The 68,451-nt window shown below is 57.1% G+C and overlaps 2 protein-coding genes across 3 annotated transcripts; both read left to right on the top strand.

Moving 5' to 3' along the window:
* The first annotated feature begins 2,689 nt into the window (after window positions 1-2,689).
* Window positions 2,690-8,754, top strand: LOC104579960 (zinc-binding protein A33-like). The gene is made up of 7 exons (XM_088536908.1): window positions 2,690-2,743; window positions 3,593-3,864; window positions 4,362-4,457; window positions 6,404-6,637; window positions 7,295-7,314; window positions 7,950-8,065; window positions 8,169-8,754. Exons 2-7 carry the CDS (start codon window positions 3,595-3,597, stop codon window positions 8,711-8,713), a joined length of 1,281 nt encoding a protein of 426 aa, XP_088393034.1. The 5' UTR covers window positions 2,690-2,743; window positions 3,593-3,594; the 3' UTR covers window positions 8,714-8,754.
* A 5,003-nt stretch (window positions 8,755-13,757) lies between these two features.
* Window positions 13,758-64,780, top strand: FLT4 (fms related receptor tyrosine kinase 4). Of its 2 annotated transcripts, none has more exons than XM_088536820.1 (30): window positions 13,758-13,888; window positions 32,108-32,204; window positions 38,066-38,340; window positions 42,564-42,676; window positions 43,540-43,702; window positions 44,008-44,147; window positions 44,642-44,810; window positions 45,268-45,385; window positions 46,025-46,176; window positions 46,926-47,088; window positions 48,481-48,625; window positions 50,838-50,946; window positions 51,985-52,344; window positions 52,566-52,712; window positions 53,358-53,489; window positions 53,808-53,914; window positions 54,148-54,283; window positions 55,083-55,187; window positions 56,762-56,875; window positions 56,995-57,083; window positions 57,359-57,506; window positions 58,276-58,370; window positions 58,875-58,997; window positions 59,439-59,550; window positions 59,860-59,959; window positions 60,248-60,353; window positions 61,283-61,422; window positions 62,140-62,260; window positions 63,029-63,114; window positions 64,398-64,780. In XM_088536820.1, the coding sequence occupies exons 1-30, from the start codon at window positions 13,831-13,833 to the stop codon at window positions 64,612-64,614; spliced, it is 4,140 nt and encodes a 1,379-aa protein (XP_088392946.1). In that variant the 5' UTR covers window positions 13,758-13,830; the 3' UTR covers window positions 64,615-64,780. The 2 variants fall into 2 exon arrangements, with proteins under 2 accessions (XP_088392946.1, XP_088392945.1); XM_088536819.1 differs by having other exon boundaries at window positions 64,395-64,780.
* Window positions 64,781-68,451: the final 3,671 nt, after the last annotated feature.

Here is a 68,451-nt window from a genome sequence, read left to right as displayed (position 1 = left end):
GGGCCCAGAGCAACCAGCACCTGCAGTGTTTATTTTTACTCAAAACAAAGCAAAACAGGGAAATTAAAACACCAAGCTTCTCACCCCCCGTAGAAAGGTTCCGCCTGTGTTTGGAAGCCAATGCAAGGGAATCGTACTGCGCTCAGGAGTTTACTTTCCTTCCTGCACGTAGCATGTACCCCCTCCATGTACCCCCTTCATCTTCCCTGCTCTATAAGGCGAAGCAGCACCTCTTCCACACTGCTCGCTGCAGTTTTGCAGCAGCTCCAAGAATACAAGTTTAGTGCGTGCAGCAGAAAACCGCGAATGGTTTTGGCCCCAGTCCATGCACTTTCAGCCAGACCCTTCCCGCTCCATGTTATCCTTCATCTCCCCAGTGCGTAATCAGGCTCTCCAAACACGCTGTTCTCAGGTCCCAGCTTAGAACTTGGAGCCTCCCGAGAGGAATATTCTAAAAAAAGAAAGAAAAACACTGCGTTGCCAACTGAAGCGAGTGCTGAAAGGACGGAGATGCCAGGAGTACTTAAATAAGAATTCGAGACCGCGGGACGCTCTCGAGTGTGTTTTCAATTCTCAGACAGGAGATGTGTTCACTGGGAAGTGACTGCCACTCACTGTTTGCTTTAGACCCTGTAGTTGGTGTCCTAGATCATTAATTGTCTGGAATGAGGACATTCCCCCCTCATCCTCCCTGTTCCTCCTGGAGCTTTCCTTGGGGCTTGGTGCGCACGTGCAATGGATGGTAAAATGGTCCCACTCCTCCTTTGGCTCCAAAGCCCATGTTTGCAGCTCAGACCTGCGAAGAGACAAGCAATTTTACAGATGCCATCAGGCCTGCCGGTGGCAAGGAGAGTTATTCTGGAGAGCACCGGATGCTGCCAAAGCCTTCAGAGCCAGGTATGGGGCAGACCATCCACCTGGTTGTTCCCATAATCTTCTGCATCTCTCTCTCTCCTAAAAAGCATTCTGGGGAAAAAACAAGTTCAGGCATCAGGGTTTCCCTGCCTGGCCCCAGCCCGGCGCCGCAGCTGGACGTGGCTTCTGCTTGTCCCATGCGTGGTGTCCTCAAGACCATGGTCACTGCACATGGAGAGGTGAGGGTGGGCACGGCGGGAAGCAAAACCCGGCCCAAATCATGAGTTGAGCAGGTCGGGTGGTGACACCTCCTGCGCTGCCCGCGCTGCTCGAGGTCACGGTCTGATCCCTTGCCCCTTCAGGAGACCCTCCCATGGCAATGCTGGTCCTTGTGGAACCCTCTCCTCGGGTGTGTTGGCCTTAGCGCCTGCATCGCCAGCCTTGGGGATTATTTTTCTCACATCTCCCGGTGTTTGGTGTTTCCCATGAAGTCCCCGGCCTGGCATCGGGGGGTGCACGGGGATGCAAACGATTCCTCCTTCCCAGAGGCAGCAGTGGGACGGCAGAAGGGATGGCAGCGCAGGACAGGAGGCAGCCAGGGTGAAAGCAGGGTAGTGACTGGGGCAGTGCCAGGGCAGTGCAGGGTACAGCAGGACACGGTGCAGCTGGATAGGGTGCAGTTGTGCAATGCAGGGTACAATAGGATAGGGTGCAGTACAGGGTGCAGTTGTGCAGTGCATGGAGCCACAGCGCAGTGCAGGGTGCAATTGTGCAGTGCAGGGTGCAGTAGCACGGTGCATGGAGCAGCAGTGCATGGTGGGTGTAGCAGTGCAGGAAGCAGTTGTGCAGTGTGCAGCAGTGCATGGAGCAGCAGTGCAGTGCAGGGTGCAGTAGCGCAGGGTGCAGTAGCGCGGTGCATGGAGCAGAAGTGCATGGTGGGTGTAGCAGTGCAGGGTGCAGTTGCACGGTGTGCAGCAGTGCATGGAGCAGCAGTGCAGTGCAGGATGCAATTGTGCAGTGTGCAGCAGTGCATGGAGCAGCAGTGCAGGGTGCAGTAGCGCAGGGTGCAGTAGCGCAGGGTGCAGTAGCGCGGTGCATGGAGCAGCAGTGCATGGTGGGTGTAGCAGTGCAGGGTGCAGTTGCGCGGTGTGCAGCAGTGCATGGAGCAGCAGTGCAGGGTGCATGCAGCAGCAGTGCAGTGCCGGGTGCAGCAGTGCAGTGCCGGGTGCAGCAGTGCATGGAGCAGCAGTGCGGGGTGTGTGCAGCAGCAGTGCAGGGTGCATGCAGCAGCAGTGCAGTGCCGGGTGCAGCAGTGCATGCAGCAGCAGTGCATGCAGCAGCAGTGCATGGAGCAGCAGTGCATGGAGCAGCAGGGCAGGGTGCATGCAGCAGCAGTGCAGTGCCGGGTGCAGCAGTGCAGTGCCGGGTGCAGCAGTGCATGGAGCAGCAGTGCAAGGTGCATGCAGCAGCAGTGCAGTGCAGGGTGCAGCAGTGCCGGGTGCAGCAGTGCAGTGCCGGGTGCAGCAGTGCAGGGTGCATGCAGCAGCAGTGCAGGGTGGGCGCAGCAGTGCCGGGTGCAGCAGTGCAGTGCCGGGCGCAGAGGTGCAGTGCCGGGCGCATCCCGCCCCCGCAGCGCTCGCTCCGCGGGACACGCGGGACTTTCGGGGACGGGAGGGGGAACGGGGCCACCTTTGTCCCACCCCCCGCGCCACGTGACCGCGTCACGTGCGCGCCGCTCCGCGAGGCCGCGCGGCTGCAGCCAATGAGCGGCGGGGCGGCGGGGAGCGCCGCACGGTGATTGGCTCACACGGGTGTCAGTCCGCGGGAGGGGCGGGCCAGGCCGGGTCGAGAGTGGAAGTTCGGCGGCCCCGGGACGGGGCGCGAGGCGGTAGGGGCGGGGGGGCTGCCCTGGGGAGGGGGCGGCTCGGCAGGGCACGAAGGGGGGCAGGGAACGGGGGGGACACGACGACGACAACGACGACGACACGTGGCATGGGGGGTGCAGGTGGCACAGGGGGGGTGCAGGGAGCGTGGGGGTGCAGGACACGGGGGTGCAGGTTGCGAGAGGGAGTGCAGGGAGCAGGGGGAGGTTGCAGGACACGGGGGGCTGCGGGACGCGGGAGGTGCAGGGAGCACAGGGGAGGTTGCAGGACACGGAGGGTTGCAGGACACGGAGGGTTGCAGGACACGGAGGGTTGCAGGACACGGGGGGCTGTGGGACACGGGGGGCTACGGGACACGGGAGGTGCAGGGAGCACAGGGGAGGTTGCAGGACACGGAGGGTTGCAGGACACGGGGGGCTACGGGACACGGGAGGTGCAGGGAGCACAGGGGAGGTTGCAGGACACGGGGGGTTGCAGGACACGGGGGGCTGCGGGACACGGGAGGTGCAGGGAGCACAGGGGAGGTTGCAGGACCCAGGAGAGGTTGCAGGACACAGGGAATTGCAAGACCCAGGGGATGCAGGGAGCACACGGGGTGCAGGACATGGCAGAGGGGGTGCAGGGCACAGCCCAGGCGCCGGGGCCACCCCCCGCAGCCCCCCGGCTTGCAGAGCGCCCCGGAGGAGCGCATTGGCCCTGTGCCGTGTCCCTGCCACGCACATGGACGGTTCCTGATTCACCCCCAAACTAAGGGAGCCGCGGGTGGTTGCTGTGCGGGGATCCCCAGGGCTGGAGGGCCCCCTACGTTTGGGCTCCCCGTCGGCGGGCGGCTGACGCCGGGTCTTTGCGCGCAGGGATGGCGGGCAGGAGCCGGGAGCAGAGCCTGCGGGAGGAGCTGACGTGTGCCATCTGCTGCGAGCTGTTCGCCGAGCCCGTCATGCTCGAGTGCATGCACCACTTCTGCCAGGGCTGCATCCAGCGCTACTGGGCGCGGAGCGCCCGCGCCACCTGCCCCCAGTGCCGCCGCGAGTTCCCCGCGCGCCGCTTCCGACGCCACTACCTGCTGGCGGGGCTGGTGGCGGCCGTGCAGCGGGGCAGCGCCGAGGAGCGCCGCCGCGACGCCCAGGTGAGAGGCGCCCGCACGGGGCACCTCCCCGGCCTCCTCTTCCTCCTGCAGCCGGTGCTTCCCGATGGGGAATCCTGGAGTCCCTCGCCTGCGCCCGTACCTGTGCTTTTGCAGCCCCTTTGCTCCCTCTTCCTCTTGCTTCCCATCTGCCTGCGTCTCGGACGCTTGCTGTGCTTGCCGGGGACTCTGCAGCGGTTCTATGGCCTTGCCCTGTGACCGGCCCTGCACAAGCCAGCCCGGCACGTTCAGCTTCCCACCCTGCTGCAAACACCTATTGCAGCCCCCTCCGGAGCTCCCTGGCTTAAAAATGGATGGTTATAGGAAACATTAGATATTCCTCAAGCCTGTGCACTGAGCGCTTGTGCTCGCCTCGCTGTCTTTATGGGAAGTGCTGTAGCTTTCCCCCTCCAACATCAGCTTTGGGCCTCGGGGTTGTTCCGTGGGTCGCAGCGGCGAAGTGCAACGCTCTCCTCGCCATCTCCCCTTCGTTCCTGCAGAAGGAGCTGGAGGTCGCCCTGCAAGCTCGCCGCAGGGAGCTGGAGGACTTGTCGCAGAGGAAGCGCGCGGTGCAGGAGAACATCTGCGGCCTGACGGTAACTGCGGTGCCAGGGCGTCCTCGTGCCGCCCTCTGGGGACTGCTGGGCGTTCGCCTGAGAGGAGCATGCAGGGCGGCTCTAGAGGTTGCACAGAAGCTTTTAATCAGTTGCTGAGATGCCTTTTCAGAGGGAAAGATGAATATCCCTAATCACCATAGTCATAAAGACAGTGCGAGGGTAGCCAAGAGTGGTTTTTATTGCTGGTTGTTTATTAGTGCTCATTTAGAGTCCCTAAACCTTGTTACCTTCCTGATCTCTTTGCATCTATTGCCCTGGACTTGAGCCGGCCTGACTCACAGTCACGGAGTCAAGTTTGCAGCCAGGTGCAGCCTTGCTCGGTCACAGCTCTCTGGGTTAATGTTTGCAGAAGGGTGTGCCCACGTGTTCCAACTTGCTGTAAAAGCTGAGGGAATAATTGCGTAGGGATCTGAATGGATCCCTCTTGACACATCTGCCGAAAAAGATCCCTGCTGAGTATTCAGGAAGGGTGTTGAGAGGAGGCCCGAAGCCCTGGTTGATGCAGGGCTGGTGCAGCAGAGCCAAGACAGGATGAGAGATGAGAGCTGCCCGTGGGGCTGGGCATCCCGTCCTCGCCCTGCAGAGCCACCACATCAGGCAGGGGGTAGCTCGTATATGCTGGAAAATTTCTTGTGTGCCCAAAGAACAGGGCTGGTGGCAAAGCCGATGCGGCGGTAGTGGCAGCAGGGACGCTGCGGGGCGGTGGCTGTGTCACCAGGACCGTGTTTGGGTTCACGGTGACGCTCCGGAGGATGCGGCGAGTCCGAGTGTCCCTCTGGGCTCCGGCGGTACCAGGCTGCATCTTGTAATCGATCTCTGAAGCAGGAACAGCCACAGTCTGACTTCTTGAGTGACTTAAGAAAAAGTAAAATATTAAAAAACAAGAAATGGAGCGTTAAGGAAAACCCAAGTTGTTTGGAGGTGAGATAAAGCTGATGGAGAGCATCTTCTGACACGTCTCAGCTCCTTGACCTGAGGTGTGTGTTTAGCCCCTCTATCCCGCTACCAGATTGCAGCTAAACCTTTGAAGTTAATGAAAAATTATTAGCAAATGTGCACACACGGCCCAACTCCCATTAACTACCCCTTCTTCCAGTGGAAGAGGTAACTAAGAGGTGTCTCCAGAATAAAGAAATTACTGATTTGAGTGTGGAGGCCACATACGTCCTCTGTGGTTCTGCTGGGGCTGCAAGAGCACTGGCTAAAACGGAGCAGGCGAGGGAGGCTGGGTGCCCTGGGCGGCTGGTGACGCTTGAGACATGATCTGGGTGAGATGGGTTTCCTGCTGGTAGGCAGAGACGTGCGTTTCAGCAAGAAAACAGTGAGGGCTGAGATCGCACTTGGAGATTAAAAGCTTAAAAGATGGGAAAAAAAAAAAAAAAGGCAAGTCTGTCTCTTGTAAACAGGCAGGAGGGCAGCGAGAGCACCACACTCTGGCTGGCCAGTTAAACAACTGAAGCAGTGAGCTCTGCAGATTGCTGAGTGCTTTTTTAATGAGCTGTAATGGCAGAGATTAGTTGACACAGCTCCCCCGTCCCTGCAGAGTGACTGGGGCCTGCAGGACTGAGGTGTCAGGAGAAAAAAAGCAGCAAGTTACCAATATTGGGCAGCTGGGGTCTGACAAAAAGGGAAATAAATCCCAACTGAGCTCCAATGCCAAGTTTGCAGCTCTGCAAACTGCGGGGCACAGACGAGGGCACTCCTGGTGGCCTGGGAGCTTGGGTTGGGATGGCTGCTCCTCCAGCAGAGCTTGGTTTTCTCCTTGGTTACACATCTTTGAATGTTGTTCTGGTGTCCCATTCTCCATCGAAAAAGCCAAGGGTGCATCTGAATAATGTGCTCTTGAAGCACCTGGATCAGCCATCTCGCACATCCGAGTGCATTTTAGCTGCCACTCTCATGGTCTGCTTTTTGCTTCCACTCAGAAGGCGTCTGGGGAGCTGCACTGCAAGATCCGAGCAGAGTTCATGCGGCTTCATCAGATCCTGGAGGAAGAGGAGAGGGCTGTGTTGACAGCGCTGGGCAAAGAGGAAGAGCAGTTGCAGACAAGGCTGCACGGGGATGTCCGGCGGCTGGAGGAAGGAATCTTGGAGCTCCAGAGGGACGTAGAGCACATGGAGCAAACGCTGAGCAAAATGGAGGAGGTGTCGTTGCAGGAGGTGAGTCTGCTCGGCTGCCGGGAGCAGGGGACGTTTCGGGACCCGAGTTTGGACTGGGGAGAGCAGTGAGATGAAGGGCAGCCCATCGGCCAGGCCACCACACCGGCCACCCCGGGTAGACCTGTGACACAGGAGTGACAGAGGATGAGGAGCTGGATGCCACCTCCCCTGCCTTTGCTGCATGGATGAAGTCATGACGTGGGTGCATCTCTGGCAGCTTCTCCTCTTCGCCTTCTAGCAAAAGCCCTGGGACACAGGGGGGATCTCCAGCTGGTGAGGAAAACCCCGTGGGGAGAAGGACTCGGCTGTGAGTCCCAGCAGACCGGCAAGTTTGGCCATGAGGTGCAGGCTGCACCTCGAAGTCACCTGCCTCCACCCTCCTGTTTGTATTCCTGATGTGTTAAAGCCTGCAGGCTTGGCCTCAAGGGAGGCAGTGATCTCATGGATGTGCTGGGTGTCAGGAGCCTTCCTCCTCCTCTGTCACCTCTTTGAAGGCACCCTGACATCAGCACTCAGCCAGGTCCCCTCAGGCCAGGGGCTCCTGGCAGGCTGCTTTCCTTTCTCTGCTAAGGACAGCAGGAAACAGGACGGGGAGTTTATATCTGCAGCTGCATGAATTACAGAGAGTGACTGCTAATTCTGTGCTCCTCATTGCAGGTGGAGAGCCTGGATATCAGGTACGTGTCTGGCATGTAAGAAGCCGATTCCCTTTTCAGGAGCTTATCTCTGTCCCTGACTGGGACCGCGTCGGGGAGGGATCTTATCTCAAGCTTTAAAAGCATCACAAATCGCTTGACAAACTGCGAGTGCGGTGCCGGGTGGGAGCTGGTCCCCAGCACGTGCTGGTTGTGCCTGCGGGAGGGCGGAGGAGCTGCGTGTGTTGGTGCAAGTGGAACTGCCTGGCCTGCTGCAAATGGAGCCAGGCTAAAGCAACAGGTTTTGCTTGGGCTCTTTGACATCTCCCTGCCCTCCCTCAGCTTCTCGTGGCTCAAGGGGCTGCAAAATCAACCCCAAGGTACAGGTTTGTCCTGTTCGGGTGGATCGTGTCCTGGGTGCTAATGGGCCGTGAGCGGCTGCTCCCCAAGTAGTGCTTCTGCATCCAGGTGGGACACCCGGACACCCATGTCCTCGGAGCAGCTCTGCCCTGGGGCCGTGTGTCCCGCTGGGTGTAACACAGTGTCAGGGAGCGCAGCCGGCTGCCGCGCCGGCTCGTGTCCCGCTTTTCCCAAATCCCTTCTGCTCTGCCGTGCTGTGGTCCCATCGCGCTTTGCTGAGAGTGGCAGAAGGACCCACTCTGCTCCCTCTGCCCCAGGCCCTCGGTGAGCGTCGAGACGCAGCCTGCCCTGAACCTGGAGCACTACCGGGACAGGCACAGTGGGCCCTTGCAGTACATCTTCTGGAGACGCATGCTGCGCTCCATCCGCCCCGGTAAGGAGATCGGTGCGGGCGAATGCGCTGGGGAGGTTCGGGGGAAACCCCTCGGCGGAGGGAATACACAGCCCGGGAAACACCCTGCTTCACTCCTCTGCAGTTCCCGACGCTCTCACGTTCGACCCCGAATCTGCCCACCCCAACCTGGTCTTCTCCAGAGACTTCACGGCGGTGACGGAGAGGGAAGGAGCGCGGCTGGTGCCCTACAGCCCCCGGCGCTTCCAGCGCTGCGTGAACGTGCTGGGCTCGCGGGCGTTCGACAGCGGCCAGCACTACTGGGAGGTGTGGGTGGGCAGCAAGACCAAGTGGGACGTGGGGGTGGCTGCGGAGGCCGTGGACCGGGCGGCCCGGGTCAAGCTGTGCCCGGAGAACGGCTACTGGACGCTCCGCCTGAGGAACCAGACGGAGTATTGGGCCACGGCCACCCCCTGGGTGCGCCTGGCCCCGCGGCGGCCCCTCCGCAAGGTGGGCGTCTTCCTGGACTGCCACGAGGGCACCGTGGCCTTCTTCGACGCCGGGGACATGTCCCACCTCTTCACCTTCCGGCAGGTGTCCGCAGAGCGGTACTGCCCCTTCTTCAGCACCTGCTTCAGCGACGGGGAGGCCAACAGGGAGCCCATGCGCATCTGCCACCTGGCCCTGTGAGGCGGGGGGACACGGGGGACGGGGTCCCGTGCAGGCTGTGGGGACACAACCGGCTGGCCTGGCTTCTGTGGGCCGGGGCCTGGTTCTGAGGACAGCAGAGAGGAGCTTCCTTGGCTCGTGGCACTGAGGACGCTGATGGGTTTCGTGCCCTCTCCAGCCACCGCTCCACTTGGTGTCTTGGAGAAGCCCCAGAGAGCTGCGGGGTCCGGACGGGCGCCGCGGGCCTGCGCGCGGCTTCGTGCCGCAGCTCCGCGCTCGGAGAGCGTTCGCGGAGCAGCGCGACCCGCACGGAGCGAGGACAGGAGCGGTGCCGCGAGGGCCGCGGCCCTTGGTCTCCCGGGTTTGTCCCGGGTTTTCCTTGGCTCCGAGCGCGTCTCCCGGGCAGGGCTCTTCCCGGCAGAGGGAGCTCTGTGTTCGGCCAGCGCCCAGCCAGGCCCTGCTGCGCCTGGGGCCGCGGGACCGTCCCTCTCTGTCACTAGCTGTTGTCCCCCCATTAAAGCTTATCCTGCCCCCCGGGCTCGTGTTTCGCAGGGAGCCCCTGTGCAGGGGTGTAGCGGGATTCGGGGGGCTGTGGAGATGCTCTGGTCCCTGATGTTTCCTTGCATCCACTCTATGCCAGGAGATGGGAAAAGAGTCAGACGGGGAGGGCTAGGACATCAGGGGGACAGCGCATGCAGCAGGGTTGGGGTTAGGGCAGCCCATGTCACAGCTGAGGAGCCGGGCAGCGAGGACATGGCCACTTCTGCCTTTGGGCAACTTGGGTTGCGGATGCTCCTCTGACCCCAGAGGATTCCCCTTTTCCCTTTTGGCTGGTTGCAGCTGCCACACTGGACAGTGGGACACTCACCAGGCCTCTTGCCTTGTGCTGACCCCCAGGATCTGTCTTGGGATGCGCCGGAAAAGCCTGGATGGGGGGAGAGCTGGCGCGGACATGGCCCCCCAGCCCAGAGGCGCAGGGAGGGTTGGTCTGGGCCAAGCGGGGCCCTCTGGTGCTGCTGTATCCCCATCCGGCTCCGGGGTCTCCCTGCGCCAGCAGCCCTTGCCATCCTGGCTGGCTCTGAAGCATCCTGGATGTCACGGCTTGTTGTACACGGGTGCTCGCTGCCTCCCGGCTCTGTATCCCATTGCATGTTCAGGCACAAGAAGGGCATCGTCCCCTTCGGAGCACCCTTGTCCCCACACGTTCTGCAGCAATGAGGCTCCGCGTGGCTGCTCCAGGGGCACCGCTCCGGTTCCCGCGGGAGCTGCCCTTGGCGGAAGGCCGGGCCGGGCTCCTGGAGCGAGGAGGTGACGGGGCTCGGCAGGTGTCACCCGCGGGGCTGCCGGCCGCGTCGCTGTCCCGCTCGGCGCGGGGCTCAGCCCAGCTGCAGCAGTGGGAGGTGTCGGGGCCGCGCGCTCCGTCTGGACCCGCTCCGTGCTGGCCCCGGGGCTGGGCAGGGAGCTTCGGGGTGGGACTGTCGTGTTTATCCCACTAAAGTCCACTCCGGGGTCGGTGCGGAGGCCGCGGCTAATCCGATCCCCCGAGGTGCTGGCTGCAGCGAGGGAATTCTTGCAGAGACTCAAATTCCTGCGCTGCGGTGAGGCCCGGACCTCCCCAGCCACGAGGGCTTTCCAGCTCCTTGCAGCTGGGCCAGGGGACGGTTGTCCCCTCCCGGCCTCCTGGCCTCTCCCTGCCCTTCTCCCCGCTCATCCCCGTGCTGCCTGCCAGCTGTGGATAAAGGAAAACGAGCGGGAAGGGAGCCGCTTGCTGGGAAATGCTGCCGTGAGCCTGGGAGAAGAGATCAGGCTTTGGCGAGGAGGCTCCATGGGGACGGCGTGACCGCGGGGACATCATCTCCCCAGCATGTCCCAGGGTGATGGGTCCCAAAGCACAAGGTGCTGGGAGCGGGATGGCAGCCGGCTCCGCCACGGAGCGAAGCTGCTGCCCGTGGGCCGGTGGCACCGGTGGCACCGCGCACAGCGCGGGCTGCCAAGAGGGACCGCGATGCGGGCGGCGTGCGATGTGTGCCGTGACGTGAGCCAGCGCCAGCTCCGCGCGGCGCCGCTGCCTCCCACGTGCCAGAGCTGGCACCGAGCAGCAAAACCAGCTTGTTCTCCATCCCCGGGTGAGGAAGAGCGTCCCTCATCCTCCTCCCGTGGCTCCGGGGAGTCCCGTCCTGCCAGCCCCATCCCCTGGGGTTTGGCGGCGGATGGAGACGAGGGCACCCAAGGGCAGCCAAGCGCCCGCAAATCCTTGCTGGGAAGTGGTGAAAGCAGCTGCTGCAGCCTCGGTTTCCTGCGCGGGCGCTGGCAGGAGGACGGGCTCTCCCCGGCCCGGCACGCCGCTCGGGAGCCGCCAGCACGTGGCTCTCGCGCGGGTTTTCTTGGCTTTTTTTGGTGTCTGCGAGCAGGTGTAATTCATAAACCTCCGAGGTGCAGCCCGGGGCCGAGTTTGTTTATTTACAGCCTGGGGTGCACAGGCTGCTGCCAGGGCTGTAATTAGACTCCTGAAATCAGGACACCGCTTGCACGGAGGCTACAATTCACAAGTCACTAATCGAGCGTCGCTCCTATGCGGCACGTGGCTTTCATCTCCTTGGTGGGGATTTTCCCCCAGTCCTTGATTGATCGGAGATGCCTGGCCCTAGGAGGGGACTCTCCTCCTCCTCCTCCTACCAACTGTGGAGCGTTTGGGGACAATTTTACATTCCCGACCCCTTTGGCACCCCAGGATCCCCTTCCCAGCCACAGGGTCGGGCGCCCACCGTCACTTTGCAGGCACTGGGTGGCCTTGTGCCTCCCGCGGCAGCGGCGCTGGCTCGCGGCGCGCGCGGAGCCGCCTCGGCAGCTGTCGGCACCGCGGCGCCCACGGAGCCGAGCGCCCGCCCGGGCTGCGGGTGGCAGATGGCACCGCAGCTCCCGCGTCTCGCAAGGAGACGGCAGCGGCCCTGGCACAGCCCGGAGCGGCCCTGCTGCCTCCCGGCACCCCGTCCCCAAGGGCTGCGGCTGGCTCGGTGCCCGCGGGATGACGGATGAGTCGTGAGGGGAAAAGTGAGTGGAAGGAGAGCAGCAAACAGCTGGCGGAGGAGAGTGCGGGCGGGAAGCCGGGCTTGCTGCAGAGGGTGTCCCCGTGGGCCCCGCGCTCAACCGCGTCCGTGTGCAGGTGTGGGTGCTGCTGTGCCCGCCGCGGTGCGGGTGTTGCAGGTGCGGGGTGGGTGCTGCGCATTGGGTGTAGCGGTGCCCAGAGCACGGCTGGCGTGCGCGGAGCGAGCGGCCACCAGAGCAGGGTGCCCCGCACGCGTCCCTGAGGACACGGGGACATGCGTGGGCACCGCTGCGCGTCCTCGTGGGGCTGCGAGGGCTTCGGGAGGGCGCTGTGGGTGCAGGTGCGAGGAGGCTCTTTGCAGTGCGTGCCGGCGGGGAGCACTCCCCATGCTCGAGCGCAAGGGGTGTGCGTGCACTGCTGTGAGGGGAAACTCGTGTGCATTCCCCTCCTGGGGAAACTCGTGTGCATTCCCCTCCTGGGCACACGACCGTGCACAGCGCGCCCGCGAGCGACCGGGGGCATCAGCACTTGCACATAGACACCAGGGGCTGTGGGTGCACACAGGTGAGGAGCAGTGCAAGCGAGCGCACAGGCGCAGGGCGATGCACACGCTTGCAATGCAGATGTGGGGCACCCGCGCACACAGATGCGAGGGGATGCGCACACACGCACAGTGGCACAGGGAGGTGCATAGCCATGCACTCAGGTGCTGCGGGGTGGACACGCACACATGCAGGAGGAGGATGCACATGCAGGCACATAGGGACTTGCACATGCATGCACACACGTATGGGGACACACACATGTATGCACACACGTATGGGGACACACATGTGTGCACATCGGTACCGGGACATGCACATGCACGCGTGTAGGTACGGGGACATGCACACACAGGCACACAAGTGCAGGGACATGCAGACATGTGTACACAAGTATGGGGACATGCACATGTGTGCACGTAGGTAGGGGGATATGCACATGCATGCACACAGGTATGGAGACATGTGCATGTGTGCATGCAGGGACATGCCTATGGGTGCACACAGGTACGGGGACATGCACATGCAGGCACACAGTACAGGGACATCGTTACGAGTGCACACAGGTACGAGGACATGCACTTGCAGGCACAAAGGCACATGGACATCGTTATGGGTGCACATATGTACGGGGACATGCCTGTGGGTGCACACAGGTACGGGGACATGCACATATGTGTGCACACAGGCACATGGACATCGTTATGGGTGCACACAGGCACAGGGACACGCCTGTGGGTGCACACAGGTACGGGGACATGCACACGTGTGCACACAGGTGTCACAGGGACATCATTATGGGTGCGCATATGTACAGGGACATGCCTATGGGTGCACACAGGTTCGGGGACACGCACATGCAGGCACACAGGTACGAGGACGTGCACACAGGTGTCACAGGGACATCGTTATGGGTGCACATATGTATGGGGACATGCCTATGGGTGCACACAGGTTCGGAGACACGCACACACGTGCACACAGGTACAGGGACATCGTTATGGGTGCACATATGTACAGGGACATGCCCGTGGGTGCACACAGGTTCGGGGACACGCACACACGTGCACACAGGCACAGGGACATCGTTATGGGTGCACATATGTACAGGGACACGCCCGTGGGTGCACATATGTACAGGGACACGCACACACGTGCACACAGGTGTCTCGGGGTGCAGGAGGAGGCAGCGGCACACGCAGGTGCCGGGCGACGCGGGCGCGCACGCAGGTGCGGCGGGTGCAGCCCGCGGTGCGGGGGCCGCGCTCCCGCGTGCCGCTGCGGCGGGGACACGGCCCCGGGGCCCGGCGCGGGGGGCTCGGGGCTTCGCGGCCCCCCCCGGCGCCGGCACCGCCCGCAGGTGCCGCCCCGGCCCGGCCCCCCCGGCCCCGCGGCCCGGCGGAGGGCGGCGGGCGGAGGAAAAGGAAGCGGCCCCGGTGCTCCCCGCCCGCCGCGCGCGTCGCCGCAGCTGGGGCGCGGCGGGAGCAGAGCTCGCGCGCGGGGCGCTCCGCACCGCTCCGCACCGCTCCGCTCCGCAGCGCGCGCCGGAGATGAAGAGAGTTTGCACGTTGTCCCTCTGGCTCTGGCTCGGCTTTGTCTCGGAGGCAGGTGAGCGCTGCGGCGCCCGCTGCGGCTGCTGCCCCGCCGCCCGCACCTGCGGGCGCTGCCCGCACCCGCCGCCCGCTCGCGGGCACCGGCGCTGCCGGACGGGGCGGTGCGCGCGGCGGCCGCGCGCTCCGACGGGCACCGCTTCCCCCGCCGCGGTCCCCGCGTCGCGGCGCATCGGGGCGAGCGAGGACGGAGCCGCCGCCCCGGGATGGGGACGGGGCCGCTCGGGCTGCGGACGCTCCGCCGCGCTCCCCGCGGCTGCTTCTCGTCCCCGCGGTGCTGAAGCCGCGAGCGCGGCGGGGATGGCTCGGCACAGACGTGCCCGGGCCGGGTGCCTGCGAAAAACTCTCCTCCTTCCCTAGCACTTCTGGGGCAAAAGGCCTCTGGGCAGAGGGTCGGCTCCCCTGGCTGCATCGCGGTCTGGAGGGATGTGGGAGCACAGCGGAGACAGGGCTGCAAAGCTCCCCCGGGGCTCGCAGCCAGCCTTGGGGTGCTGGGGCTGGCACAGGAGCCTGGGTCCCGTGGGGCGCCTGTGTTTGACTGTATTTGGTTTCCTGACTGAGCCTCTGAGGTCCCAGATATCGTAAGGTCCCCCGTGGGGGTTCTGGCCATCGCAGCAGGGTGCACAGGGCACCACCGAGCCCGGAGCAGGGAGCTCATCCTGGTGCCAGGAACAGCAGGGTGGTGGGTGTATCGCGAGAGGCGCCAGGCCACGGCTGCCAGCGGAGAGCAGGCACCGAGCAGGGCGGGAGTGACGTGGGACACTCGCCACCGGGCGGGAGCTGGGGAGCGGGCACGGGCGCCAGCCCCACGGCTCGCGCTGGGCAAGCTCCCGCTTACTGCAGCAAAGCATTGACAGCCCAGATCGGAGCGAGGCTGCCAGAAAAGTTAGTAACGCAAGAAGCTTCCAATGCGAGGAGATGAATTTTGGGAGCATAAATAGAATTCGCTGTAACCTCAGCTCAGTGACTCACTGTCACAAAGTGCGTTTCTGCCGTCGTCAAAGCGAGCTGGCAGGAGGGCCGTGGGTCTGACCCGTCCCTGCCACGAGGGGCACTGAGGTGGGCTATGGGGAGCGCTGTGGGCAGAGGGCACGGCCAGCACAGGAGCACAGAGAGCCCGTGCCGCCCCAAACGCTGCTGATTTGTCTCGTGCTGTGGGGATGAAGGACGCGCCGGCTGCCGGACCTCACGAGGAGCTCTGGGAGGCAGGGTAGAAATGGACTTGCTGCTGGTGGCTTTGTGAAGAGCTGCAGCTGTTCAAAGCCCTTTTGTTAGCAATTTGTAAAGCATCTTGTAGCTGTTTCTCAGGTTCTTTCATCTCCCAGAGGTGCTGGGAGCTTTGCCTTGGGGAGGCTCTGGCCAGCGTGCGGCTGCGTGATGTGTGGGCCTAATCAGCTAAGGGTTGCGCAGAGCTTTGAAGCTCTCCAGGGCTGCCTGATTAGCGCAGCAAGGAAGGGCGACACGGAGCTCGAGTGTGGGACACGATCTCTCAATGCACAAAGTACCTACAAACTCTTCAGGGCACCCATTTCCCGTTCAACATCTTCGCAAATGAGTGCAAACACTTGTTCTCTCTGGAAGCAGAGACATGAGTGTGAGATTGGTGCACCCAGAAGGAACTTGCCGTCATGAGAGGTCTCTTCTGCTCTCCCAGCGGTTCCTGTGTGGGTTTTGCTGTTCCCCATCGCGAGGCTGAAGGGCCATTGCAAAGAGAGAGCCCGTGGGCTCCGGCTGCTCCAGCTCGGAGGCTGCCCGTGCGGTGGATGCGGTACCGGGAGGCAGCTCGGGGCGCCCCGGCTCCTGCGGTGCTCAGCCCCGGGACAGGAGCTCAGCATCCTCCTCGTGCTCCGAACGCCGTCGCCCAGGAGCGCCCTGCGTAGCTGGGGCAGGGACGGGTGGCGCGGGCCGAGGCCGCGTCCCTGCCTCGTGGAGCGCGCAGACCTGCCCCCGCAAACCCTGCGAGCATTTGGGTTTGCAGCCGGGGTTTGAAGCCGTTGATTTATTGCAAGTAATAAACAGGGGACGTTTCAACACCAGCCTTTCACGCACAAACCCAGGAGCACGTCAGGCCCCACTCTGGTTTAATCCAGCCACCCGCTAGCGCTGAACTGGTTGTGGGGCTCCTGGCGAGGGGCTGCCCTCGCCACCCTGGGATTTGCCTGGGGTGCGCGAGCCAGCGGCTCCCTGCCCGCACAAACAGCCACGAGGATGTTTGTTGCCGAGTGGGATTTGACGTCTGCCAGGGGACACCCCCCTCCATGGCACCACGTCCTGCGCGGAGACCAGGACGGCTCCATCCCGCTCCAACGCGTCCCCCGGTCCTGCTGGCCCTCGGAGCGCTCCGGTGCGTCCCCCGGCCCCGCGGTCCTGGCCGTGGGAAGGGCAGGTGTTCCCAGCTGGCCTGGGAGGGAACTCGCTGTTCCCTGCGTCCTCGGGCCAGTTCCTGGGGAGGGAAAGGCAGAGCGGGATCCCACGGGAATGGCGGTGAGAAGGGGGCCGCGCCGCGACAGCAGCAGGACCGGTGGTGAAGGTGGCTCTGGTGCTCCGGGGAGTCCGCAGCACTCGGGACACTTCTCTGCATGGAGCAAACATTGACTCCTCTGTTCTGTGCAGCTTTGGGAAGCAGGGCTGGCCCTGGAGATAGCACCCATCTTCCCTGCCTTTCCCACCCCTCGGGCTCATGTGGAGCAGCAGAGGTGTCTCTGGTTGCACATCTCAGCCTTGGATGGATTTCCAGGCATTTGTCTTTGAATGTCTTTCTTCCTTGAAAACCCACTGGTGGTACCTAAGCTGAAGGCCGCCTTCACACTCCGGACCAAGGGAGCCCCTCGGCTGCCCCGTGCAGGGGGCTGGCGGGACGATGCTGGCCCTGCTTTGAGCCTCCTCCTCCATCTGAGCCACAGAGGAGCCCAGAGACCCATCACGTCCTCTCCGAGTCAACACGTCCTCCCAGCTCCCCGTGTCCCCGAGCGCGGACACAGCTCCCGCAAACCTCCACCTGCACAAGGAGCTACCGGACATCCCACGTGCTAGTGGGACTTGTTCATGCCCACCAATGCCATTGCCACCGCTGTGAAGACCGGGAGAGTGCAGGTGACATCTCCTGTTGGGACAGGACAGAAGCTGAACCTTTGCTTCGGGCCAGAACTGGAGTTATCTTTTGCTGCTCATTAGCAAAAGAAATACTGCTGCAGCTGCACTGGCATCTAGTGCCTGGTTAAATTAATTCCAGGGTTTTATTGCCCCTGGCGATCCCAGACCTTTGTTTCTTGTTTCACGTTGTTAAAAGGGAGGGTTAGTTGGGTCCCAGGGGGGCTTTTTCTCTCTGGTCAAAACAGTCCCGATGCTTTCGGCACAATATTATTGCCCATCTGCGAGGCCTCGTTGCCAGCGCAAAGGAGGGGAAGCGGCGACAGCCTGTGGTCAAGTCAGCTACAAGGAGAGGACCCCGCGGCCAAAGCCCGACTCAGCCACTCACTTGGGCAAATCACTTGGGCTCTGGGCCCAAGTTCAGCCCGAGGAGATGAAAAACCTGCCCCCCTGCAGCCCGCGGTGAAACTCCCGCTAGGTTTTATACACTCGCACTATTGAGCAGGGAGTCTCTCCTGCTGTTTCAGCGCTGAGGGAGCAGAAAGGGGTTTCAGCCGGTGCCTTGGATTCCTCCTGGCGACCTCCCCCGCGCGCTGTTTTCCTCGCCGCGTTCCTGCGTCCTCCTTCCAGGCCGGGGAGTCCAGCGCCGGCTCCGCGGGCCAAGCCTGGAGGTGCCGCAAGATGCGTGTCAGACCCTAATGAGCCAGGATTAGTTTTAGGGGGTCATGCAAAGACTCCCAAACGGAGAGCTGGACAGCCCGGGGTGGCCGGGAAAGGCAGGAGATTTTCACATGGGTGTCACGGTCTCCATCTCCCCAGCTGAGCATGCAATAACCACGTCCCTGCTGCTCCCCTCTCTTGGGAAGGGGCCACCCGTGTGGTTGGAGGCAGGGGACACCCATGGGAAGGTCCATGGAGGAGAGTCGAGCAGCTGCAGCCCCTCCTGGTCCTTCGCCCCGTCACCAATGAGCAGAGCCCTGGCACAAGCGAAGGGACAAGGAGTGCTGAGCTCGACCTGCCTGCAACAGCAAGCCCGGAGCTGGCGCAAGCAACGCAGAGCCCAGAAAGCCACCTTGGAAAGAGACGCTTGAGCAGGCGCACGGAGGAGTCACAGCAGCCGGGGGATGCCCTGGGGACCCGCTGAGGTGACTTCCAGGTGCAAGTGCCCACTCATGCAGGCACGGAGGGGTTAAACCTTGTCCTGGCCGCGGGCAGGGCTGGCTGGGCGAAGGCCAAGCGGCTGTGCCGGAGCCCGCGGCGTGGCCGCGCGGGGAGGCGGTGACGTGCCACCCGCCGGCACCGCGCACAACGGGACCGGCCGCCCTGCACGGGCTCTCGCGGGCGCCGGGAAGGGTTAAGCGAAGATGAGCGGTGCCGGTGCCAGGCGCGGTGTCCAGGCTCTCCCTGGCGGAGGTCAGCGGTGGTTCATGGGAAAGGAAAAATTGGCAGCTGGGCCGGATGTCCCTGCGTTTCCCCTTTTCCTGCAGCCGCCTGAGCGACGTTCCTTATTTAGCTTTCCTGACGGACAGGAGGAATCCGATGGCGGAAACTGTCACTGCCTGATAACAGCTCAGGGACCCCTTTATGGTGGGCGGCACGGCAGGGCCTGGGGCAGCTCCGGCTCTCCGGGAGGGGAGATGTCGGGCTGCTGGGGTTGCCCTTTGCACTGTGTTTCCATTGGGATAGGGAGGGAAGGGCCCTTCCCTCTGTGCCCCATAGGGTACAGCCCCCTCTGGGCACTAGTACTGGCAAAACGGCCCGTCCAGGGCCCAGCTCCCACCCAAGGATGCTCCAGCCCAGCAGAGGGGACGTTACAGCCTGTTTTATTGCCCCCAACTTTCTCCCCAGAGAAGGTCGGCACGGAGGCCACTAAGATGCATCCTCACATATGTGCCTGTGAAACCCCTCACGTATGTGCCCCGAAACCACAGAAGGCCCCAAAACACAGCCATGTATTTTCATGCATCCATTGATTTTTATCTTGCATCTGTGGAGGCCACAGGGCAGCTCTCGTACCATCAAGAACATTGTTTCCATGGTAATTAATGTGTTTTAAAAAGGCGGAAGCCCCGAGTAGCCGGTGCCGTTGCGCTGGCCGGCCGCTAGCGCCCTTAGCTGTGCTGTGCTGCAGCCAGCGCGACGCACGGGCGGCTGTGGCTGTGCCAGCCCTCTGCATTCAGAGGGTTTCTCGTGCACCAGCCTGGTTTGAGCCATGTGCTCCAAGGCACGTGACTGAGCACATCGGTTTTGGCTGAGCAGTATTGATAAATCTCCTTGCGAGGTGAGCATCTTGCAAGGGTAGTTCTGTGCTCCGAGCAATCCCCTATTGCCACCAGGTCATCTGCCCAAGCATGCGCATGTTGCAGGATCAAGGTTTAGGTCACCAAGCTGTTCATTCCCCTCATACCACTGCACCAAAGGCTTCTCACTTCAGCTAAGTTCAAACTCCACTTGTATTTGCTTTCCCTGATAGGTGGCAGGGAATTTGCTTTGCTGCAGGGAATTCCTGCAGAGGGAATTGCTATTGCCGAGGCTGCCCAAGGAAGGCTGGGCTGCAAGTCTGCAGGTATGCACTGATTTGGTGACCTGGGGAGAAGGCAGGGGACCTCAGGTGGCCGTGCTGGAGATGGGGGCTATGGTCAGCTCTTGGTGCATGGGGCCTCGCATCCCCCCAGGGCGCTCTGAGGCAGGAGAGGAAGCAAAATTCCTAGCACAAGTTATTTGTTTAGGACTGTTGATGCATCGCTTACGCGGTGACTTCCTGAAGCGAGGCACAGTCACCACCGCGGCGAGATGAGGGGCTTCCTGCGGCACCTTCCTGGCGTAGGAGTCATCTCACCTGACCTTGGCCACCTGAACGCGCAGCCCTTGGCCCGGCTTCCTCCGCAGTCGGTGGAGAGAGGGGCTTTTCCAGAGCGAGTCCAGCCCGTCCTTGAAGAGACCCGTGTGGGTCAGCACCAGCCCTGTGCGGGCAGCAGGTCCACAGTGATCCGTCCTGCTCCTCCGCAGCAGCCGGGCACGGGGTGAGCCGAAATCGGAGCTGCAAGAACCAAAAGAAGCGATGGCCCCGGTCCTGGGAGACGTGGACAGGAGGTACCGGTATCATGTGGAGCGAGGAGCAGACAAAGGAAGGAAGTTTTTATTGCTGGACCAAATCCTGGAGTCCTTCAGTTTTATTTAGGCAGATGCCTCATTGATTTCAGTGGAGCCTGGTCTGAGGAAAGCGAGAAAAAGGGCTGCAGGTTTCGGTCCCTGGGCAATTGCATCAGGCAGGAGTTTCTGGGGCTCTGCGAGCTCCCAAGGGCGCTCCTCTGGCCTGGGTTGTTGTTGCCTTCCTTTTGGGAAGGCAACACTCATTCTCTCCACTCCTGCAACCTGGGCTCCTGCCGAGGTGGACGAGTGTGATAGCTTAAAAATATAACTACTGACAAAAGTGAGGGCAGAGTCAATAGTTTCCACGGACAACATAAATCTTGATATTTACCAAGGCAGGAAGGTTGGACACTGAGTGTGTTTTATACTTGACAATGGGAAATAACAGCTCAGAGCGGTGGCCATGAGCAAAATCACGTCCGATGGATGTGAGGGCACGGGGCACCCACCAAAATCCCTCCTGCATGTGTGTGTTGGCCTCGCCTGATCGCAGTCCCCAGCAAGGGCAAGTTTGATGCAAGCTTCGTTGTCCCTTCTCGGGACATTCACACCACAAAGGCCACAGAGCCACTGGGCCAGCAGCGCAGGGCCCTGGTGCTGGGACAAGGCCTGGAGGAGACGAATGGCCCATCTACACATGGGTTTGTCCAGCAAGGTGTTTATAAAGCAATTTAGGTGATGTAGTGTGAACCTGTGACTGATCACTGCTAATCTGCCAGGGTGGCTCTGGCTGGAACATAGGATTTAGCAGCGTGCTGGGCTGCGGTGCTGGGACAAGGTCCTTCCTCCCCATGTCTCAGCAGTGTGGCAGTGTCCCGAGTCCCCTCCAAGTCAGAGGCTGTGGATAGGTGTTTGTTTTTCCCACTGCCATTCAGCAAAAGCCGTTATTGCAGACAGCTCTCATGCGTGCGCTGCTCGCCGGGGTGGTGCACGCCTGGCACACACCGTCCCTCCAGACAGACCAACCCACCTCCAGCTCCCGCGTTCACCCCGGGGCAGTTCAGACACGTGAGGACGGGGTTTGATGGCACCTGGACCTCCCAGGCTGAGGAAGGCAGAGGAATCTGCTCAGTGACACCGAACACCGCAGCGCGATGCCCAGCACCGCGGTGCGCGGTGGCAGGATGAGGCCCTGCGTTTCATGGTATTTATCGCCCCTCCTCACTCGTAGCTGCTTAAACTAATAAAGCCTAATGCTTCCGGAGGCAGTTAATCCCTGCCTCTCCAGCCTCTTAGCAATAACAGGACCTGGGTGGCATTTCGAAGACCGTGTTGTGGGAGAGGGGGAGCACCGGCATCTATCTTTCATCCAGGGGTGGAAACGCAAGCCTGACCTCGCTGCAGATAAGCGGCGTTGGCCGGAGTCGGCTCCCGCTCGGGGGTTTCAGCTGCGATGGAGGGCAGGGGGCTCCACGCGGCACTGGCCCTGCTGTAACCTTTGCTGAAAGAAAAACACCTCCTAGGACAATGGTAGATTTAAAATAAATAAGAAAATAAACAGGGCCCCATCTGAACTTGGGAAGCCTGTGTGGTCACCGCCGGTGGCAGCGGCCTGCAGCTTTGAGTACGAAGGGTCTTGCTGTAGCCAAAAGGGATGGCTGAGGAAGCGGGACAGCACTCAGACCGCTGCCTTTTTGTCCCTCGAGCCTGATGCAGCAGGGGGACTTCTCTGCAGGGAGCATTTCCCCTGCTGCCACCCGCATTTCTCCCTGCGGACACCGTGGTGCCGCTCGGATCCGTGGTGTGGAGACACAAATCATGCAAAACGCAGCGTGTCCTGAGGATTGTCCCCCAGCCGCAGCCTCCCCGTCCTGCCCCATGGATCTTGCAGATCCTCTCCCCTCTCACCCCCCATGGCACCCCAGGGCTCCTTGGCCACCGTTTTGGGCTGGCACCCCGCCTGCAAACCGCATTTATATCCCGCGCTTCACTCTGGCCAGGCAGGGCTGGCTGCATCGGCGCGTGCCGAGCTCGCCACGCCGCAGTCGCTCTCCCTGCGGTGCCGAATCCCGCAGCGCGTCGTCTCCGTAGCGCGGCTTCCCCCCTGCTGCTCCGTGCTCCCGCGGCGCGAGGCGGGAGCGTACGTGAGCGCTTCCTTCCCTTGCGCCTGCTTGCGTGCTCCCGGCCGAGCTGCGCCGCAAGGGAAGCACCTTGGAACGGGAAAACAACAGTCGGCTGCTGAGGATTTATAGGAAAGTTGCTGGGTGTTTATCAGACTCTGCAACCCCCTTACAAACTCTTAAAAAAAAAAGGTATAAGGGGTTTTATCTTGCTGGCCTCCTAGTAGCCCTGAAGTCCAATGTTAGAGCTTAGGCTGGATGTTTCGCGGTGGGAATCCTGTTGTGATATACAAAGTGTGACATTTCCAGCTCAGTGTTGCGTGGAAGAGAAATAAATGAGTTTCCTATCTGCACAAGGGGTGTTATGAGGAGGTGGGGAGAGAGATCCATGCAGATGTTGCACCGCCAGCTAATCTCAAATGCTGCAATGCCCCAACCATGCTCTTTGGCTCTTGGAGCTGATGATCATCTCTGAATGCAGCGGGTCTGGCCCGCACTCCCCGCTCGGTGCCAAGAGAAACGGCGCCCGCAGCTTGGCCTCGGCGCCCGGGGCCGCGCGGCTCCGTCTCGGAGCCTCTTTGCCCGGTGGGGAGCAGGCAGGACGGGACGAGGAGCAGCTCGTGCTGCCCAGCGTGGGAGGAGAGCCTGGCCGCGCTCCTATCTGGAGCGCGTTCCTCGCGGGGATCCCGCAGAGAGCCACTAAAATGTTTATTAACCACATGAGTGAAAGCTCCAGGCTTGGCCGGCTCCAACTGCTTTTAAGGATGGCAAAGAGCCAAGCGGCGCTGTGTTTTCCAAGAGGGCTGAAATCTCCTACCGGCGCCTACGCTGCCGTAGCCGTGCTGGCCCCGGGGAGCCGTGCCGCCCGTCCCGCTTGCGCAGGTGCCAGGAGGGCTCTCAGATCCGCCGCGAGCTCTTAGAGCCCTTCCAGCCGCCCGCTCCGCTCGTGCTGGCCTGACCTCTTACCTGAGGTTTCCTTCCTCCGCCGCTACATCTGATGACTAACCGGGCTTTGAAGAGCGAGTGCCTGTGATCTTCCTGCCTCCCCTTGCCGCTGCCGCCGTCAGCAGAGGAGGTCGTGCAGATGGGAGACGCGCACGTGCGCGCGGGCATGCGAGGAGCGGGGCCGGGAGGAGGGCCCGGCTGCTCCAGCTCCCCAGGCAGCAGTTCCCTCTCATGCTTCTGACCACGCTTCCCTTTAGGTTTTTATTTTCAGGTCATACGTGATGCCTGAAAACCCTGCTTTGCTGACTGGGGAGTTAAAATTCCCCCCATTCTTTGCTTGCACATCCTATTCTTTGGCCCCTTCCTCGCCTAATGTAGCTCTTCTTTGTTCCTGGTTATCTTTTGTTGTAATCAGTAAGGATCCCTCCTTTCTTGCTTGAGTTGTTTTGGGTTTTTTCCCCAAGTCTTCACCCCAAGGTGCCCAGCTGCTGCTGTCTACCCTGCATGGCTCAGCAGGGGATGGAGGCTCAAGGAGGCTCTCAGGGAGCCTGGAGCAGATGCAGAGCTGGGTCCAGCTTTCCCGTGGCCATGATAACCATCTCATTGCAAGGCTGTTTTCTCCACTTACCCTGTTGATCAGCTCCCCTCACACCCAGCAGTTGGAGATCAGCCTGAGGATGGGCCGTGCTGCGCAGGGGAGCAGGCATTGCCAACTGCCGCTGTTGCTTTGAGGGCTTGGCGTTGATTTTAACTTACAGCTAAGCAGCAGATATCTGGATGCCTCCAGCACATAGGAACGGGTCTTTCCGCTTGGCACAGAGCCTTGCGGTTGGGCTGCAGGGCTCCCAGGCCCCGGGAAAGGGGGACAACATGGGCAGCCAAGCGGGAGGCTGGTGGGCTCTGCCTCTTCGTCTCCCACCAGGTTGGATGCCAAGGCCTTGCTTAGCTTGACCTCAGTGCCCTCTGGCAAACCTGCCATTCGCCTCAAAAGGAGTCTGAGAAGAACTCTGTGAACCAGGTTGTCAGTGGGCTGAAGCTGTTGATGCCAAACATGCGATGTGCAGATGCTTTGATCTCCTCTCCGCTGCATCTCAGGCTTTCTCTGCCTTTGCATCCATGCAGAGGGGCCCCGGAGCTACCAGCTGGAAATTCCTGCCCTGGATTTTGTTTCCAGCGCAGGGTTAGACAGTGTCCTGCCTCCGGGTGGGCACTTGGGGACTCTGGGAGGAGGACGGGGTACAGACAGGCACAGAGGGCCCCTGCCCGGGTGCACCGTCTCTCTTTTGGCAGTGGGTGTTTTGGGGGCTTTAGGTCTGTATGCGTCACCTGCATCGCTGTGTGCAGTAGCTGCTGGTGGACTTGCCCTCCAGGAGCTCATCCCATCCCTTTAGGAAACTCTCACTACTTTTGTCTTTTTCTGCACCCCACAGTGTTGACACCACAGTTTAGTGGAGATGCCAAGGAAATGTATGTTGTCAGCTACCTCATAACTTCATCGGGAACATTGTGAGGGTAAGAAGCAGTGAATAATAATTCCCTTTTGCGGTTCGCCCTTTGCGATTTTATAGGCTATCATCTCTCATCAGCATTTGAAGAATTCCAGTTTATTGGTCTTTCCTCCACTTTGTGATAGTCTTTATTTCATTCGCTATGTCTGGAGGCCCAGGGGAGGAGAAACCAGCATGGCAAGTGCTATTGGAAATGATGGCACATCCCGGACCTACACGATAGCGCAGTGATAGCAACGGAGGGGAGGACAGAGCGGAGATATCAGCCCCACTCCCAGCACTGGTGAGCTGGTGTTCACAGAGGACTCCAGCTCTTCCTGGACAGATGCAGCCTGTGCAGAGCTTGGTCCAATATCTAAAGTTAGGGCTATTTTCCCCCCACTTTCACTAAGCAGCAGTGTTTCCTTGCTTCACTTCTACTGCTCAGTCTCGCTTCCTCACCAAGTCCATTCTCTTATATCTGCTTTGTCGTGTTCTTCACTCTCAAGCTCTTTGCACACCCAGCTCACTCTTGCCTCGTCACCTCCAACAGGCCCATGGAAGAAAACCCTGTTCCTGAGTCCTGTCCATCCCTCTCCCAGTCTTCTCCGGCCTGGGGCAACGATGCTTCCTTAGTATCCTGCAGGGTTGTATCCATGCTGGCATATGTATGTCAGCCTAGTGGAGTCCCTAGGATTATCCCTGGATGGGTAATGGCCAAGGCTGAGCTCTGTATCCTGCAATGTTCACACAACTCCTGTGCAGTCAGAGGTTGGTGATACCTGTCTGCAGGTATCAGATTTGGACAAACACTTGTCTCACATGAACTGTGGACTGTCCCTTGCATCCCTTCAGGTTAGAGGTATGATGATCGCTGCTAATTTCTATTACCATTCCCTTAAAGCCATCTGATCCCTTGGCTCTTTATACACCACGTTAATCACATCCTGCGGGGGCAGAAAGTATAAGCAGGGTAAGATTATGAAAGGAGTAAATTAAAGGAGGCAGAGGAGCACCCTGACAGTTCTAAGATGTGGGAGGATAACTTTAATTGAGTTTTGCAAGGGTTTAGCCGTGCAGTTAATAGGGGCTGCTGGTGGCCGTGTGTGCTGCACCGGGGAGCTCTGTGCTGGGCTCCCACGGAGCGGCAGCACCGGCAGGTTGGGAACTGCTGCAGGTACTTGGCAGACTTGAGGATTTCTGGCCCTTGAGGAGTGAAGAAAATAGATCTTGTTCCTGTCCGAAGGCGCTGGGCTCCCCCTGCGCTGCCTGAGCGTCCCGCTGAGCCGGAGCTGCCCTCCGAAATGTCCATGGAGGAAGCAATCCTCGGCTTGTTAGTTTCTACAAGGAAAAAAGCGCACAGATGGCTGGAGCACCCTCCATCTCAAAGGCAGGAAAAGGATTCTCCGGGCGGGAGCGGGCGGCCAGCAAACCCCCGGTGATCCAGGGAATCGGGGCGCGAACAAAGCGGCGCCTGGCCAGGCCCTTGCCTAGAGCAGAAAGGCCGGGCCCGGCGGCGCGCGGCCGGCGGGAAGCGCTCCCAGATGCGGGGAGCATCCCGCGGAGAGCGGCTCCCCCGGGGCCCGCGGAGGCTGCTGACAGCACAGATCCTGGAGGAGGTCTGCAGGGTGGCCCCGGCTGACCCGCTGCTCCCGGCCGGACATGCGGCTACCTGACCGAGGCTAACTTTGGCTCAGGACGTAGCCTCTCGGGGAGGATGGAGCAGGGAGCGAGCGGCCCGGGGGGGAGGGAGAGGAAAGACAGCAGGAGACAGAAATGCAAACATGGCCCGACGGCCCTGGGACAGGGGGAGGGGAGGAGGAAAAAGCAGGGTAAACCTGGCAGGATGGAGCAGGAAACCAGGCTGGAGCAAGGCAGGGCCACGATGAGATAGTGCTTCCTGCCGCAGGGAGGGAGGGCAGGCGCAGGGACCCCCCGGGCTGGCGCTCGCCGCCGGAGCCCGCGCGCGGCTCCGCGATGCTGCAGGGCCTCGTGCGAGCTCCGGGGCCTGGGCAGCGCTGCCGCTGGAGAAACGCAGGGACATCCGTGTGTCCGGCGCGGGCCGGAGGGAGGGCATGGCACCGCGGGCCATCTCTGCGCAGGCCAAGGGCAGCAAGGGGCTCTCCGTGCTCTGCTGCTGCCTCCTCCGTGTGCGGGAGCAGGGATCGCAGCTCGGCAGGGCATCCAGCCCGGCAGCGGCTCCGCTCCACGTCGGTGGACAGCCGGGACGTCGCATCCCGGGCTTGGCTCCGGCAGCGCCGTGCGGGCACCAGGGCTGGCCGCGCTCCCCTGCTCCCAGGCAGCTGCTTGTGCAGTGCTCTGATTGAAATCCCTGTCCGGAGGCACCGAGGAGGTACCTGAAGGGCACGAACACGACTTTGCTCCACAGCACAGCGGGGATAGGTGGCTGGGAAGGCACCGTGTGGGCAGACACTCGCTGTTCCAGCATTCCCCTCGTGCTGGGATGTGGTTCCACCGTGGGGATGTGGTTCAAACCCGTGAACGCAGCGGTCAAAAGCAGCTGCTGCTTTCACGCTCGTCTGCTTCTGTCTGCTTGATGAGGCCACAGGATCGAAAGGCCAAACGCTAAAGTAGCCCAAAGGGCCCTTGATTTTCTCTGCCCCGTTCCCCGTCAGTGCAGAGCGTTATGAGATTATTGCACTTTGCTGGGGAGGAGCAGTTAATTAAAGTCTATGGGAGGCAAGACAGCACTGCAGGGTGCACGCACCGAGGTTGGAGCAGCCTTTTGGGCTGGAATCGTGTGGCTCTGGGTCCAGAGCGGCTGCTGTGCCGTAGTCTGCCCTGGGGCTCAGGGAGCTCAGGGCTCCGCCAGGGCAGAGCCTGCGGGGCTGCCCAGGCGGCTTGGGGAATTCCTGAGGCAGGTCCTAAGGAAAAAGCCTTTCTAACAGTCCTTGCTGCCCTTTTCTCCACCCTCATATGGGTTTTCTCAGTGGCACACGACCACGGCTTCCGTCCTCCCTGTGTTGACTTTCCCATGGGTGTCTCAGTTGGAGCTGACGTACCGACCCGTTACGGTTTTGGGGTTGGACATCAGCGGCAAGATGCCCAGTAGTGATGATTCCCTTTAGGTTTTCTGAGTCTTGGCTGAGTTCCTATAGTCGCTGATCCCTTGTTCATCCCAAAAGAGGACAGCCTGCCCCATCTGAAGCAAGGCAAAGGCTGATGCCTTGGGAACGTCTTCACACAACCATGACAGCACAGATTCACTTGATTTGGTGGCATTTGAGTGCCAAGATCGATGGATGGAGACCTCAAGGTAGTGTCTCGCTGTTGGCATCGTCTGCTCTCATCAGGGAAGGTCTCTCATAGGGATGTGTGTGTGTATAAACAGGACTGGCATCTGCTGGGGGGGTTGCAGGCCTAGGTTGACAGAAATCATCCTCCTCTTATCCATCTTCCCGCCTTGAGCTCCTGCCACTGCCCTCCCCTTTGCCTGGTCTGTGGCCTTCACCAGACACAGTGCCCAGGAGGGACAGGGCACCAGGGCTGTGGGATGTAGGTGGGACAGAGGTGCCAGCTCCTCTCTGCAGACTTTCCTGAGGGACAGGGCACAGCGGGGCTGATTCTGTGCCGGGGAGCAGAGCCCCTGTGATTAACCCCTTCTGGGATGGCAGGTGCCTCAAGCACTGACTGGCACTGGGGAGCAGGACAGGGACCATCTCTAATGAACCCCATAAAAGCTGCAGACAAGACCTGCTTCCTTTGCACCTTGTGCAAGTGCATAGTTTTTTTTTCTAGGATTTCCTGCTTTCTATTATTGTTATTAATTCAACCATTCCTTGTTATTCCTTTACTCATTCCACTGCAGTTGCATCTCAGTCAGCTTCCACCTTGCCCACAGAGCCCATTAGCGCAGAGCCTGCATCCCCCCGCCAGATCCACGGGGAACGCAGGCTGCTCCCAGTGCTGCCCTCGCAGCACCCCATGGCACGGGCCCTCAGGCAGATCCTGCTCCCGTTTCGGTGCAAATTCCCACCGCGGTTCGGAGCTCACGCTGCCTGTCGGGTTGGAGAGCAAACACCTGGCATTTCATCTCCGTGACGGCAGGAGCCTGCCAGTCATTCCGCAGCCTGGTGTCCTGCCAGCTCCCCCGGTCCTCGCGTGACGCTCGCGCTTCGCTCCGACCCGAGGCGGGATGCTTGGCCCGGCCCGCGAGGAAGGGGAGTTGCTCCGCATGGGAACTTCAGCCCGGTACGTGGGAAGCTGGCCCGGCTTCGCCTCCGTCACGTGGACTTCCCGTACGTCCCCGGGCTGCTGCCGACCGCGGGTTCCCCCGCGCCTGACCCCAGGGTGGTTATTTATTACTGCCGCAGGGCAGGTGGGTAAGAGGCGACTGGAACGGAGCGGGAAAGCCTCACCCGTGTGCGCTGGTGCAGGGGGATCGTGCATGGGGGGCCTTGCTGCAAAACGCCGCTGGTGCTGACAAGGCTGGGCTGGGAACACGGAGGGGTGCAGAGCAAGATACCCTCCCCATCGCCCCCCCGCCGGCTATTCCCCTGCTCTGCACGGAGAGGGTTGCTCAGTCCCTGCCTCCCCTCTGCCTGGCAGGGAGGGATTTTGGGAGGCTGCTTCGAGAAAAGGAGCCAAATCAGCAGGGAGAGCCATGATGGCCAAACCTCTGGGGTCACACAGAGCATGTCCTGGGCAGCCACACCGGGGCTCGGGAGCACGTTGCTCCATGCGTGATAGTGCATCTCCAGCAGCCATTTGAGGGGCAGAAGCAGGGCAGGACAGAGCGAGGATGGCTGGAGAAAAGGGACCAGTCACTGGTGATGCAGAGGAGACCCGCAGCGGTGCAATGAGAGAACCAGGCTAGGAAAAGGCTTAGGGGGAAACACGGGATCCAGCTTTCTCTCGCACGTCCCATCCATCCCGCTCTGTTTATCTTAATATCCCACCAGATCTACTGGAAAGCCACCTCAAGAAACCCCAGTGCAGTGGGGTTCCCGCATGCCTTTTTCGTTATAGTAACGCGCTGCCCGTGCGGGCACAATTTGGGGCACGTAGGGATGTTTGTGCTGCCGTGGCCAACCTTCCTCCTCCTCAGACATTCCTCATGCCCGTGGTAACATGCTCAGGAAAGCTGGCTCTGCTCGGAGAGCCAAGGAGATAAAGCATCGCCTCAGGTGATGGAGGAGGGACTCGGTGTGCTCCAGAGCTCTTGAGACATCTCCTCACACCATGAGGTTTGCGGGAGACGCAAACCGTCGTGTTGGTTAGTGGAGATCAGCCACATCCCGCTACAAGACTGGAGCGTTGGGGCCAGGCCCGGTGTCCATCCACGCTCATGCCCGGATGGAGAGGGAGCAGTAGGATGGCTCTGTGGAGCAGGAAGACGCAGGACGCATTTCGGCGTGCAGGCCGGTTCCATGGCGGCACGAGCACGGCGTCCCCAGCTCCGCGCCGCCTTTCGGCAGGAGCGTTCGTCCCTTTTCCTGTTGCGCCGGCGGAGGGCCGGGGACAGGATGCATCTGCAGGATCCCACAACCTGCGCGGGCCAGGCTCTTTCTTTCTTCCCCTCCGTCCCTCCACTGATGGCGAGCGGCATGTGAAGGGAGGCCGCGGCGCTTCTGCAGCCATCCCGCTCCCCTGGGCCTGACATTTTTTTCCAATAATCACCGTGCCATTTGGGGAGGATTGTACTAAAAACTCATCAGGTTTATTTTCTCAGCCTCCGATCATGGATTTTGTAGGACGCACGCACACCAGTGACTCTCTGCCGGGTGGCTCCAGGGAGCCGGGGAACTCCTGCTCCCCTCATCCCATTCCCACTACCCCCTTTCCACCCGCTTGGCGCCACCATCCCTGCGTGCCCGGCGGCTCCGCGCGGGGCTGCGGGCCCGGAGCAGATGACGAAGACCTATTTGTTTAATTAGGCCCCGCTCTATTGTTGTTGACTCATTGTTTACGAGTGGGTGGAAGCGGCCCCGTCTCCAGGAGGGGCCCGCGGCGGCGGCACGACATGGCCGCCATGGCGGCGTGCGGCCTGCGCACCCACGGCCGGGCCGGCCGCACGGCAGCGCTGCAAGGGCGGCCGCGATGAGGAAAACCCGGCCGGCACGGACAGGAAAAGGGTGATGGGGCATGAAGGATGTTGTCGGGATAGGACTATGAGCGGGGAAAAGCTCCCTGGCACGGCCATGCTGTGGCAGGGCTCGGAGACCCGCTGTTTTCCAGCCGCTGTTGTCAAGGAGAGACATGAATAAGGTGCTTCTGCTGCCAGGTCTTGTGAAGCCTGGAGAAACACCATGTCCTTGAGACCTCGCCCTCTCCAACAGATCTTTTTGAAATTGATAAATAGGTTTAAATGTTATGAGGGAAGGAGACACATGCGTAAGCACTATGCAGCTGCAGAAAAAAAAATGTAATTCCTTAAAAATATCAAGCTACATATTTCTGCATTCTTTTCTTCCTTAGCATTTCACATCTACCTGAGTCACATTTTCACATCTCAGATTTCTTTTTTTCTATTTCTGGTTAGTTTGCTTGCGTGTTTTTGCAGTCACCGTGGCTGCTCATTTTAATTATCTCATGTCTCCAGAAGCTGGAGTTTTGAGATAAAGATCATGCAATAACGCCAGGCAGCAACACTGCTAATGAAAAACAACGGGTAGGTCCCTGGGAGCAACCCGTACTTCGAGATGCTTTGCCCATGAGGATCCCACTTACGGCATGTCTCGCATGCTGGAGATAGAGGCGCACCAGAAGTGGGACCCTCCTAGACAAAAGCAGGGAGAAGAGAAGAATGGTAATGTTTTTATCTGCCTGTTTTGTGAGCATTCGTGTCCAGCAGCAGTGCAACAAGAAAGGGGTTGCTATTAGCCCCTAGGGTCCATTCCTCTTTGGGCGACCGTCCGTACCTAAGAGCGTCCAACAGTAGGACGCTCAGTCAACATGAGTGTCTGCTGGCTCCTGAGAGTGTCTCTGCACAAATGCAAGAGTTCCGTGTTTGTGCTACCTGAGAAGATGCATTTTTGTTATCCTGACTGCAGCAAAACTATATACGTGCAGAGGAATCTCCAGCCAGACTCTCCTCTTATTGCAGATAAGATCATCTCAGAGCAGCAGTGCAAATAAGCTCAACCTGAGCCACTTGGTGAGGAATGGCCACACCTGGGCTTCCTGGTATCTAGTCTTCCACTTTTTTTTTTTTTCCTGGGTAGAAAAATGTGTGCTAGTCCATCCATCTGGCCCCCAGGGGCTGTCTGGCCCCAGCCCCACAATCTGTTGCTGAAGAGCTGCTTGCTACAGCCAGAAGGGCTGAAAATGAGTCACTTTTGTCCCAGTGAGTCAGCGTCAAACCAACTTGCAGGAGCAGACTCCTGCATAACTTTTACAAGATGTTTCCTTCAGCAGCCTTTGCCCTCCTTCGGGCCAGAGGTGCCCAACTAGCTCAGCCCACAGCAGTGGGTCCGGGCTAGCAGGTGTCTGCATCATCCCCTCTCTTCTTCCTCTCTGCAGATCTGGTGAGCAGCTATTCCATGACCCCCCCTACTCTTAGCATCACCGAGGAGGAGCACGTCATCAACTCCGGGGACACACTAAGCATCACCTGCAGGTAAGGCAAGAGCCAGGGTAGCTTTGACCAAACTGCTTTTACCTGGTAAGTGTTGAAGGACCGAGCGAGGAGAACCCATCAGGAGAGACCTTGGCTCCAGGACAGCTGCAAATTAGCATGCCTAGCTACAAATCTACCACATTAGCTGAGCGTGAATTCGTCTAATTAATTAATTGGAAAAGAAGCTGGAAAAGTCTCTGAGGAGATGGTGATAACTGCTGCTATAGTCTTACAGGCAGAAAGAAGAGGAAGAAATACTTGTCTTAGCTGGCAGGTTGCCTGTACATTTTTAGGGGAGGTTGGTTTCTTAAGTCTCCTTGTCTTTCTCTTGCATTGTTTTTTCTCACCTCAGCAGGGGCTGCTAATGCCACAGTTCTGGTTTGTAAATTTGGCTGGTCATTGCGGAATGTGGAGAAATAGTGATGAGAAGGGGGTAAGACACAGGCAGTGTTGGCTGTAAAGGGCTGAGAGGTTTTCTCAGAAGCTGGAATTTAACGCTCTGCTTCCCACAAATAGAGAGGGAGCTGGAGCCTCAGCTAGGTCTGGTCAATAACTCTGTGAAAGGAGCGGGGGAATCACCTGGGTTTTTGGAGACTGGAGGTATGAGAAGACACTGTCTAAACTGATTCCATAAAGCCAAGTGCCCCAGCCTTGGATGCGTGCTCTGTGGTACCCCAGTCTCAGAAAGCAAAAAAGGCAATCTGGGGAATTGACCAATGCTTTTCTGATAACTCTAGAGTTTTCCTCCAGAATTTGAAAGCAAGTCCATGCCTAGGGTCTGAATCCCAGTATCCAGTGGGGATGGATACTGCAACAGGGGCCTCAGATGGCTATTTTTCAGCGTTGTAGATAGCCATGAAGTAACTATTGCAAACACTTGGTTGGCACTGGGTTCGTATCTTGACCTAAACCTGTTTAGTTTTTCTTGGAATAGATTGCATTGCTCGTACTCTGTGAATCAATTTATAGCCAGGGAACAGGATAGAGAAAAGGTTGTTGATGGCTGTGCTGAACTGGTTTCACTTGGTCTTGGAAGCTAAGCAGTTGTGGGCTTGCTCATGTGGTGAGAAGCAATGGTGTGTGCCAGGCCCCAAGAAATGCATGAGCCAGAGAACTCTGGTCAGGCCCATAGCTGCTGCAGGGGCACAGACGAGGAGGAGGAGGGAGCTCGGGGACTCCAGTGCTCTGCTGTGGCCATTCCCTCTTCAGAGGGATGTAGGATGCTCGCTGATGAAATCTGGGTAGGAGATTCAGCAGAATTATTCAGCACAAGCTGTCCATCACACCACAACCTTTCTTAGCAGTGGCTCAGGGAGCAACATGGGAAGAGGTTCCAAGGGTATGGGAGAGGTCCGTGCTGCCTGTGCCTGCCCTGCACACGCGCTGGAGGACGGTGCAGCAGCAGCCCCTGCCCTGGGGAAGCTGCAGCGGGCAGGGCAAGGCGCCTGCTTCCCCGGACCACCTGGCAGCAATTTCCATGTTCCTGCCACAGAGTCACGGATCATCTTCCAGGCTTGCGTGGCTGGCATCCATACAGCATGCCAGCATGAACGTGGCAGAGGTGAAGGCACAACATCTTTACCCAAGACTCCCAGCTGATTTGTAGAGAGAACTTGCCAGCTAAAGAACAGCAAGGACATCTGCAAACACCCTGAAACCTGCTTGAGGTTGTGGTGCTCTGTCTACGTGCTGTCCACTGCTATCCCACATGTGCTTCTCTGTGCTTGTCCAGTGTCCTTCAGACCACCCACAGCTAGCCAAGTACCTCTGGAGCGTCTTCTCAGCACCTCTGGCAGGACTCAGAGGTTTCTCCTTCTCTCTCTGTGCTCTGAAGCTTGTGTTTCTCTAATGTATTGAGGAGAGGATTTTGCCCCAGAGACTCTATTACTTCATCTGAACGAAAAGCAAATCTCTTCTGGTCCCTGGATCTCTGATTACACCCAGCTGCATCTCCATCCTCTTCCCTGGACCATGGCCCACCCTGGAAGACCTGGCTTGAGTTAATGGGAGATGAAGGGAAAAACATGCAGACCACCAAGAGAAAAGGCATAGGAGAGGTGGTGGGGCAGGGCAGAATTGACTGTGAAATGAAATCCAGAGGCTGGGACTCCTTGCTGAGCATCGTGTTGGAGGTGGCTTCAGTTCAACCCTGCTCTTCCCTTGGGAACAATGTCCTCTGGCTGCTCTTCAGGCTGCCCCGGAGCCAGTAGCGCAGGGCTGCTTGAAGCAGTGCTGCAGCAGGAAGCTGAGCCCCAAACCCCCGTGTGAGACTCCCTGGGGACCCTTTGAGCTTCTCCCCCCAAGTGTGGGACTGGCTGTGGGCTCCCTGACAGCCAGGCCGGGATCTCCCACGCCTGCAGCGCTGCAGCCCCATCCAGCCTTGTTGGCGACCGGAGCCCAGGCCGGGTCATGGGATAAGGGCTGCTTCTGGCACAGGGGAGCTGGGCGCGAGGAACAGAGAGCCAAAGACGTAGCCCAGGTGCAAGGAGCCACCCAACAGGGAGTGCTGGCTCTCTGCTCTTGCAAGTGGCTGAACATACAGGCGTGTTCCTCTGTCATCCAACATATTGAGCCCTTGAGAGGTCCAAACGGGGACTTATGTAAAGCCTTACCCAAAATAAGGATCAGACTGGGGCTGACCGGGAGCCAGAATGATGTTTTGATCAAAGCGTGTGGCAGAGCAGCGAGAGGGGGCCGATGTCCCATGGACAGTGCATCTTTCATTAGCTTCCCATCCCGAAAAGGAAGGAAAGAACGTTGTGAATCCACCTCTGCATTCATGCCCTGGCAGCCTGCGCCAGAGGGGAAGTGGGAGCTTGTGCTGTTCCGGCTCGTGAAGATTGGAGCAGAGCCCACATTAGCTGCCTGCACAACAGCAGAAACCCCCGGAGGGGAGGACGTGGTCCAGGCCCCTGCCATCCTGTCCCGCAGGTGCCAGGCACTCGGGCGAAGAGGCAAGCGGCATCCAGCCGCGGCGTTTAGAAAGGAGAGGGCAGGGTTGTCCTCTGCTGCCCAGTGACTTGGTAATAGTGCTGATTTGCAGATGCTTGCGGCTGCACAAACCCTGCTCTGGCTGAAAGGAAGTGTTTGACCCTGGATCCCTCTTGGCTGCTGAGGAGGAAATGAGTGTTGCAGCGGGGCTGAAAGAACTGAAGGACGAGGCAGTGTCTCCGCACGGCTGCACTGGGGCAGCGTCCAGGGACACACTATAGTACCCGCCGCGTTTTCCTATGCCATGTGTGACTGCTCCAAACATCCTCCTGGTGCTGGGGAGGGATGTGACATATCCCAGCAAGCCATAAAGCTAGGGACAGCTCTGCCCATCATGTCATGCTTGGGAGCTTCAAAGAGGATAGCAGAAAAGTGGCGCCAATTGCCCTGTTGCCATTAAAGAGCATCCGTCCTGAAAAGCTTTAGGAAAACAGCTGTGCAGAAGCCTACGGTACATCTGTTTCCATTTGGCATCAGCAGTCTCCATTGCCCAGCAAAACACTACCACTGAGCTGAAGGAAAACAGCTTGGGAACGGATCTCCAAGGTGACAGATATGAGGAAGGGAACCGCCCAAAACTGCTGTCTGGACCTTTTCCCAAACACAGAGGAACATGAGTTAAATCCAAGTGAACCTGGCTTTCATCCCTGTCTTCTTCTGGTCCCCTTAACACACCAATGGCACTAATTTAGACTGAGCTCTCCCTTGGACACCTCCTGTGTCCCACTGGATTTGGTTGGGCGCCACATGATGCAGGGAACGCCTTCGCTTAGAGCGACCCAGGGGCTGGTCATCAGGTCTGTTTATGTTGGCCCATCTCTGAGCTATGTTTATATAAATATGTGTCACTCGGCTCCTGCTAGCCTTGATGCTTGGTAAAACAAGTGGATCTGATAATGCGTGAAAATCCCAGCGGGTAAACAAACAGAAAGCGGAAGCGCCGGAGACTTGTGCAATTACCCTGTTCCACATGGAACACCAAAAGTGCCCACACAAATGTGAGGGGCTCTGGGGGTCCCCTGTGTCTGGTTCAAGAGCAGGGCCAGCAGCCCAGGCTGCACCCTGTGTAGTGGCATTGTGGGCACAGCAGGAAAGGGCACGAGTGTGATCAGTTTGGTGGTGAGATTTACTATTCCTTTCCCTGTACGTGCATGGGTTGGGAACAGCGAAAAATCCAAGAGCTCTGTTTTTCTTAAAGCGCTTGTCACAGTCTGATCCTTTGCAAAAGCCCGCTGTGACTCACGGAGACAAGCAGCCAGGGCTGCTCTTCTCGCCCTGCCGCGGGCACTGGCGGGGTTTTAAGTGCATGCAGACATCCGAGCTGGGTCGGAGGGGCCACGTGGCTGTCCCGGGGCACCCGGCACCCCTGCAGAGCCCCTGCGACCCGTGACACGGGGACAGCAGGACGCGGAGCGTCCCAGCTCATCCGTGCGAGCTCGGCAGCGAGCTGGAGGGGAGCGAAGCCTGCAGGAAGGCAACTCGTCTGCTAAAGACAAACAAAGGGGCACGTCCTCCCCCCGCGCTTGGGCAGAAATCCTGTCCTCGCCGCCTCTGAGCCGCTCTTCCATTGTGCCCTCCGATGGCACCTTATCTCACTTCCTCCTTGCTGTCCCCAGCTATCGGTGACAGCCGTGGCCTGGCTGCGCTTAAAAGCATCCGCCCGCCGAGCTGCGCTGGCGTTCCCTGCCAGGGCTGCCAGGAATACATGCACATTCCTTACTTGCATAAGGGATGAATCCAGAATCTCCCAGAAGAACACGCAGTGCTGACAAAGGTCCATTTCTGGCCTTACAGCTGTTTCTTGCGACGTCTACTCTTTCTCTATTTCTTTTTTTACACATTCTTAAGTGACTTTCAGCTACGCTGGCAAACTTTCAAGCATGGACTAGGCCTTTGTCTAAAAGGGTCTCTGATTTCACAGAGGGAAACTTCCAGGATGGGATAAAAGCTTGTTTTGTTTGTAGCAAACAAGTGCAATTATTCCAAGCTATGTTAGAGCACACGCGTGTGCCTACATGTGCATAGGCAAGTCTCCTTCTCTGGAGATCCCTGGCTGCATATGGATGCACATGTGCATGTTCTGTCTGGGACGTTCTTGCAGTTCCTGGGCTTTTCTTTTGCTGTTTGGCCCTGTTGCACGTGACATTGGTGAGCAGGCTCTGCAGTCACCCTCTGCCAAAGGGTTGCGTGTGGCTCAGCAGCGATGGGAACGCGCGGCAGCCCAGGGCAGGTGGATGTTCTGCTGCAGCAGGGAAGGAAACGCAGCTGGACACAAGACAACCAACCTGTATAACCCCCTCTTGCTTCCTCCTTGCTCTCCTTTTTCCCTGACTCTCTCCTGCTTTTCTCTCTTCTCTCCAGCCCGCTCTCCTCTCATTCTCCATCCCTCTCATCACATCCAGAGCTCCAGCCAGCAGCTGCATGGAGCCAGGGGAACTCGTTGCATCCATGTGCTTGTTTAATAACTACAAACCTTTTTAATACTGAGAGGGAACAGAGAATAAATGGATCCTTTTCCTCTCAGCCCTGAGGGGCTCCTGGCATAGAATCATGGAATCAGGGAATGCTCAGGGTTGGAAGGGATCTCTAGAGATCATCTAGTCCAACCCCCTGCACACGCAGGGTCACCTAGAGCACGTGGCACAGGACTGCGTCCAAGCGGGTTTGGAAGATCTCCAGAGAAGGAGACTCCACAACCTCTCTGGGCATCAGCACTGGTAGGACAAAGTCATGGGAGAGGGAGACCTGCCCGTGAGCTGAGTGATGTCTTACAGCCTAGTATTCCCTTAGCTGCCACGGGGACGAGCCCTCTACTTGCCCCCCAGCATCCTGGGCAGACCAGGGCTAACTCTCCCCATTCCTGTGCCTAGAGGCCAGCACCCCTTGGAGTGGTCGTGGCCCGGGGGCAAAGTGGACCCCGCTGGGAAGGAGAAGGAGGTGGAACCTGCGGCCTCGGCAGCCCCCAGCAGCGGCCGGGCGATCCGCGAGGACGACTGCGAGGGCACCGGCACGAAGCCGTACTGCAAAGTCCTGGTGCTGACGGAGACGCAGGCGAACGACACGGGTTACTACCGCTGCTACTACAAGTACATCGATGCCAAAATCGAGGGCACCACGGCCGTCGGCGCCTACGTGTTCGTCAGAGGTAAGAGCCCTCCGGCGGTGCAGGGGGTGCTCAGGGGCAGCCTACACACCGGCATACAGTCAGGAAGATGAAAAATCCCAACGTGTCCCTGGCTTCCCAGGGCAGCAGGGCACAGCCGAGCTGCCACGGGGCAGCTTTCCATGCTGCGGGGGAATAAATATCCGTCCTTTTCTGAGGGATTGCAGCAGTGCCCGTGATTCATTTATCTCCTGGCCTGGGGACATTACTCCAGCCAGGCTGGAATGCAGGAATTTAAGGAGCGAGAGACGGGTTTTGGAGACACTCGTCTGCTAAAAAAAACACAGGAATTAGTGTCTGGGGGCTCTCAGAGAGCAGAGATAGGGACAAAAATGTTCCATAAAGTGCTGGTCCAGGAGATGGGGAGCGGTGCATCCCCACCGTGTGCCACTCCTGTCCACGCGGGCTGGCCTGGCCCTGCTGTGGCAGTGCCCTCTGAGCAGGGGCTGCCCATGCGGGTGGCACTAGGAGGTCTGTTCTGGAGTAAATGGGCCGTCTGCCAGGCCCAGAGCCAGGATCTCGGCTCGGCGAAAGGCCGGGGAGCAGCAGGACTGATGCTCCATTTCCCTGTGTCCCAGGGGCTCCTTGTCCACCGTCTCCCCTGCTGCACAACTAGAGGTTTGCTGGAGCAAGACAAACGAGCGCTGTCCCCTGCAAGCAGTTGGCTGAGCTATTTCTCTTTCCACTGCCATTTATTAGTTGCTGCTGTTGTCACGAGCCAGGCAGGTCATGACATACAAGCCACATTTTTCAGCAGTCCCAGGACATGGCAGAATTTCCTCTACAACTATGCAGAGAAAAATGCAGAGGCAAATCACAAAACGCTGGGCAGCTGCTGGCAATAAAAAATGGGGTTTGTGGTTGTTTGGGCAGTTGCCTCATCTTCCCATGGGCTCTGTTGCCCATCACTAAAACTGGTCAGAGCTTCCCCGCACGTTGGGCATGTCGTGAGGATATGTCCATGCATTGGAGGTGGGTGCTCAGACACTGCTCTTGAAGGCTGGGTCAGGATGGAGGCAGAGAGTTGCCTATGCACATGGCAAAGTACCACCTATGTGGCTTATGTGCAGCCTGTGCTTTTGCAAGAGCCTGATTTGCCTGTGGATGTGGGTTTCCTTTCTATTTATTTTTTTAAACTCAGCCTTCGGATCACCCAGAGCAGTGCAATCCAGCAAGCACTGTTTTCTCTGTCCCCTTGGCCACCTTCTCTCACCCCTGGCCTCCTCTGCAGCTCGCTAATGGCTCTGCTGTTTACAATGGCAGGAAGGGCGCACATGCGGTGTAGCTTTTGGGCAATAAATCTCACACCCTCGGGGCGCGGAGCACTCGCGGTGCTTGTGGACAGCGTGTGTGCAACAGACCCAGCCAACACCTTGCAGCACCGCAGGGCACATGCAGCACATGTTCACACCGATTCCAGTCTGGCTGTGCCCTCTTATGACTACCAAACATCCAGGAAACCACTGGATCTGCTGGGATAGGCTTTCCAGGCAGGAGAAGGGAAATGTCCAGGAAAACCTGGGCATATGGTAACCACAGCCATTGCAGAACCTCCTGATAAAGCCCTGCCTGTTCCTGCTGAGCTGGGCTGCAATGCGAAGCTGTCCCTGGAGAGCTTGGGAAGGCTGATGTAAGTGTTGGGGATGTTCGGAGACAGCATGATCAGACCACGGATTTAGCCATCAACCTCATTCCTCATGTTAAGAGCTTGGTGGAATTGCCAGGAACAACATATTTGGACTTGGCTGGGAGAATGGGTTCCTCTGTGTTTTACCTGCAGCTCTGAGCTGAACTCTCCACACACGTGTTATTTCCAGTGTGTGGGGTTAGGTGTGTGCTTCATTAGCTCTATAGGCAGCGCTGGAAACATACAGAACGCCTCGCCCGGGTGGAATAGAATATGTACATCCCCCATCTCATAAGGCTTAGCATATATTAATGAAGAAGAAGCTAAATTATTCCCACCCGACCCATTAAAACAGCCTTACACAAAATATGCGATGTGGTCAGAGCGGGGAGTTAGTGCATGAATCACTGGCTCATTGGCAGCAGGACCTGCCCAGTAAATCAGTTAGCTCTTGGCTGCCAGCTGAGCCTGGAGGGGAGCTCATGGTCTCTCACCTCTGGCTGTTGTGTCTCCTCCCTTTCACGTGCCCAGGGCTCTGGGAAGGGAAGAGGAATGTGTTTGCGCTCAGAAACATATTTGCAATTTCAGAGGAGAGCAATCTTGCGGCAATGAAAAGCCACAGAAAATAGAGATAAGGCTTCTCTAGGGAGTCCCTATTTTCATGAACAGCTGACCAGTATGTTCCCTGTACATGGCTTTTTTTCCACTTAAGCTGTAGGAAAAAAAGCATTTGGCCCAGAGTAGGTCTTTGCATCATGACTATGACTGAAGAAACAGCTTGACATAGCAAAAATTAAAGGAATTCTCTTATGCTCTTAACACTGTGACCTTTAGGTTGCATTGTATTGAGCCCAATGTGATTTGAATAAAAAGATTCACGAATAGGGATCATTACTACTTTTATCCTTAAATCATCATTTTAGATAGGCAGCTTTAGGGTTTGGGTAGTAGAGGAAAAGGCTGGACAAGCTGGCTCCTCTCTACAATCCCTTCAAATCGATAGTTTGACTATCATCCAGGTGAGTAAAGAATAGCTGTTAAGATTGCTGGGGTCATTAAGATTTCCCCTAGCAGTCCCACATCTCCCAGCTGGGGCCCTGTCATCTGTTTATGGAGCTCCCTCACCTGGGGACACTTTCCACAAACGAAGTCAATCATGGCCTTATACCGGGTGTGTTTCCAGGGATGTCACTCTTACAGAGGAAGGAGGTTGGCAGCAGGGAGCATTGGAGACTCTATGGATCAGTCCTGATGTTCAGTGCCCATGTGACAGGATTTTGGAAGAAAATGCCCATCGGTGACATGCTGCCAGGGCAGGCCGCATGGCCCTGCACCTTGCTGTCTTTTCTCGAGTTTTCTCCTCGTCCCCTTTAGTCGATGTTGGTGGCTGCTCCTTTGTATCTGGTGAGGTTTCCATGTTCACCTGTGTTCAAAGAGTAGGAAAAAAACTTGAAACTGAACTAAAATACTAACTGAAAGACTAAAAACATTGCCAAGGAGTCAGGTAAGCAGTCCCTCAGCAGCAGCTGGCACGAAGGGCTTAAAGAGAAGCTTCACCCAGCCTGGCTGCTAACCGTGGGTGGGGAGAGAAGTAGATCCTGTTTTCTCATCAGCCCTTTCCAGTGGGAAAATACTGGGAAAGGGTCTCCCTGCTGCCCTGTTAGCTCGGCAGCTCTCTGGGGCCAGCTTCTCTCTGTGCTCTGTCTGAACGGTGCCTGGCACGATGGGTCAGGGCTATTGACTCCCCTTGGCCATGGGCACGTATAGAGTCATAGAATCATGGAATGGTCAGGGTTGGAAGGGACCTCTCGAGGTCATCTAGTCCAACCCCCTGCACTTGCAGGGTCACCTAGAGCACGTGGCACAGGACTGCGTCCAAGCGGGTTTGAAGATCTCCAGAGAAGGAGACTCCGCAACCTCTCTGGGCAGCCTGTTCCAGTGCTCTGTCACCCTCACTGTTGAGAAATTTTTCCTTAAGTTCCTGCGGAACTTTTGATGCTTCAGTTTGTGGCCATTTCCTCTACTTCTGTCGGTGGCCACCACTAAAAAGAGGCCTCACCTGTGGGGCTTTGTGTCGCTGGGCACAGGCAGAGCAGGATGGGGCAGCCCCTTGTGTGGGCATTCCCTTCTGGACCCTTGCACTGCATGTCCTGCGTGCAGGAGTTGTAGCGTTGACGTGCTAAGTCGTTTCAGTGATTAATTCGGGGTGGTTGTGCTCTTCCTGTCAATATTTGCACTTGCAGGCGTCGGGAGGCAGTGGGTGGCAGCTCTGGAAAGCTCAGCTCATCTGTTTATGCGCCGGCCGGGCGCGCTGCAGGATGACACGCGCATGCCATGCGCTGCGGATCACTTCCTCCGCGCGCCGAGGTCGCGCTCCCGGACGCCGGGGCCCTGCGTCGGCACCAGCTGGGCAGGGGCTGAGCTCCAGCGGATCCGCCGTCCCGCTCGGCTCCGCTCCTGCCAAGCTCACGCTGTGCCAGTGAAAGCCAGGGAGTCTCCTTTTCTTCTGGATCCTCCCTCATCCCGGTTCTTCCCCTGCCTCTGTTCAGTTGTTTTTTTCTCCGTGTCTCTTCCTCAGATTTCGAACAGCCGTTTATCAACAAGCCGGAGACTCTGCTCATCAGCAAGAAGGAGAGCACTTGGGTGCCGTGCCTGGTGTCCGTCCCCAACCTTAATGTCACGCTGATCTCGGTGAGCGTTTGGCCACGTGGGGCTCTGGGCCAGGCTGCACCGCATTTGTTGTGCATTTTTAACTGCCCAACTGGAAGCAGGACAGACACTGCCAGGAATGGAAAATGCATGGGATACATTTTCCATGGAAAGTACAAGCCACTGGCTTCCTCGTTTTATTTGCTGGTTGGAGCAGGGCTGTCCAGGTCCCTGGGGCAGACCCTGTGGGTTTCCTGCCAGCCTTGCTCCTGTTCCCTGGAGCTCTGTGAAGCAAAACAAGACTTTGTTTTAATCCCATTTCCCCACAGCATCCCCTGTTTGCTCTGGTCTCTGTGATCTACAAATTGTCTAGGTGGTCAGCATCCCTAGGAGGAGGCTCCAGCACTGGGGCTGATGGCTAAAAACAACTCTATTATCAGCATGCCTGTTTTCTCCCTTTTTTCTTTTTTTTTTTTTTTTTTTTACAATGCAAATACATCCTTCCAGGATGAGTGTTTCTATTGTACAAAGGCCTCCAGGGACACCCTGGGGACCAGGGGCCTTTCCCTTGCCCAGGAAGGACACTATCCAAGGTCAGCACTCATGTTATTGGGGCTTACGGTTGGGACATCAGCACCAGTTTCCTTAGCTATCACTATCAGTTTCCATTCCTGGAAGTCCCTGGCCTGCTCTGCAGACGGTGACACTCGCTGTGTGGGACGTACAGGCAGCCACGATTCCTAGATGACAAACTCTGGTGGGAGGGTAGAAGACCAGCATGGCTTAATGCTGCATCTTTCTACCCCACAAAGGGGCCATGTTAGCCATCATGAGGCCAAGAAGGGGTGGGATGGGATTGGTGTTACCTTATCATTTCATTTGGAAAAACATTGCTTTTTTTCCAGCAAAATTCTCTCATCTACCCTGATGGGAAAAGCACTTTCTGGGACAACAAGAAGGGGGTGCAAGTGCCCACACACCTGATCAGAGACTCCTTGTTCGTCCAGTGTGAGACTGTCATCGACAAGAAGGTCTTCAAATCCAATTTCTTCATTATCCACATAGCAGGTGAGGATTTGGGAACACACATGGGGCAGTTTGGACGGCTTTGCAGTTCTCAGCTCTGTGTCCCCGGGATGTCTCACAGGGTTATCGTGGCCCTGGCTTAGCTCAGCAGACTCTGCATCACGCCCTGCTGTGCGCCAGGCTGAGCTGCACCAAGCAGTAGCAGGCTCTACGCGGCCTCCTGTGATCGCACAGTCTGAGCTGCACTTCCCGGGTTGTTAATGCTTTTTGTACTGCTTTCCAATTCAAATTTAGTTTTAAAGAGTTAATAGATCACAAGTGTCTTTCTCTTGCCATCCGTGTATCAGGGAGCGAGCTGTATGACATCCAGCTGTACCCCAAGAAAGCCATGGAGCTGCTAGTGGGAGAGAAGCTGGTCCTCAACTGCACAGTGTGGGCTGAGTTCAACTCCGGTGTCCGCTTCCAATGGACTTATCCTGGCAAACAGGTACAGGCAAACAGAGCCCGCTGTGCATTGAACACCCGGCCTTTCCGAGCCATCCCCTCCAGGCCTCTCACTGTTCCTCTTGCCAGGAGCTATCCCAGCCTCACAGATCTGGTTACCAAGAGCCTGCAAGTGATTCATGTGGTTTCCTTTCCCACTGCATTTTGCCACACAGCAATGGAAAGCTATTGTGAATATTTGCAGAGGGAAGTTCTCAGGTCATCACTGCATTCAGCTACAGGGCTCCCAGCCTGGTTACTGGCCTGTGGGTTGGAGCCAAATCTGTGCTGAGCTGCAACCCAGCCTCATGCTGCCAGTTGCAGGGCTCATTGCCTTCCCATCCCCAAGGATGGCAGTCACTGGTGGAGTCACCTGCCTGGGATGCACAGGGAGAGGCGAGCACTGGGCAGTGAGAAGCACAAGCCTGAAGAGCCCATCTATATGTCCTGTCCCTTCTGTATGACCTCCACCCCTTTCCTTCCACTGTCTCCCACCAGACACAGCGGGCAGTGACGGAGCCCGAGCGGCGGTCCCTGCAGACGCACACGGAGCTCTCCAGCATCCTCACCCTGCAGAACGTGAGCCAGCAGGACCTGGGCAAGTACACGTGCACGGCCACCAACGGCGCCCAGCTGCTGCAGGAGAGCACCGACGTCATCGTGCACGGTACGGCTCCCTCCTGCGCCCTCGCAGCCGGCTTGAGAGCCGAGCCGGCAAGCAGAGCAATTCCCAGAGCTCTTGGGAAGCGCTTGGCCCAAGACCAGAGGCTCACGATGACAAATCAGAGGCAGCTCTTTGGCTCTCAGCAACCAAACGCTCCTGCCTGGCCTGGCCAGCACTACTTGCCACTGCCTCCATCCCTTCCCCTCTGCTCTAGAAAGAGTCTGCTGAGAATAGGGATGTGGGAGAGGGACTGAAGGCCATATGGGCAGAGGGGAGAAGAGGGGTTTTCAGATATTTTGGCTTCATCGTTGCTGTGGCAAAAGCCAGTTTTGTCTGCACTGATGCGACACCTGAGCTGGCCTTGGCCCTCACTGTCTGGCCCTGTGGGGAGCGGCAGAGCTTGGTGATAACGTGTCCCTTTGTGCTTTCCTCTTCTCAATGCTCGGCTCGGCTTTTGCAGAAAAGCCTTTCATCAACGTGGAGTGGAGGAAAGGGCCAGTGATAGAAGCCACCGCAGGAGATGAAGCCGTGAAGCTGCCGGTGAAAGTCGTGGCTTATCCCCCGCCAGACTTCCAGTGGTAACGCACCTTTCTTGGCCTGAGCCACCCCCTCTCTTTCATCCCGCTGCCAAGGAGGGAAGTTTAGCCTAGCCTCCCTGCTAAGTCCCATGGGGGACAAGATCATCCCAAATGTTGCCTTCTCCCATTTGTGCAGGGGGTGCCCGTGTCCCCAGGATGTTTCCCCAATGGCTCTCACCAGCCTACCTTAGGATGGGGGAAGTGAAGTCTGGGAGAGAAGCTACAAAGGTCCTGGTTAGGTTTGCACCTCCGAGCTGTGTGGTAAGGTTGAGCAGAGCTCCCACAGGAGCTTGCATCCCTGCAGCAGGGCACACAGAGGGAGAGCCCCAGGCCATGCGCCGTGCCATGCTGCGTGCCCACACCTGAGCCCACACCTGGGAGCCCTTGGCTCCCTCACACCACGACAAGCCCTTTGCACGGCACAGCAGTGCTCAGGCAGAGACACAACCTCCCAGCCCCAGTGCACATCCCGAGGGGACAGTGTGCAGATCCACGGGAGGGCACAGGAGTCCCTCCAGAGAGGTCCTCAGGGCTATCACAGGGCGCCCTGACTGTGTGACAGGGGCCGGCAAGCCCCTGCCCCGCTGCCACGGGGACACTTCCTCCCCATGGCTGCATCTTCTCTCTGCCTCCCCGCAGGTACAAGGACGGGAAGCTAATTCCCAAGCAATCTCAATCTTCAATGCAGATCAAGGATGTGTCGGAGCAGCACGCCGGGATGTACACGCTGGTTCTGCGGAACAGGCTGGCGGGGCTGGAGAAGCGCATCAGCCTCCAGTTAATCGTCAATGGTAAGGGATGGGGTCAGGGGCACACACGGCCCTGGCCTCCGGGCTGCTCCGAGAGCAGAGCCTCCCTGTTGCTTTCCTAAAGCAGCTGGTACCTGCATCTTCTTCACCACCATTGCTCAGGGGTGCTCCAGTTACATCTAGGTTGGTTCTTTGTGGCCTGGGTACTGGGGCATAGGACTGGGCTGAGACCACTGAAGTTTCTGTTCCTTTTTGAAGCAGGCAATGCCCTTGCTCAGTGGTTGTTTCCCAGCTGAGGAAACAACCTGAGGGGTTGCTGAGGGTGATGCTGACTGATGGGGACTTCAGGGCAGGGAAGCAGCAACATGCATGGAGCCTGGAGCTGGAGCAGTCCTCTGAGTGACCACCAGCTCCTAGGGAGTTTTCCCTGGCAGAAACCAGTCCCTGTCAAATGAGATCCAGTTGCCAGCTCAAGGAGAGGTGGAAGGGCAGCGCTGCTTGGGGATTTGTGCAGCCCTGCAGCCGTGTGCTGGGGGCTGCCAGGCAGTGCTTTGAGTCATGCAACATCCAGACAGTGACGTCCTGCAGAGGAAGGAGAAATGGCATCACTTGGATCTGCCTAAGTATAAGCTGCTCTGCCTTGTGTGTCTGAGCTCCATAGGAGCAGCCCTGAGAGCTGCGGTGCTTTCGTGGCTGCTCTGTCTGCAGATGGGCCCAGGGAGGGTTGTGCCTGGCCTGGGGAGACGCAGCAGCCAAGCAGGTCACGGACACTGTTGCTCTGATGCTTGCAGTTCCTCCACGCATCCATGAGAAGGAAGCTTCTTCCCCGAGCATCTACTCCCGGAGGAGCCCCCAGGCCCTCACCTGCACAGTCTATGGCATCCCGGCGCCGGAGGTGATCCAGTGGCAGTGGAGGCCGTGGATGCCCTGCCGGATGTTCTCCCGACGCAGCCTGTAAGTGTCCCTTCTCCCACTGCCACCAGGAGAAAGGCTGTGGGCATCTGTGCCCTCCAGAGCACCGGGTACCCTCCAAGCTGGGGGGCTGCAGGGCAGGGGCCAGGGCAGGTTCTGATGGCTGAGGGCAAAACTCGTAGCCTCCTCAGGCTGCCTTTGGGGCTGACTGTCATTATTGCCACAGGCTAGTGGGGAAGCCCACACAATTGCAGAGGAAGGTATCGCAGCTCCTTGGCCAGCATCCTCCCCATTCCTGCCCTGAGATCCCACTGGTTTTTCGTTCTTCCCCTTCTGCTGGGTGACGATGAAAGCAGAAGCGCCCTCAGACAGGGATGGGAGCTGCTGCGTGCAGGGAAGAGGTGCCAGCCCGGGAGACCCGACCCTGCTGCCAGCACCTGGCCACTCTGCAGCGTGCGGAGCACCAGGCAGGGCTATGGTGGCCTTTTAGCTGGGGTCTTGCAGGGAGGGGGAAAAGAGATTCCACGGGGTTGCGCTGGCACCGTGCCCAGAGAGCGGCTCGTGCAGCCCCGGCCGGCCCTGGCTGAGCTGAGGCCACCAGCTCATTCCTTGTCACACGCGAGCGCCGTGGCCCTGCCAGGAAGCAGCAGGGCCCATGAATTATGAGCACTGTCTCCCAAGGCCGCCGTGGCTCTGCCTCGCGTAGCTCCGGAGGATACAGGAGGCTTCTTTCGGGCTTCCTGTTGTTTACTCAGCTCGCCGGCGCGCTGGCCATGCCGAGGGCTCAGCCCTCGCCCCGCGCTCCCCGCTCCGGGCACCTCTGCAGCTCCCAGCCTGCATCCCAGGCAGCCCATCCGCATCTCCCATTTCACCTGCATGTCAGAAACTGCCCCCAGACTCCAGTGTCCCTGTTCCCTAACGGATTTGGACTCTTCTCCCTGCTCAGCTCGCTCAGCCCTGAAGATGTGGGGATCCATGAGCATCTCTACTCAGCAAGACCAAGAGAGCCCTGACTCGTGGTCCCAGCGTGGGTTTAAGACCTTGCTGCTGAGCAAGCCAACACAGAGAATTGCCCTGGCCACACATGAGTGGTTTTCACTTCTGCTTTTCTCCATCCTTATCAGGGAAGGATGAAACCACAGGCATGGGGCTAAAGACTCTGCCTGGGACACCAACCCCGCCTTTTTTGCCTCAGTTTCCATATCTAAATACTTTCCCTTTCGGCATGGGAACACTTGGGCTGACTGGTGTTTGCAGAGCACCATTACAAAGCATCATAGGACCATGTGACCAGGAGATTCAGGAAATTTTGCAGGGTTGGAGAACAGAGGCAACAGTTCTCAGACACAAAAGTTGTTTTTTGCTGGCTTGCTTCCCAGCTGACCATCTCTCCATCTCTCTCCTCCGTCTCCTTTTCCCTGCCCGATGGATTAGCAACAGCAGGCACCGGGCTGCGAGGCGCCATCAGCGGGACCGGATGCCTGAGTGCAAGGACTGGAAGGATGTGTCGCAGCAGGACGCAGTGAATCCCATCGAGAGCATTGACACCTGGGTGGAGTTTGTGGAAGGACGGAACAAGGTGAGCCAGCGTCCCCGTGGCTGTCTGGGAGCAGGGAGCTGGACACCAGAGCCCTTGCTGGGGTCCGTCACGATCCGTCAGCAAAAGCAGCCACGAAGCCAGACCTGCAGAGACAGATTGGGAAAGGGCTTCACACCTCAGCTTAAAAGTAAAGCAGGGCCTGGCCATTGCCAGCCCTGGACCCGGCAGTGCCAGGCAGTACAAGCCCCAGCACAGGGGAGAGCTCTTGTCTTTGAGAAGCTGCCCTGTGTGCAGAGAGGCTCCTGCTGGTGCTGCCTGCGGAGCGGAGCTCGTGCTGATCTGGCTGTCCCAATCCCTGCTGGACCTGGGGCACCGGGCTGGGGAAGAGGCAGGGAACACTCGTGCTCCACTCTGGGGGCTCCCATGGCCCTTCCCGAGGGCTCCTGCTTGAACGACTTTGGAGAGGCCAGTCAAACCCTGCAGGGCCACTCAGAAAGGGGCAACGGGAGCCACAGGCTGCTCAGGAAATCTCTGGCCTCAGGAGCACGCCTGGTTGTGCTGGGACACTTCATCTAGCGTCCCGTGCCCCAGCAGGGCGAGGGTGGTTGTGCTGGGACACTTCATCTAGCCGCCCGTGCCCCAGCAGGGCGAGGGTTGGTGGATTCCGAATGCTGGCGCCCGCACTGCAGGTATGCGAGTGCGAGCCCGTCCCACCGTCCCCGCGCTTCCTCTCCGGAAGGGACATCGCTCCCTCGTTCCCGCGTGTGACCCGCGGACACCCAGGCACCGCTCACTGCCTGTTTCTGCCTCGCCGCTAGCCCCGAGCGTCAGCCCTGCGCCCTCCGCCACGGCGGGGTTCCTGTTCCCGGCTCGTGTCAGGCACCGGCCGCTCACAGGGGGATGCAGAGCAAACAAACGGCCCCCCATTTCCTAAAGTCAGTTCCTGTTTTCCTACACACCTCCAAAGTCGCTTCCCGTTACACGGCCCCGGCCGGGAGTTCGTTGCTATGCCAGAAGGGTGGCAGGAGCTGATGCTGCTGCTTCCAGGGCAGCTGGAGAGGGAAGCGGGGATCTGTGCTGGGGAGGTGAGCAGGGCTTTGGAGAGCTCACTGCCCCTGTGCTCCCCACCACGTGTGACTCATCTGCCCCACGGGCTCTTTCCCTTATCCCCATTCTTCCTTGGCTTCCTCAGCCATGTCCTTCTCACTCCCTGTCTGCCTGGGTGTAACTGCTGGCATCCAGCTTGGGCTGTGCAGCCCAAGATTGCCAGAGCTCGGGGAGAAAGAGAGTTGTTCTGCTTGCTGTGAGACACTGTTCTCAAATCTCCTCTGACCCTTTCCTTTCTGCTTGTCTTACCTTACAAGTCTCTGGTTTTATCCTGGGAAGGTCAGAATGAGCCACAGTACATGCAGTGCACAGCAGTGCACCACGGACAGCAGGACGGTGTCAAATGCATAACTCCCAGCTTGGACATGACAGGGCTGATCAAAATGAAAATCCCCAAGAACAGGAAAGGCAGCAAAAAAAAAAGTGCCTGTGGGGTCAGTTCAGCTGTATTGAATATGCACTGAATAAACGACTGCTCTTTCTGATTAACACAACTTATTACATTGCTGCTTGGAACTAAAATGCATCCCCAAGAGTGGGGAATGAATAGTAAAGGCAAAATGCTTCCTTTATAGGAACTGCATTTTTTGCATTTTACACGTCTCATTAGAGGAAATTTTGCACGTAACTGTCCTGTGATTTGAACGGGGCAGGGGAGAAACCTGTGCTTCACTCCACAGTTCTCCTCTAAGGGGAGCGCGTGCCGCACGCCGGCAGCGCCGGGCAGGAGGAGAGGAGCCTGCTCCCCAGCCGCCTTTCCCGGCTTAGCCGGAGGCGGCGTCTCCGGGGCCGCGATCCCAGACAGCGGCCCGGCTCTCCCCTGATCTTAGTCATGTCTTGCTGTTGGAAGGAGGGAGAAGGAAGCTTTCAGGACTGTGCCTATGAACCCTTGGAATATAAAGGGGGAAGATGCTGATGGTGAAATGGTGGAAGCTGGGATGCTTTTTCAGGTCTGATTTCCCGTTATACATAAAAGAAGTGCTAACACATGGCTAAGCCCCTGTGGAAGGTCACAATCCTTCCCCTGTGCAGCTGCCCTCTGGGCAGGGCTTGCTGCATGCTTTGCCATCAGAGGGCAGCGAAAATTCCTGCTTTTCTTCCCTCTCACTCTCCTTAACTGATTCTGCTGCTCTTCCCCCATCAGACAGTCAGCAAACTGGCCATCCAGGAGGCCAACGTCTCCGCCATGTACAAGTGCATTGCCTCAAATAAAGTGGGTCGAGATGAGCGGCTCATCTACTTCTACGTGACCAGTAAGTACTGCAGAGACCCCCTCCCTCTTTGTCTGCCTAAATGCACCCACCGTATCACTCTAAGTGCAGCCTGGGGAGGCTGCAGGCGAGCAGAGCCGCCCCGGAGCCCTGCGGAGCTGCAGGAGGCTGGAGCCCTGCGGGATGCCAGGGCTGGTGTGAACAGAGGCTTCCCGGGCTCTGAGAGCCCTAGCTGGGTCCTGCTGCTCCAGGTGATGTCGGGGCTGGGGATGTGCCTGGTCCAAGAGCATCCTCTAGTGGCACTGCCTGACCCGCTCCCAAGCAGGGTCCTGATGGCCCCAGGCATCCCCCTCCCCATCGGGTCCCCAGGAGATTTTGGCACTGGAAGGAGGCCCAGTTTGTGCAAGCTGGAGCCCAGCAGCGGTGCCTGCAGTCACGGACCGTATGGGGCCGTGCAGGAGCTTTCTGCCAGGAGGACCTGCCCCGAGGGGAGCCCACCCCTGTGCACCAAGGACGGGGAGCCTAGCAGGGGCACAGCAGGCTGCCTAGAGCCTGAGATATCTGAGAACAGAGCCTTATCTTCATGCAAGGGCTCCAGCATCCCGGGCTCCTTACCCAGGCGAGGGGTAATATCCATGCTGCCACCAGTCCTTGTGGAGGAAGATGAGCATCCACGACTGCTGCTCCAATAACACTCCACATGTGCAGTTGTCCACCTCAGCTCTAGGACTGCCTGTACGTGCAAATGTGTGTACAGTTACTGCTGGAAGAAATCCAGACCCCTGTGTGTGAACTAAGAACAAGAAACAGCCAAATTCAGACCTTCTGTCCTTGTTTCATTTGTGACTCTGTCTTAATTTGACACCAGGACTTTAGCACATCCCCTAGCACCCCACTGAGTGTGAGCTGTCAGTTGCTGGCAGTTTCCGTGGGACAGTTCTGCTCTAGGATGGTTTTCTTTGCTTTGGCTGAAAATAGGGGGTCTCTGGGAAGCCAGAGAACTGGGTTCAAGGAGGAAATTTCATTCTGTCTGGCAGCTGAGCTTAGAAATTTCATCCAAATTCATTTTCTTCCTGAAAGCCATTCCAGATGGGTTTGAGATTGAATCCCAGCCCTCAGAAGAGCCCATAGAAGGGCAGGACCTACAGCTGAGCTGCAACGCAGACAACTACACTTATGAGAACCTGCAGTGGTATCGTCTGAACCTCTCCAAGCTCCATGATGAGGAGGGCAACCCCTTGGTGCTGGACTGCAAGAACGTCCACCACTACGCCACCAAAATGCAGGGGGAGCTGCGTTTCCAGCCGGACTCCAACGACGCGACCTTGCTGCTCACCATCCCCAACATCTCCCTGGGCGAGGAGGGCGACTACGTGTGCGAGGTGCAGAACCGGAAGACCCGGGAGAAGCACTGCCACAAGAAATACATCTCCGTGCAAGGTGAGGGTGCTCAGGGGTGCTGGAGGAGAGGGGGGTTCCTGCTTCCCAGGCCATCTTCGAGGGAAGCCCCACAAGCAAGCTAAAGTCAAGGTGGCAAAGGCAGGGCACCCGCTTCCCGAGACACCTGCCAGCAGCAGTTAGAGACCCAAAATTCCTTAGGAGCACAACTGTTCATCCAATCAATGCATTTCCATTTTCTCTTTCTCCTCTTGCTGCTCCAGCCCTGGAGATCCCCCGCCTCAAGCAGAACCTGACAGACATTTGGGTGAATGTCAGTGACTCCATAGAGATGCGCTGTAAGGTGGATGGCAACCACATTCCCGACATCAGCTGGTACAAAGACGAGAAGCTGGTGGAAGAAGTGTCAGGTACAGTGGGCTGGGGGGTGAATCAAAGACAGGGCTTCGCATCCAGAGGCCGGAGAGGTGGATGCTGCTGGGTTCTGGGAGCTGCTGTGCCCTAGCAAAGGCACCTGTTCTCTGAGCTGGCAGAACTCTGGTTTTAGTCATGTTCTGCCCTGGTTGTGCACTGTCCCTGGCCAAGTCCATGCCCGAGGGGCTGGCTCAGCACTATCTGTGCGTTCAGCTGGAGAGCAAAGAGGGATGCGTCATTCATCTCTGCACTCTCAGCCTGGCATCTCTGCTAACTTAGATCCCACAAAAGGAACATGGGAAGGATCCAAAGCATTACAGAGGGGAAGAAGCTGAAGCAGTGCTTGTTGCACCACCTGGATGACCTGAGCACAGTGCCCCATCCAGCATCCTGCGAGGGGAATCCCTCACTCCATGTGCTGCCTGGGGAAGGCCCCTCTGGGATAGCCCCAGGGCCATCAGGCCACAGAGAAGACTCTCTACCAGCTGGTGCAATTTCATTCTAGGCTTCCCATAACCCCAAATGAACCAAGCAAAAAAACAAGAGCTTTGCTTTAAGCCTGAACGTGTCTAATCTACTAATGGCCTATCTCCTTGTGAGAGACCCCTCACGCTGAGCCCATCACCCTCTGTGCCTTGCAGGGATCGACCTGGCAGACTTCAACCAGAGGCTGAGCATCCAGAGGGTGCGGGAGGAGGACGCTGGCCTCTACCTTTGCAGCGTCTGCAACGCCAAGGGCTGTGTGAACTCCTCGGCCAGCGTCTCTGTGGAAGGTACCAGCAACACCCCGGGGATGAGCCCTTTCGAGCAGGAGTGCGGCCAAGGGCCCGTCACTCTTCCCTCTGTGGGGAGTGGGAGGGCAGTGGCAGCCCCTCAGCCTCACTGGTGACACAGTGCTGTCACAGGAGGCTCTGCAGATAGCCTAGGGCACGTCTAGCTCTGGCAGTATCCCTCAACCCTGCTTTCTTCAGAGAGAGATGTCTCTGCAAGGGGAGAGGCACCTCCCTGGGGTCTCCACACGTGAGGGGTGGCTGAGCTGGGGCAGGGAACAGGCGTCTCTGTGTGGCTGCAGTTTCCCTCCTGTCCCACAGGCTCTGATGACAAGACCAACGTGGAAATTGTGATCTTGATTGGGACTGGGGTCATCGCTGTTTTCTTCTGGATCCTCCTCATCCTCATTTTCTGTAACATCAAAAGGGTATGTAGCTGATTTGCCCCAGGGGCCTAGGGCACCTTTGCCTCAGTGGCCTCCCATTAGTATCCACCAAGGGGAGGTTGCTGAGTCCTGCTCCCAATGACCTCACTGCCAAGCACAGGGTCACAAGAGGGAACAGGGGAAGCAGGTTAAGGCAGGTAAAAGAACCCAATGGGAGCTTGCACCTGGTGCAAGGAATGTGTGTCTTCACCCTCCGTGCTTGCTGATTCCTGCAGCCTGCCCACGCGGACATCAAGACCGGCTACCTCTCCATCATCATGGACCCCGGCGAGGTGCCGCTGGAGGAGCAGTGCGAATATCTGCCCTACGATTCCAGCAAGTGGGAATTCCCACGGGATCGCCTGCGCCTAGGTGAGCTGGGGCCTCATCCCTGCTCTCCGTGCGCTGCAACCACTCTCCAAACTCACCCTCCAGCTTCCTTGCATCCCTCTGTGTATTTGCTGCCTTCCTTGTGCTTCAGGCTTCCAGGCTGCTTCTCCAGGCTGTCCTTGCCACTCAGCTCTGCTTGGGTCTGAGTCTGGCTCCTCTACCTTGTAAATGCAAGTCTGAGCCAGCTGTAAATCCAGACTCTCTGGGCATATGCATGTAGGTGTCCCTGGGATCAGAAGACTTCTGGGCATGTGTTAAAACACATCCTTGTGTTCTCTGTCAGCCTGGACTGGACCAATCTGCTCAGCCCACAGCAGGTACCCTATGTTCAGCAGCTGCCCTCCAGAAATGAGGACCAGGAATGAATTTGTTACCCCAAGACACCCACCTGCACCCCCTGCCCTCTGGGAGAGTTCGGAGGGCTGTGGACAACCTCTGAGGCCCGGAGAAGTGATGCTAGCCCTGGCAGTCCTGCTGCAAGCTGTCACGCTTGCCCTTCTCTGCTCGAGGGCGACAAACAGCCCCTCACCTCTGCAGACTGTTTCCTTCCTCTGCTTTGTCCATGCCAGCTCTGTCCCAGTTCCTCCCCTTGGCTTTTCTCCTATTCTCACCAGCAGAGCAAGCAGCCACCTGGGAAGGGCACACGTTGCGCTCCTTCCTTTTCCTTTATGACTCTTTCTCTTTCTTCTCTCCATGGTTTCCTGTTGGCGTTTTTGTTTTTGTCCCATTCTCCTTGCACTGCACCTGCCTGCCTTCACACTGCCTCTCTCCTTGCCCATAGGTAAAGTCCTGGGTCACGGTGCCTTTGGGAAGGTGGTGGAAGCATCAGCATTTGGGATCAATAAAAGTAACAGCTGCGAGACTGTAGCAGTCAAAATGCTGAAAGGTATGTGGACGTGGAGGCAGGATAGGCAGTCCATGCACACAGCATCTGCTCCACAATATCTATCAACCTCATTAATATTTGTCTCTTGGAGGAAAAAAAAAAATCCAGGGCCTTACTGAATATCTTATCTCCCCCAGTCACTGCTGTGTGCTCCCGCCTGAGCCAAGGGGAGAGGAGCTGGAGCCAGCATTTTAATGAATGGCTTCTTGGCCCCTGACACAGTTGGTTCTCTTGGCCTCTTCTCATGGATGCTTTAGCCCCAGTCTGCGCGCTGGGAGGCAACGCAGAGCAGGCAGGAAGGCTCGTGGCCAGGCTTTCAAGGGAATGTAGCTGTCTAGAGCAGCAGAGAGTAAGATCTTTGTCAGAGGAAGAACAAGAATGCAGAGCACTGCTTTGGCAGGCGCAGGGAGGTGCTGCTGCTCCTCGCCCTCTTTTGAATGTGGCTGTATTTCATGTTTATGGGCTGCGTTCAGAGCTGGGCAAGGAAATAGGTTGTAGTTCTTGAACTCAGGAGGGCTGACGTGGCTTTGCACCCAAAGCCTGTTCATTCCAGGACTGGGGTCTTAAGCTCTTATGGCCACACATTCAAACAGACACCCAGAACATCGTCCCTTAATTTGGCACCCAATAAAATGCCAAGGCAGTCCCTGGCCAGCAGGAACTTGAGGATGGAAATGGATTCATGGCTCATCTCAGCAGCATTTGCTGTTACAGGTGCACACACAGTCTGTGCAGCTGGTGCAGAGGGGAGCCTGGCTGTGCAAGGTTTTCCACAGCCCTGTGAGCCATGGCTCTTGAAGAAGGTCTTTCTGTCTCTCTCAGACTAAATGTGAAAACTCCCAAGTGTGGTAAAAGGCAGAGGGAAGAAACGGAGAAATATATCAAAGGCATATAAAAATGGAGAATGCATCGAGGGTGAGACAGCCACAGGGCAGCACTAGGCAGTCTCACAGATGGAATACCTATAAAGGAGCAAAGGTTGGGGTGAGTTAGGCACTTGGAGAGGAAATGTAGGAGAGAGAACTGGCGGGGGCACAGTGCTGTATGTTTTGTGTAGGAGGGGAATTAGAAGGCGATCATCTTCTGGAGTTGAGGTGAAATAACTTCTATCTTCAGTCGTAATCCTAAGATTCAGATGCCTTTTGTTTCTGATTTTCTTTCAAATGTTTATGGCTTTATGGCTAGTGATTTTTATGGCTCGTTAACTGTTTGGAGGCCAAAAGGGAAGAGATTCAAACACATGTGCAGCTGTATGTAAGCTTCAAGGGAGCTTTTCTATGCATAACTGCCACGAGCAGAAGTTTGTTGGACTCATGTTTTCCTTTGCAGCAGCTCCCTGCTGCCATACAGGGACCATGCCACACATTGCAGTTAGGGATCCAAGGAACTCCAGTCAAGGCCCTGACATTTCACAGGGATATATATAATAAATAGCAAAGGCTTCAGGGTCACAGCCTGCCCAGGGAGAACTGCATTAACAAACACCATTATGGTGTGTGTTAAGAGAAGAAGGGTGATGAGGTGGGCTGAAAGGGCTGTAAGGAGGAGTCCTGACCTGCTCTGTGTGTTTCCAGAGGGAGCTACTGCAAGTGAGCACAAGGCACTGATGTCAGAGCTGAAGATCCTCATTCACATCGGGAATCACCTCAACGTGGTGAATTTGCTGGGCGCCTGCACCAAACCCAATGGTAAATAACCCAGGGCGAGGGGCTGCGCCTGCTTATGAAGATCGGTGCTTTGGGCAGGTGCCGTGTCAGCTTCTGACCACCCCAAGTCCTTACTGCTTCCTTCGGTCCTTGTTTTTCAGGACCACTAATGGTTATCGTCGAGTTCTGCAAGTATGGAAACCTCTCCAACTACCTGCGGACCAAGAGGGAAGGATTCAGTCCTTATAGAGTAGGTAGCCTCCTTTGTCCCTAGGGACCTGCCCCATGGTTAGGGAAGGAAGATGTGTGGTTCAGAACATTATCTGTAAGTGGGACAAAGATATCCCCTGTCTAGCAGCAGGTCAGCTCCAAAAAGTGATCTTGCTTCATCTGCAGCATCAGGGGAGTAATTTCTTTCTGCAGTGGTCGATAGGTGCTTCCAGGCCAGGATTACAGGCTAACAGCAGGACAAGACCATTTAGCTCATGGAACCTGCTGAGGTTTCTGTCTTGGTCTCTTTGCCAGGAGAAGTCACCCAGGCTGCGCATCCAGGTTCAGTCCATCGTGGAGGCGGTGAGGGCAGACCGGAGGAGCCGCTCGGGGACCAGCGACAGCGCTATCTTCAGCCGCCTGCTGATGCACAAGAGCCACCCAGCACAGCCCATCCAGGAAGGTAACGCCCTGGCCTGGCGGCAGCTCCTCTGTCCTGCTGAACGACTGCCACGCTCAGCCAGCCCTGAGCAGGGCATGAATGTGAGCACTGACGGCTCCACAGCTGTGCGGCAGCTCCCTCAACAGGGCCGTCGTGTTCAACTGTTGGCTCTTATAGAGCCTGTTCTCCAGGACTGGGACAGACCTTTTATTACAGCATGTCCTGCATACACAGAGGGCTAATATGACAGTCCCCGGGTGCATCACACCAGCCTATAGACAGTGTTGATGAATATGGTCCCTTCAGAAACCTGCCTTTCATCACTTGGTTGTGGGTACCAGGGCTGGGTATGTCCTTTGAGAGGATGGAGACCAGCTAGTGAAAGCAGAGCTAGGACAAGAAGGATCATGAGAGATCTAGAAATTCTAGAAGGGAGGATTAAGTTCTGTGGATTTTTTAGCCTAAAGGGAGCAGAGACAAGGAATGGATCCTCCCTATGGCAAAAAGTGAATGAGCTGATCTTAAAACCCCTTCCAGCCCTGCTCCCCACACCTCCATCTGACTGTGAGGTCTTTTGGAGGCTGGAATTGTTCTCCTCTCACATCAGCAGCTTTTTTCTGCCATGTCCTTTCTGCCAGAACAGCCCTGCTTAGCTCTTACTCCAGGTAGCACCAGGAAGTAGCTGTATCCCACCAAGAGCCTAGTTTTGTCCTGCAGTCCTGGAGGGAGGCAAGGAGGACAAAAGACAATTTGCTGTTTAACAACCTTCTTTTCTTGTGCTCCTGGACAGTGGATGATTTGTGGCAAAGTCCCTTGACTATGGAAGACCTGATTTGCTACAGCTTCCAGGTAGCACGTGGCATGGAGTTCCTGGCATCCCGAAAGGTGAGTCCACCCTTTTTCCTTGCTCATCTCCCTGTGTGCCCACCTGAGCAGAGGAAGCTTGGTGTGGACTGTTGCTGTAACTACAGAGCCTTGGAGTACACACATACACACATATACAGATATACATGGTAGCCAGTCTCTCTGCCTGGCCTTTTCCATCTCTGGTGTTGCTGTGTGTGCTTCATGGCTACTGATTATTGCCACAAAACCCTGCACACAAGAGAGCTGCTTGTGGCTGATTTAGAGATGACACATAGAGAGATTCAGTGATCTGTCTCATGTCACTCAGGAAATCTGTGGCAAGAAAAAGGCAGGAACTCTGTTCTCCTGCTTTTCATCTCCTCTTTAGTTATCTCCTGTTTTGGTTTTTGTCTTTAGCTCCTTCCCTCCTCCATCATTCCTCCATTATAGCTAAGGTCCACAAGGGGAGGAGAGAGCTCTGCGTTTTGTCATAGTGGTTCCTGTCCCTCTGATCTTGCCCCTGTCCTCTTTGTGTGCCCTCAGTGCATCCACAGAGATCTAGCTGCTCGCAATATCCTGCTGTCAGAGAACAACGTGGTAAAGATCTGCGACTTCGGCCTGGCCCGGGACATCTACAAGGACCCTGACTATGTCAGGAAAGGCAGTGTGAGTGCCATCTCCTCAAACCCTGTATAGACTAGGCCTCTGATAACTGCTCATGAACTATCCTGGGACTGGAATAATCTAAGAAAAAGGAAATGGGAAGGGATGGGTGTAACCACTGTGTGGTTGGGACCAGGCTCTGTTGGGATGGTTGTGCAGTCCTCCTCCAGGACCTGGCTTCTGTCTCCTTCCTGTCACTCAGCCCGTCATTAGCTCACTCTTCTTTATTATCTTTCCTCTTTTTTCCCTTGTTCTCTCCATTCCCTCCCTTTCAGTGACCAGCCCTTAGCATCTCAGTCTCTCCCACTGGCCTAATCAAACATCTTTTCCTACATGGAGGGCTTCCAGGTCCACTTCCTTGCCTCCCTCCCATGGATCCCAGCAGCTCTGCCCTAGGCTATATCCCCTCACCGAACACCCAGGTCTCACCTCTTCCTCCTGCAGGCTCGTCTCCCACTGAAGTGGATGGCCCCAGAGAGCATCTTTGACAAGGTCTACACTACCCAGAGTGATGTCTGGTCCTTTGGAGTCCTCCTCTGGGAAATCTTCTCACTAGGTGAGTGCTAACGAAGTCCACACACTGCCAGGGAAGGCAAAGCTGCTATTCCCATGTAGCGGCTCAGTGAGTGGGTGTGCAGGAGGAGACACCAACATGGGCTAAACAAATGTAGAGGCTGCCTTCTCCCCAAACGCAGGGGAGGGCAGCCAGGAAGGCAGGGGTGGCCTCCTGGCCGTGGCAGAGGGGCCTGTGTCCAGCAGCACCCAGGCTGCATCTCCCAGCACTTCAGCAGCCTCAGGAGACGGGCTGGTTTTTGATGGTGCATCTAATCCTCCGTCCCCTTCACCCCTTGCGGACCTCCTTTAGGGGCATCTCCATACCCTGGAGTCCAGATCAACGAGGAGTTCTGCCAGAGACTCAAGGACGGTACCAGGATGAGAGCCCCAGAGTACGCCACAGCGGAAATGTGAGTCCAAAACCTCCTGCGTCCTCGTGTGAGTCAGAGCAAGCCCCGCTGTTGGATGGAAAGTCCTTTCAGACAGTGGGGGGAACAAGGCAACACTTCCTTTTTATTCTCCAGGCAGCTGCCTGCAGGGCAAGTCAATGGGCTCAAATCCAGGCCCGGGGCTATCTAGAATCATGTCCAATGTGCTAGGGAGCAAGGTTTCCTTCCCAGCAGAGCAATGCTCTGTCCCCTGTGTGGGACGGGGCTGGGTTCTGCTCCACACATACAACCACCATCTCTTCTTGGCAGTTACCGGATCATGCTGAGCTGTTGGCACGGGGATCCCAAGGAGCGACCAACTTTCTCTGACCTAGTAGAGATCCTGGGAAATCTGCTTCAGGAAAACGTCCAGCAGGTGAAAACCTCTCTGTACCCACTGCTCAGGTCCAGACAGCTCCTCCTTCCTGCACTGGTAGCTCCCCTTGACATAGGTCAGGAGATAATGCAAGATTCCAGGGAACAAAAATGTCTGTGCCCCTGCGGTACTGGAGAGACCTTTTCTGCAGCAGCCCTTTTACTGCATCCTAATACAGCTCCACTGCTTGCAGGGCGGGTGTCCTCTCAGTCGTCATTCCAGTATTTCCATCCTAATCCCCTGATGATTATCTGAATTTTTTCAGCTGACTCAAGGCCCTGGCACTTCTGCCTCCCTTGCAACAGCGTTATGAAAACCAGAACTTCACCAGGCTGGCTAAAACTCTATCTTCAGATCTAAATGTCAGGGCCATGTGAACCAAGCAACTGTGCTGTTACAGGCAGTCAGATGTACAGATTTCTCTGAAAATGTTACTAATTACTGTCATGTGGTAACTGACCAGCACTTTTAACAGCAGTGAGTGTGCTGCTCTGATTTTGTCCCTTTTTTTAAAAAAATGTTCTGGTGTTCTGGCTTAGAATATGACAGCTAAATGCTTAAATATCAGTAGTGTCCCATCCACCCCGCTGTGCAGCACATGCACAGCCCGGGCACAGGGATGGGCCTCTGGAGCACGGCGCTCCGTCCACGTGTCGTGACACTAACGCACAGGCCAGCTGGGGATGCTGGAGAACTGCGGGTGCTGTAGGACTTGGTTGCCTTCCTGTTCACACCCCTCACACACCTGCAGCCCTTGCAGCCTCTTAATGCAAAAGGCACTGAAATCTCCAGGTGGATATTTTGTCCCAGAGAAATAGAAGGCATATAATAGGAATATTGCTCCCCACTTCTGACAGCTTCTGTTTGCAGAGCCCTTTCCTGCGGGTTCCTCCCCTTCTTGTAAAGCCACTCACTCTTCCTCCTACCAGGAAGGAAAAGATTACATCCCGCTGAACGACTCCCACAGCTCGGAAGATGATGGTTTCTCCCAGGTGCCTTCCTCTGTGCAGCAAAACTCAGATGAAGAGGACTTTGACATGAGGATACGCTGCCACAGTCTAGCAGCAAGGTGAATCCCCCTGGAAAGGGCTGAGAGCCCCGCAGGCAGCCAGGAGGGCTGCCTGAGGGATACAGGGACAAACCAGCAGTGAGAACAGGTCTGAGTCAAACATTTATGCCACAGCTTATTGCTTTTATACACTTTACTGATGAGCAGGAATACCTGATGTCTGAGGCTATGACAATCCTCCTGCCTCCAGCTGCACTGCCTGAGCATCACATCCCACTAAAGCTTTGCAGCCCATTAGGCAGATGAGGAAGGAATATGTCAGCTGAGCCTCTGCTAGAGCAAGGGCTTTACCTTGTCTGTTCTAAACAACCCGAACAATTAGGCCGAGGCTTCTAGGCTGCTGGGAGCTGTGGCACAGTGACGCTTCAGATCTGTAAGACATTACTTACCTTTGCAGTTTGGGTAATGCACGCCAGCAGTGCAGATTTCTTGCCCTACACTTATCCTGGCTGTCCAGGAGTGTGTCAACAGCCCTGTCTATGGGTAAGCAGAGGACAGAGTCAACTGGGAAATTTGTTTGGGAACTTCCCATGCAGGATTATGGGTGCAAAGGCCTCAAGCGAGCCCATTCTCCTCCAAAAACCCATCCTGTGGGTCATGCACATCCCTGCATACACTAGTTGCTGTGAGGGATGCCTGGGTTCAGCTCCTGTTTGTGCCCAGCTCTAGAAACTGCCTTTATTGGTTTTACTGAATACAGTGCATTTCTGTTGGTAGATATTACAACTGCGTCTCGTTCCCTGGTTGCTTGACGGGAGGAAATCAGATCAGGTGTCCGTCCAGGATAAAGACATTTGAAGAGTTTCCCATGACACACACGATGTACAAGGCACACCCGGTGAGTAGCAGCTGAGTGGGACTGAGCAGGACACAAAGAAATGTTCACTTGTTTCCTGGCACCTTGCTGTTAAGATTGTGGAAGGAATACCATCCCTATCAAATGTCAGCCTGTCCATGTCATTCCTGTCCAGTCCTGTGCACATTCATGTCTCCACCTGGCATATAAGGGTTTCTTTATAGCACAGTTTGTACTGTCTGAGCGTGAAATAGGGAGGTTAGATCTGCAAGCGAGGCCTAAAAAGGACCTCAGTGAGGCGGATGTTCATCACCCTGCTCAGATCTGTAAACACAGCCTGGTTAAGCCTACCAAAATCCACATAGAACTAGGTAAAACCAGAGTGCTTGTCTGCACCTGGAGCTCCCCTGTCCTGACCCACACAGCAGCGCTTGGGGGGCCCTCCCAGCCTCTGTGAACTGGGCTGGTACTTATATCTCTGCCAGTGGCAAAACCATAGTATCAGAGAAAAATCTCCTCTTACATCCCACTTCTTGCAGCAGGGATCATTTCTTTTCCCCTAAGGAAACACTGAACTGAATGCACAAATCCTACCTTTGTATGTGCTGCTTTGCAGAAGGCATGTAAGAAAACCAGTTCCAGCAAGACCATGAAGCATGCTGGCAAAATGCCCTTATGTCCTTTTCCCATCTCAGACATGCATGATCTAGTCTGAATGATTCCATTGCTTTGAATGAATGATTCAACCTCCCTTCCCAGTCTCATCAGTCGACAGGGATGTTGCTGATAACTCCTGTTGCTTCCTTCCAGGACAATCAGACAGACAGTGGGATGGTTCTGGCATCTGAGGAATTTGAGAGGATAGAAAACCGACACAGAAAAGAAGGTGGATTCAGGTACTCCTTAAGTCTGGCCCCTCAGACCTCCCTGCTGCCAAAGGCAGTGGGAAGCAGCTCATGGTGTTAGGTTGGGCCTCACGGGGCTCTCAGCACAGCGCCGTGGACTCTGCATACACATTAATGAGAGGCAAAGCTGGACTTGCCCGTACTGCTTCCTAGGCTTTCAAGACATAAACTGTGCCCATTCAACCAAAACATGTTCCTTATGGAACACGTCCACTAAGGCATACTGGAGTGGTGGTGTTACTAGGGTTTTTGTTACCTTCTGGCATCCTCCAGTGAAGTCTATCAGGGCTTGTTCAAAGGTAGCAGGTGGAAAGAATGAAGCCATGTGGCTGCCACCTCCCTGGGGTTCCCCCAACCCTATTAGTTTGGCTCTAGCCCTGTTGCACGTTGTAGAGGGACCGAGTCCAGCAGGTTGCTCTGACAGTGCTCAGGGGCCAGGGGTGTTTAGCATCATGGTTTGAAGCCTCTCTAATAACCTGTTCCCCTCATTTCTGCTTGGTGCCAGAGCAGGCTGCAACCTCATCCCGGTGACAGTGGGTTGAGCGAGCCGGGTCAGCTCGTGCACAGACAAGGCCAGTCATTAGCTGGGGTCCCACGCCTCTTCCTCACCTTCTCTTTCCCACATTGTTCAAGCTGGTCTTTGTCTTTGCCCACATCTGCTGTTGCATCAGACCATCTCCTGCTTCTTGCCCTTTCCTCCCTAAGGCACCTTCCCGTTGTCTCCTACACTGGGGGCCACCCGACATCGTGTCTCCCAGTAAACACTGCTTCTCCCAAATCTCCCCTTGAATGTACCCTTGTTGCCACCCCTGTGGCTTGCTGCCAATGAGCTGGTTTTGGCAGGCATTGGGAGGGAGTTGCTCCTTTCCTTCCATGTCCTCTCCATCATCTTCCCCCATCTGGGCTGTGGGTCTGCGTCAACTTCTGTTACTCCTGTCAGGTACTAGATCTAGGAGCAATTCAGGCAATGGCTCTTGTTGCTCCCTGTTCCTTGGGTTCCCAACCCTTCACCGGGCTTCCCAGGGGCATCCAAATGAGCTCACGTAACTCCAGTGCAGGGCTATGTACAGATTTTTCACAACATATGTGGGTTGTGCTTAGTTACCTAAGTGAAACTTGTGCTGTGCTTCGAGGTGGAGGTGTAGGTAGGTTCATTCCTGACCCTGTCTCTGCCGTGAGCAGATGATGTCTCCTGACATTGGGACCCCTCTAGGCCAGGCAGAAACTTTGCAGGGCTCAGGCTTCACCTTCTGCGTCTCTCTCCCTTGCAGCAGTAAAGGGCCCAGCCGAACTGCGGAGCTGTCAGGGGAACAGTCGGACCTGCAGGGCAGGTGTCAGCCGTCGTATGGCTCCCAGGTGGGAGGCCAGACTTTTTACAACAGTGAATACGGGGAGCTGTCAGAACACTCTGAGGACGGCAGCTGCACCCCGCCTGGAGAGGGCATCAGTCCCTCTGCTCTCCACGCTTCCTTCTTCTCCGAGCAGTACTAACGGCGCCAGGCCGCGGGGTGCCCCGCCGAGACGTCCCCTCTCACCCTCCAGGCGAGTCGCGAGGGACCCGGAGCTCCCCCTTCACCTCCAGCAAGGAACCGACCCCGCACGCGCGGGCAGCACCGATCTCCATGGGCCTGCAGCACGACGGCCCGTGAAGCACCCCCAGCTGCCGCCTCTCCGTGCCAGGACTCGAGAGCACCTCGCTGATTCCTCGGGTTTCCTTCATTCCTGTGGCTCGGACATGCGTTCCGCCGGCAAGCGGGTGCCTGTGCTCAGCACTACAGCACCTTCTGCCCGCATCCAGCCTCCACGCAGACCAGCTCCCCATTCAGAAAGCCCATTTCAGGTCAGATATAAATAGATGCGTCTTAGTCAAGTTTCTTCCCGGTGCGCCGCCTCAGTGTTTTTCCTTGGATTGCTTCCTCCTCCCGCACTCATGATGTCAGCTGCTGAGCGGAATCAAAGGGAAGAAATCCCTAATGACATCAGCAGCCAGAGCAGGACATTTCGAGGAGGTGGATGGGGAGATCCCAAGGGATCGTTGTATGAGCTCGCACACGCTGTTCCTTCTGGGCAGGTGCCAGCGAACACCCAGCCTCTCCACTCCTCCGTGAGTAACACCCACACCCCTCTCCTCTCTCCCGAGGGCCCCACCACTCTGCCTCATCATCGAGATTATTTTAGCCATTTCAACCCAGCCAGCGCTGCGTAGGTCATCAGCTGCTGGCTACAGTCCTCCCCGTGAGACAAATAAAGAGCAACTCTTTTTATAGGCCTTGTGCAAAATAGGGTTTTATATACTCAGCCCTGGGAGCAGGTTCCTCACAGGTCAGCTGCTCTTACTTTCCCCTTCTCCCAGAATAGTGTTGAGATCATTTGTTGCTCAAGTGAGAAATTAAAGCAAAACTGTTAATTTCAGCTGGCTTCCAAACACAGAGCAAAAATGGGTTGTTTGCTGAAAGGAAAAGGATCAAAGCGGTAGGGAGTGAAATGTTTATTTTCAAGTTGCTGCAGAGGTTTTGCAAACAATGGAAGGAACAAGGCTGCAGCACCGGGGTCCCCGGGCTGCGTCCCCTTGGGTGCTGGCACTGCTGCGCGCGCCGTCGGGGCAGCATCTGCCTGCGGCGCAAGCCCCGAGCCTCCTGCATGGACGTGACCTTCCTGCTGTCCTGCTTCCCGGCAGCCCCTGGCTCTGGGGAGTCAATCACTGTCCTGCAGGCAGCCCTGCAGGTTCTGTTGCAGGGCTACAGCGTCTCTGTCTTTGAGGGAGGGAGATACATATTTGCTGGGGGCTTGGGCTTTTTGTTTCTGGAGGATATCACATGAAGTGAGAGCTCCGGTGAACCTCCGTGGCCTCTGAACAGCTCTCTGCGCTGCTGCCTCGCTGCTCTCCTCCTACAGCTCTCCATGCTGCCCAAAATCCAAGAGCTCAGCTCCATCGCTGCGGAGCAACTTCCCCACGCAGGCCGCTCCGAACATCCCGCTGCCTTCTCCGGCAGCCGCGGGGCTGGCGGAGCGCTGTGCACCGGAGCAGCTCCGCACCGGTGAGCTCTGCTCGCCGGCCACACCGTGTGCTCAGAGCCAGGGCTTGGGCTTTGCTGGGCTTCACAGCACTCATAGTGTTCTCCCAAATTGCATCGCGCTCTCGGCAGAGGCTTTTAGGCATATCCTAATGTGTGAGGTCCGTGAGACTTTCCCAAGTCTTAATTACAGTCTGCTGCACATGTGTAATGGGGGAGATTTGTTTAGCAGATAGGAAAAGCAAGGCTGGCCGATGATCTGTGCCCGTTTAGAGCACAGAACCAGAGGGCCAGCAGTCCCCTTGCTGTTTGTGTCAGCAAGATGCCATGGCTGCGATTTACATGGCAAACGGAGGCACAAAACTGGATCAGCCTCAGCCAAGCTGACTGAGGGATGTGAAATGGCATGTAGCAAGCAATTCCCTGATTTCTGGCATGCCCCTAAGTTGCCTGGAGTCTGAGCATCTTAAAGTAGGGGTCAGGAATCAGGGAAGCAGGACAGCCAACAGGGTGCAGGTCAGGCCCAATTGCCCTGTGCTCACCCTGCTCTGGTTTTCAGTTGCGTTGCTCCCTTGGCAGAAGGAAGGCTACGTGTGCCCGGTGCCACTGGACTCACACGGGTGGAAGGTGACAGCCAGCAGAGCAAAACTGAGGCTGCTCTCTTGGCAACAGGCATCCTTAGGACCCAGATTATCTTGTTCCCAGTGCTTCACAGATAGTTCTCTGCCTGGAAACACAGCTCCAACTGAGAAAAGGCCTAAAAAGTATGTTTACAGATTAAGTAACAGGTGAAAATCAGAATTCCAAAGTGGCTACAAGTCCTCGTCCACTTTAGAGACGTGCTGGCAAACCTGCGCGCTTGCAGGACCCTGGCAGGGTTCCTCAACAGAGCCGGGACGGAGGCATCCGAGTGCTCTGGCTGGCGCTCGAGGCTCCCGTCAGCCAGGACAGCTGCCCTTGCTCTTAGGTTCAGCTGTAACTTGCTATGAGCATCACCGTGAAGAAGGGTTACTTCCTTACAGCCACTGTTCAAACTCCCCTGCTTCCTCCAGGGGAAAGCACTGGATTGACACCTGATTTTGAACCCTGATATCATTCAGCTCCACAACAGCGTGTTTTATTTTCTCTGTTTTGTACCATCTTACCATGGCGGGTATCTGTTCCCATTGTATCCACATCAACAGCATCGCATGAACATTACAGACATAATATGAGCAAATGCTGCCTCCTCTTCAGACCCCAACTGCAGCGTGGGGTAGTGGAGAGTTGTACTCACACTCTTTTAAAAGTCTAATAAGATTACAGTGTACAAACCTGATACTCTTTCCGCGTTATTGCTACCATCTGTGATTACTGAAACTACCAAAGCTTCAAAGTAATCACACTTTACATTATTTCTGGCACTTTTTTACCTTCTTCAGATAAGTCTGAGCATGAAATTAAGCTGATGTGTTTTGGTTTTGAGATGCAAGGCAACGCTGTTGTCTGTCCCTCCACAGCAACACAAGTATTTCAACTTTTAAAACCCAGGGTTCGGTATTTGTGCCTGTTCCGTTTGCAACGTACTCACTGTTTTGTCTGGGCTTTTTGCTGGAACTCAGTGTTGAAACTAAGCTATTTATCATCATCCTCCTTTAGAATGACTGTTCCCACTCTAGCCACAGACTCATATTTCCTTACTGTTTATTATTGAGGTCATTCCTCTCACATGACAGCAAAGTGTTTGAGCAACATTGGTCCCCTACTTGCAAACACATACACCCACACATCTCTGAACAAAAACCCTTATGTGTCAAGTAAAACTTCATTTATATTGCAATATTTTAACCTGGTACCTGTTGTTGCTACAGCACCACTCAACGTTTCGGTGGGCTGCCTTTGATGCAAGTAGGTTACTATGGGTTATGTGTGAATCCAAAAGTGCGGTTTGTGTGCGTGTGGGTGAATGAGTGTTTTGTGGGTGAGAATTTTGGGGTGTTTGCATGTGCGAGTTTAATTTAGCGACGTGTGTATGTGAGTTTTTATAACTCACCTTGAGTCTTGTCCCTGGAAGTTGATGGTTATATATCATGCCAGTTAGAACACTGCTTTCTTTCCTCTCCTCCTATAGTACTTGTTACCCTTTAAGAGTTTTGTTGTAATATCTAAATGTGAAAATGAATAAAGTCATAACTTGCATCTGCTCTCCTGTGTCTGCAGGCAGCCGCTGCCCGCAGGGCCTGCAGCGCTGCCCTGCGCCAAGACAGTCTGGCCCCAACCTGCTTCCAGGGGCAATTCCAAGCAATTAGCATGTCCGAGTTTTATTACGTTTATT

Source organism: Tinamus guttatus, unplaced genomic scaffold, assembly GCF_059628265.1.
Source record: "Tinamus guttatus ecotype Peru unplaced genomic scaffold, ASM5962826v1 Tinamus_guttatus_pri_ptg000710l, whole genome shotgun sequence".
Lineage (NCBI taxonomy): Eukaryota > Metazoa > Chordata > Aves > Tinamiformes > Tinamidae > Tinamus > Tinamus guttatus.
Note: the sequence above shows the minus strand (reverse complement) of the source record. Positions and strands in the feature narration are given on the sequence as shown.

Excerpts from the sequence above, each read along its gene's own strand:
- LOC104579960 (XM_088536908.1), top strand. The coding sequence starts at position 3,595 with ATGGCGGGCAGGAGCCGGGAGCAGAGCCTGCGGGAGGAGCTGACGTGT. Across the intron at positions 7,315-7,949 it reads GTGGAGAGCCTGGATATCAG|GCCCTCGGTGAGCGTCGAGA; the intron begins GTACGTGTCTGG and ends CCTCTGCCCCAG. Across the intron at positions 8,066-8,168 it reads GCTGCGCTCCATCCGCCCCG|TTCCCGACGCTCTCACGTTC; the intron begins GTAAGGAGATCG and ends ACTCCTCTGCAG.
- FLT4 (XM_088536819.1), top strand. The coding sequence starts at position 13,831 with ATGAAGAGAGTTTGCACGTTGTCCCTCTGGCTCTGGCTCGGCTTTGTC. Across the intron at positions 45,386-46,024 it reads CCCCCGCCAGACTTCCAGTG|GTACAAGGACGGGAAGCTAA; the intron begins GTAACGCACCTT and ends GCCTCCCCGCAG. Across the intron at positions 59,551-59,859 it reads CTGGGAAATCTTCTCACTAG|GGGCATCTCCATACCCTGGA; the intron begins GTGAGTGCTAAC and ends GACCTCCTTTAG.